Here is a 72,089-nt window from a genome sequence, read left to right on the forward strand (position 1 = left end):
CAATTTTTCAGCATTCAACATCCCAATTAGGGTCAATTCAACGGTTTATCACTACCCATTACATGTTAACCCATAATACCCATTAACCGACGATAAACCCCCCTTACCTGATTAATCCGGCAAATCTTTGAGCTCCAAGTTTTTCTCTTCTCCAACCTTTGCCCTTGCTCTTCCTCTTTTCAGCCGCTTCTCTGTTTTCACGTGAAAACTCTGTTTTACCAAATGGGATCTTTTTTCCTTATTTCACACTTATATATTTTCCAATAATTATTATCCCAAAATAATAATAATAATAATCCAATAATTCCAATTATTTAATTAAATTAATAAATATAATATTAATTTAAATCAAATAATTATCTTATTTTTATTGGGGTGTTACAACTCTCCCCCACTAAAAGAGTTTTCGTCCTCGAAAACATACCTCAAGCGAATAACTCCGGATAAGACTCCTTCATCTGACTCTCAAGTTCCCAAGTCACATCGCCACCTGCTGGTCCTCCCCAAGCTACCTTTACCAAAGCAATCTCTTTACCCCGCAACTGCTTCAACTCTCGATCCTCGATCCTCATAGGTGATGTTTCAACAGTCAGGTTATCTCTCACCTGTACATCATCCATTTGGACTACATGCGACGGATCAGGAATGTATCTCCTCAACTGAGACACATGAAAAACCTCATGCAAATTCGCAAGCGACGGCGGTAAAGCGATACGATAGGCTACCTCCCCTATCCTCTCCAAAATCTGATAAGGACCAATAAATCGAGGTGTCAACTTCTTCGACTTCAAAGCTCGACCAACCCCAGTTATCGGAGTAACACGAAGAAACACATGATCTCCCTCTTGAAACTCAAGTGACTTCCTCCTCTTGTCGTGATAACTCTTCTGACGACTCTGAGCAATTCTCATCTTCTCCTGAATCATCTTAATCTTTTCCGTAGTTTGTTGAACAATCTCCGGTCCAACCACAGCACTCTCACCGGACTCATACCAACATAAAGGTGTCCGACATCTCCTACCATACAAAGCTTCAAACGGTGCCATACCAATGCTCGAATGAAAACTATTGTTGTAGGTAAACTCAATCAAAGGTAAATAACAATCCCAAGCACCTCCTTTTTCCAAAACACAAGCCCTCAAAAGATCCTCCAATGATTGAGTCGTCCTCTCAGTCTGACCATCAGTCTGCGGATGATATGCAGAACTCAATCTCAGCTTAGTTCCCAAAGCCCTCTGCAAACCTTCCCAGAACTTCGATGTAAATCTAGGATCTCTGTCCGAAATAATACTCGACGGAATACCATGCAAACTTACAATCTTCTCAATATACAACTCGGCTAATCTCTCCAATGGATAATCCATTCTGATCGGAATGAAATGAGCCGATTTCGTCAATCTATCAACAATCACCCAAATAGCTTCAAAATTCTTAATTGTCCTCGGTAAACCAGAAACAAAATCCATACTGATACTATCCCACTTCCACTCTGGAATAGCCAACGGTTGCATTAGCCCAGACGGCTTCTGATGCTCAATCTTTGACTTCTGACAAGTCAAGCAGGAATAAACAAAACTCGCAATTTCTCTTTTCATTCCCGGCCACCAAAATAACTTTTTCAAATCATGATACATCTTCGTAGCTCCAGGATGAATACTCAAGCCACTACGATGTCCTTCCTCAAGAATACTCTTCTTAAGTTCGGTAACATCCGGAATACACACCCGGTTACCAAATTTCAAAACACCATTCTCATCCACTCTGAATTCACCACCTTGACCTTGATTCACTAGAGTCAACTTGTCAACCAAAAGCACATCGGATTTCTGACCCTCTCTGATCTCATCCAGAAAACCACTTGTTAACTTCAACATTCCCAATTTAACACTATTGTGAGTACTCTCACACACCAAACTCAAGTCTCTAAACTGCTCAATTAAATCCAATTCCTTAACCATTAACATAGACATATGCAATGATTTCCGACTCAATGCATCAGCCACTACGTTTGCTTTACCCGGATGGTAATTCAAACCAAAGTCATAATCCTTCAGAAACTCTAACCATCTCCTCTGTCTCATATTCAGCTCTTTCTGATCAAACAAATACTTTAAACTCTTATGGTCACTGAAAACCTCAAATCTTGACCCGTACAAGTAATGTCTCCATAACTTCAGAACAAACACCACAGCTGCCAACTCTAAATCGTGCGTCGGATAGTTCCTCTCATGAACCCTCAGTTGTCTCGAAGCATAAGCTATAACCTGCTTATTCTGCATTAACACACCACCCAAACCCAACAATGAAGCATCACAGTAAACCTCAAATGATTCCGACGAACTCGGTAATATCAGAATAGGAGCAGTAGTTAACCTTCTCTTTAACTCTTGGAAACCTTCTTCACATTTTGAGTCCCAAACAAACGCTTGCCCCTTTCTAGTCAACATCGTCAACGGTAACGCCAACTTAGAAAATCCCTCAATGAACTTCCTATAATAACCAGCCAAACCAAGAAAACTCCTTATCTCCGAAACTGACTTCGGAGCTTCCCACTTAGATACCGCTTCTATCTTAGAAGGATCAACAGCAACACCATCTCTTGAAATCACATGACCAAGAAAACTAACCTCTTCTAACCAAAATTCACACTTTGACAGTTTAGCAAATAACTTCTTTTCTCGTAGAACTCCTAAAACCACCCTCAAATGTTCAGCATGCTCTTCTTCAGATTTCGAATACACCAAAATATCATCAATAAACACCACAACAAACTGATCTAGGTACGGATGGAAAATCCTATTCATATACTCCATCAATACTCCAGGCGCATTAGTCACACCAAAAGGCATTACAGAATACTCATAATGTCCATACCTTGTTCTGAAAGCAGTCTTCTGAATATCCTCAGTTTTCACACGTATCTGATGATAACCCGATCTCAAATCTATTTTGCTGAACACACTCGCACCAACCAACTGATCCATCAAATCATCAATCCTCGGCAAAGGATACCGATTCTTGATCGTCACTTTATTCAGTTGCCTGTAGTCCACACACAACCTCATAGTACCTTCTTTCTTCTTAACCAATAACACTGGTGCACCCCACGGTGACACACTCGGACGAATAAATTTCTTATCCAACAGATCTTCCAACTGACTCTTCAATTCAGTTAACTCAACAGCAGACATACGGTACGGAGCCATTGACACCGGCCTAGTACCAGGTACCAAATCAATCGAGAACTCAACTTCACGCTCTGGCGGTAATTCATTCACTTCTTCAGGAAACACATCAGGAAAATCACACACCACAGCTAGATCGCAAATCACCAGTTTATCTTTAGCCTCCAAAGTCGCTAACAGCATAAACAACTCTGCCCCATCTACTACTGCCTCATTCACCTGCCTTGCTGATAGAAACAAACTCTTTCCTTCCTCATTCTCAGGAAAAATCACAGTATTATCAAAACAGTTGATATAGACTCGGTTACACACCAACCAGTTCATACCCAGAATAACATCAATTTGCACTAGTGGAAGACACACTAGGTCCATCCCAAAGTCTCTACCAAAAATACTCAAAGGACAGTTTAAACAAACTGAAGTAGTAGTCACTGAACCCTTCGCAGGAGTATCAATCACCATACTTCCAAGCATCTCAGATATCTCTAACTTAAGTTTCACAGCACAATCCAAAGATATAAAGGAATGAGTCGCACCTGTGTCAATAATAGCTACAAGAGGAAAGCCATTAATATAACACGTACCTCGGATCAAACGATCATCTGCAAAAGTCTCAGAACCCGATAAAGCAAAGACCTTGCCTCCCGACTGGTTCTCTTTCTTCGGCTTAGGACACTGTGGGCTAATATGACCCACCTCTCCACAGTTGAAACAAGTCACCGTCTTCAACCGACACTCTGCAGCCAAATGACCACCTTTGCCACACTTGAAACACTTCTTCTCAACACTAGCACACTCATGGAAACGATGTCCAGCCTGACCACATCTGTAACACTTAGAAGGGGCACTGGAGTCTCCCCCACTAGGCCTCTTCATCCCACTCTGTCTCTGGAAACCTTTGCCAGCTGCATACGGTTTCCCACGATCATTCTGATTCTTGCCTTTCCTATCAACCCTCTGCTGATAGCTCTCCGCTCTGGCCTTGGTATCCTGTTCAAAAATTCTGCAACAGTCAACCAAATCAGAAAACACTCTAATCCGCTGATACCCAATAGCCTGCTTGATCTCGGGGCGTAACCCGTTCTCAAACTTCACACATTTCGAGAATTCCCCAGTAGCCTCATCATAGGGAGTGTAATACTTCGACAGCTCTGTGAACTTAGCAGCATACTCAGTAACAGACCGATTGCCCTGCTTCAATTCTAAGAACTCTATCTCTTTCTTTCCTCTGACATCTTCTGGAAAGTACTTCCTCAGGAATCTCTCTCTGAACACAGCCCAAGTGATCTCAGTATTCCCAGCAGATTCCAACTCAGTGCGGGTAGCAACCCACCAATCATCAGCTTCCTCTGACAGCATATGCGTACCGAACCTGACCTTCTGGTTATCGGCACACTCAGTCACTCGGAAGATTCTCTCGATCTCCTTCAACCACTTCTGAGCGCCATCTGGATCGTATGCTCCCTTGAACATTGGAGGATTGTTCTTCTGGAACTCACTCAGTTGACGAGCAGCTCCCAATCCCACAACTTTCGGATTCCCTCCAAGTACTCCAGCCAGCATACCCAGAGCCTCAGCAATCGCAGCATCATCTCTACCTCTTCCAGCCATCTCTATTCTGACAACCCAACAAGCTAAAACAATAAGTACTGATAGGGTTACACAACACCTATCCCGTACAGGGGAAACAGAATAATTACGACTCGACTCGACCGACAATGCTCTGATACCACTAATGTAACACCCTTCTAAATTACCCCAAATATTTAATTAAAATAACAACATATATCAATCAGAGTAGATATGCAATTAAGGGTGTCACACAAATACTTCACACCATTCACCATAATAACTGTCATGCTCTTTATTTAATCAAAATAACATTTTGCATAATTCGCAGCGGATAGAAATCAAATCAATCATGCAAAACATGTAACACATTACATGTAAAATTTTTCAACAAGGTAAAACATCCGTCCCGATGTTACATCTATCAGAGCATGACCCACTAAGGAGACTACACTAGACTCCAAGCACTAGCTTCTACTCAATCACTGCTCGTTACCTGAAAACATAGTTGTAAGGGTGAGTTCCTCAATCGATATAATAAGCATTATAAAATATCATGTAATGCTAAGTAAATAACACATTAATCACCCTAATCATATCACACATTCGGTAACGGCACATCAACTCAAATATCATACTCAATGCCAACACAAACACACGTATAATATTGGAATACATCCATTCGTATTATACGCCATACATACATTATGCAATGAGACTCCATGCATGCGGTACCGACTATTCGTGAACATATAGTTCAACTTCACCGACCAAATCCAGGTACGGCTACCAAGCTCACTAGTCCCACTCATTTGAGACCTAGTGACTCACATCACTAATTCCTCACCATGGGAATTAGCTACCACCCCAAGGGCCATGCCATGCACGCTAATTCACCTAGCATGCAAACATCAACAACAGTCCAAAATGACTAACATCACTAATTCCTCACCATGGGAATTAGCTACCACCATAAAGGCCACAATATGCATGCTAATTCACCTAGCAATGCAACATCATCAACAATAATCCACAATGGACATATGCTCACACTCTAAGCCATAAAATAGTCCATTCACAAACACATGCATAATATATACACTCATAACATTATGCATACCATCATACCTCATCAACACATTCATCAAAACATCATATCGTGTCAAATAATTAATCACAGTATTAGCACACTCTACTAATACCTATACTACTCAAAACAGCGGGAATAATCCCTACTATATCACACACCGATATAGGCCAACCATCACATATACACATAACATTTAAAATATCCATTTTTCCACTTTTTGACAGTGTTAACCGGTTAACGCCCTGGGTTAACCGGTTAACGCAACACAGAACACACTTTCTGGAAAAACGCAACAGTGTTAACCGGTTAACGCCCTGGGTTAACCGGTTAACGCAGACAGAACAGCAATATTTTCACAACTTACAACAGTGTTAACCGGTTAACGCCCTGGGTTAACCGGTTAACGCAAGACAGAAAGTTGTTCCTGCGCTAACACGAAGCAGAATGCAGAATTCTCCGCATTTTCCGCCGTTGGAGGACTTCCGGACCTCCGATTCCGATTCCGTAAAAAGATATACGTTCGGGAATTCACGACTCACACAATTACAGATTCAATTACAGCTTTAACACAACTTATCCAACACAATTTTTCAGCATTCAACATCCCAATTAGGGTCAATTCAACGGTTTATCACTACCCATTACATGTTAACCCATAATACCCATTAACAGACGATAAACCCCCCTTACCTGATTAATCCGGCAAATCTTTGAGCTCCAAGTTTTTCTCTTCTCCAACCTTTGCCCTTGCTCTTCCTCTTTTCAGCCGCTTCTCTGTTTTCACGTGAAAACTCTGTTTTACCAAATGGGATTTTTTTCCTTATTTCACACTTATATATTTTCCAATAATTATTATCCCAAAATAATAATAATAATCCAATAATTCCAATTATTTAATTAAATTAATAAATATAATATTAATTTAAATCAAATAATTATCTTATTTTTATTGGGGTGTTACATGTAACGTTCGTCTCCAACGGCTCCTTAACGTTCACCTAGTCTGAAGGGCGTTACGCTCGTTACAGGGGTGTGACGGTCGTAACAGGCTCTTAGCGTGACGCCCGTGACAGAATGTGTGACGCTCGTCACACTGTCTGTTTGGCTAATGTTCAGCTAGCGTCCTTCAGGTAAGTTATTATATATTATTTTTTTTTTTTGGTTGTTTGCTACTGATTGATTTATTATGCAATTTAATTTCTCCTGCATGCTTATTCTACTTTGTATAATAATAAGTCATAGGTAGCAACAGTAGAGAACATAATAGCAATTGCATAATAAAATTAAATAAATAGCTTCAATAAAATGATCATAATGTAATATTGGAAAGAAGAACAAAAGAAATGCGAAAAGGAAACAAATGCGAACATGAATTTAAATAACATTAATGAATAATCTAGCTTAAAACTAAATAACTAAGAAAAACAAATAAATACTATCCATCTGCACGATCTCTGGCCGGAGGAGCAAAAGAGTTAACACGATGTAGCAACTCGTGAAACTGATCTGTCATACTGCTCATGTACCCTAGAACTTCGTGTCTCATGTCAGTAAATTCTTCTCTGAGGGCGTCTTGTTCTGACATCAAAGCTTCAATGGCGGTGTTATAATCAGTTCCGGGCATATGATGCCGGAGGTCGGATACTGCTGATTCTTCGGTCTGAACAGGCTGAGGAGGAGGGTCAATATCATAATAGCCAGATGGTGTCTGAGGGTCAGATTCAGCATAAGGGATCTGGTCATCATAAGTCTCATAGTCATCACAAATCTCATAGTCCTGGATGGATTCAGTGGATCTAGCAGGTGAAGGGGTTTCGTTCAGGTTGTAGAGCCAGTTATTGCGGTTATGAACACTAGTCCTAGGATCGGGCATGGTGAATAGGCAAAGAACTTGGTTATCAATAATAAGCTCAAACTCGTCAGACCCTAGGTTTGCTATAAACATAGTGTTGAAGAGGAAGGGTATACTCATAGTAGTAATGCCACAAAAAGGGCTTAGGTCAAGCATAGGCTGACGTAATCCAATAGCATTACCTATCATAGTTATCAAACCGCCTATTCGGATTGGTGCTCGCTCATCTTGGATAAGGTGGTCCAAATTAGCTAACATAAAAGTGGCACCGTTTACTGGACGGTTCTGGGAAGCACAAAATATGATGAAGAGTTCATCACGTGAAACTGAAGTACTGTTTGGCTTCTTCCCAAATAAAGTGTGGGTCAGGATCTTATGGAAATAGCGAAAGGCCGGGTTGTGTATGTTTCTAGAGAGAAACTCATGTTCCTCGGGCTCGTCATTTCCAGTCAATTTACCCCAAAAGTGTTCAAGTTCTCTACATTCAAAAAGTTCTTCCTGGCTTACTGTGAATGTGTCAAAGGAGGTAGGAAAACCCAAAAGGTTGGTAAAGTCTCTAATATTAAATTGGTACTCCATGTTGAACATTCTGAACTGGATAAAACCTCTGCTAATTCCTTTTCCATGGCTGGGTAGATAGATTAATGAGCTAAGGAATTCTAGTGTGAGTCTCCGGTAGGTGGTGAAATGTCTTAGGATAGGGGATGTCTCCCATCCTATCTGATTCAGCAAATACAGGACACTTTGTCTCAGTCCAAGGGCAGTCATAGCCCAATCATCAGCATATAAACTAGGTAGCATCTCTCTAGTGGCTAGTTCTTCAAACTTTTGTTTCTGAGCCATCCCTCTGAATTTGATACCCATACGATCAATATGTCCCATCTGGTTAGTGTTAGCTAGAGAAAAGAAAACATGAGTTTTAGTCAGGATTTGGCCAAATGCCGAAAGAAGAAAAAGGTTATTATTAAATTAAAATGAATTAGGAATGAATACTAAACAGAAATTAAAAGAATAATTAAGGAAGAAATAGGAAGATAATAATAATAATATAAGGAAATAATAAAATAATTGTGGGTTGTCTCCCACTAAGCGCTTTGTTTAAATGTCGCAAGCTCGACAAAGAAACTATTAAATATAATCTATTAATCCTGGAGGCATTTCGTCTAAGTGTAGGATTTGCGAATCTCCATTGGTTTCCGCATAGTGATAGTGTTTTAGACGTTGCCCGTTTACGGTGAACGGTTCTGTGGATTTGCCTTTAATTTCTATCGCTCCACTGGGAAAGATGTTAGTGATATGAAAAGGACCTGACCATCTGGATCGTAGTTTTCCCGGGAATAACTTTAGTCTAGAGTTAAATAAAAGGACTGCGTCGCCTTGCTTGAAGATTTTCCTTGATATACGCTTGTCATGCCATTGTTTTGTTCTTTCTTTGTAGATTCTGGCATTTTCATAGGCGTCTCTTCTGAGTTCCTCTAATTCGTTTATGTCAAGGATTCTCTTTTCACCGGCGGCTTTATAGTTTAGATTCAGATTTCTAATAGCCCAATAGGCTTTATGTTCTAATTCTACCGGGAGGTGGCAGGATTTTCCATATATGAGCTTAAATGGGGTCGTCCCTATGGGGGTTTTATAAGCAGTTCGGTATGCCCACAAAGCTTCTGGTAATTTCAATGACCAATCTTTCCTTGAAGTGGCGACTGTTTTTTCTAGTATTTGCTTGATTTCTCTGTTAGATACTTCCACTTGTCCACTGGTCTGAGGGTGGTAAGGTGTCGCTATCCTATGTCTCACGCCATATTTAAACAATAATTTTTCGAGTACCTTGGATATAAAGTGCGATCCACCATCACTGACTACTATTCTTGGGATGCCAAATCTCGGAAATATTATATTCTTAAAGAGTCTAGTTACTACTCGGGTGTCATTTGTTGGAGAAGCTATAGCTTCGATCCATTTTGATACGTAGTCAACTGCCACGAGTATGTATTTGTTACCGAAAGAGGGTGGAAAAGGTCCCATGAAGTCTATTCCCCACACGTCGAAGATCTCTACTTCCAAAATACCTTTTTGTGGCATCTCGTCACGTCTAGATATGTTTCCTGTGCGTTGACATCTGTCACATTCCTTAATAGCCACATGTACGTCCTTCCATATAGTTGGCCAATAAAAGCCGGCTTGTAGGATTTTAGAGCAGGTCTTGGATGTACTTGTGTGTCCACCATAAGGAGCGGAGTGGCAGTGTTGGATTATATTTTCTACCTCTTCTTCGGGTATACATCGACGGAAAATACCATCGGGGCCCCTTTTGAAAAGTAAGGGATCATCCCAGTAATAGTGTTTTATGTCGTAGAAGAATCGTTTCTTCTGCTGGTAAGATAAAGTAGGTGGAACTATTCCGGCAGCTAAATAATTGACGAGATCAGCGTACCGTGGTGTGACAGATATAGCTAAGGTGGTTTCTACTTGTTTGTCGGAGTTGTTCTCTTCCAAGGTAGCTATAAGTTTATCGTACGAGAAATCATCATTAATTGAGGTTCTTTCCGGTTCAAGGTTCTCAAGTCTAGAGAGGTGGTCAGCTACTACGTTTTCAGTTCCTTTCTTGTCTTTGATTTCTAAATCGAACTCTTGTAGCAACAAGATCCATCTTAGGAGTCTAGGTTTAGCATCCTTTTTTGTTAAAAGGTACTTGATAGCAGCGTGATCAGTGTAAACTATTATTTTGGCTCCGACCAAGTAAGAACGAAATTTATCTAGCGCAAATACAACTGCTAGGAGTTCTTTCTCGGTAGTGGCGTAATTCATCTGCGCTTCATCTAGGGTTCTACTTGCGTAATATATAACGTGAAGCTTTTTATCCTTTCGTTGTCCTAAAACAGCACCTACAGCATAATCGCTGGCATCACACATTATTTCGAATGGTTCATTCCAGTCGGGTGTCTGCATTATGGGTGCGGAGATCAATGCTTGCTTAAGCGCTTGAAATGCTTTTAAACAGTTATCGTTGAATATGAAATCAGCATCTTTCATCAATAGTCCGGTTAAAGGTTTAGTTATCTTAGAGAAGTCTTTGATGAATCGTCGGTAAAAACCGACGTGTCCTAAGAAGCTTCGTACTTCTCTCACGGTTTTCGGGGATTGAAGGTTTTCGATTACCTCTATTTTGGCTTTGTCTACTTCAATTCCTCTGTTCGAGATGATGTGTCCTAAAACAGTTCCTTCTTGTACCATAAAATGGCACTTCTCCCAGTTAAGTACTAAGTTTACTTTTACACATCGCTCAAGAACTCTTTCTAGGTTTTCAAGGCATTCTTCAAAACTTTGTCCGTATACGGAAAAGTCATCCATAAATACTTCCATGATGTTTTCGAGAAAGTCGGCGAAAATTGCCATCATGCATCTTTGAAAGGTTGCAGGAGCATTACACAGGCCAAACGGCATTCGTCTATAAGCGAAGGTACCAAAAGGGCACGTAAACGTTGTCTTTTCTTGGTCATTAGGGTGAATTGGTATTTGAAAGAAGCCTGAATAACCGTCTAGATAACAGAAATGCGAATGTTTTGCTAATCGTTCTAACATCTGGTCAATGAATGGTAAAGGGAAATGATCTTTTCGGGTTGCTTTGTTTAGTTTCCTATAGTCAATGCACATTCTCCATCCCGATTCGATTCGTTTAGTTATAGTTTCCCCTTTTTCGTTTTCAATAACGGTTATGCCTCCTTTCTTTGGTACTACGTGTACAGGACTAACCCATTTGCTATCAGATATAGGATATATAATACCTGCTTCTAATAACTTGGTTATTTCCTTCTTTACTACCTCACTCAGGATCGGATTTAGTCTCCTCTGGTGTTCCCTAGAGGTTTTACAGTCTTCTTCTAGCATGATGCGGTGCATACAAATAGAAGGACTTATTCCTTTAAGATCGGTAATGTGGTAACCTAGTGCGGTTGGATATTTTCTTAAGATATGTAGGAGTTTTTCTGTTTCGAGTCTTCCTAGGTCTGCATTAACTATCACAGGTCGTTCAAGTTCTAAATCTAGGAATTCATATCTCAGATTTTTGGGAAGTGTTTTCAGGTCAAGAGTTTGTTTGTTAAGACATTGCGTGGGGTCCGGTGTTATTGCTAAACATTGGTTAGATTTGTCTTTTAAAAGATAGTCTGATGATTTGTCTTCTCCTAGCTCTGCTTCTTTTATGCATTCATCGATGATATCCATGAAGTAACATGTATCTTCTATTGCAGGTGCTTTCAAGAATTGGGAAAGAATGAACTCAATTTTCTCTTCACCTACTTCGAAGGTGAGTCGTCCTCGTTTTACGTCTATGATTGCACCGGCAGTTGCTAAAAACGGTCTTCCCAGTATAATGGGTGTAATATCATCTTCTCTAATGTCCATAATTGTAAAATCAGTTGGAATGTAGAATTGACCTATGCGTACGGGAACGTTTTCAAGAATTCCTACAGGATATTTGATGGAACGATCTGCTAGTTGCACAGACATTTTGGTTGGTCTTAATTCTCCCATTTCCAGTTTCTTACATATGGATAAAGGCATAACGCTAATTCTGGCTCCTAAATCGCATAAGGCTTTGTCGATGACAAATTTTCCTATGTGACAGGGTATAGAGAAACTACCCGGATCCTTGAGTTTAGGAGGCATGTTTTGGATTATAGCGCTACATTCAGCAGGGAGTGTAACGGTTTCGCTATCTTCAAGTTTCCTCTTATTAGAAAGAATTTCTTTTAAGAATTTAGCATAGGAGGGCATCTGCGTAATAGCTTCGGTGAACGGAATTGTAACGTTTAATTGTTTAAGGAGATCAACAAATTTTCTAAATTGGCCCGCATCTTTGGTTTTAACAAGCCTTTAAGGGTAAGGGATAGGTGGTTTGTAAGGTGGTGGAGGTACATAAGGTTCCTTCTTTTCTAGGGTTTCCTTATTACTCTCTTCCTTTTCCTTAGGTTCACTTTCCTCAGTTGATTTCTTAGGGTTTTGGTTTTCTATCCTTGGATCAGACGGTCCTTCCACTTCCGTTCCACTTCTTAATATAATTGCATGAGCGTGGCTTCTCGGGTTAGGTTGGGGCTGTCCAGGGAATGTACCAGTTGGGGCAGCAGTAGGTGCTTGTTGTTGAGCTACTTGTGATATTTGTGTTTCCAGCATTTTGTTATGGGTAGCCAGGGCATCTACTTTGCTTGATAGTTGTTTAAGTTGTTCGCCAGTGTGTACATTCTGGTTTAAGAAATCCTTATTGGTTTGTTGTTGGGAAGCTATAAAGTTTTCCATCATGATTTCCAAGTTGGATTTCCTAGGGGCGTTATTGTTAGGCATGGATGGGTTCGGTTTCTGATATCCCGGAGGTATAGCTGGGGCTTGATTTTGAGACTGTCCAGGTGCGTACAAAGCATTATTACTCTTATATGAAAAGTTTGGATGGTTCTTCCAATTTGAGTTATAGGTATTCGAGTAGGGGCTTCCTTGAGCATAGTTTACTTGCTCTGCTTGGATTCCTGTCAAGAGTTGACAATCCGTAGGAGTGTGACCTTGGATTCCACAGACCTCGCAATTCTGAGTTATAGCAACCACGGCGGTTGGAGGTGATACATTTAAACTTTCAATTTTCTGGACCAGAGCATCCACTTTTGCATTAACGTGATCAAGGTTACTTATCTCGTACATGCCAGTTTTCGTTTGAGGTTTTTCCACCATTGTTCGTTCGGTTCCCCACTGATAGTGGTTTTGGGCCATGCTTTCGATAAGCTGGTAAGCATCAGCATAAGGTTTGTTCATTAGTGCACCACCTGCAGCGGTGTCTATTGTTAACCTTGTGTTGTACAAGAGACCATTATAAAATGTGTGAATTACTAACCAGTCTTCCAAACCATGGTGTGGGCAAAGTCTCATCATGTCTTTGTATCTTTCCCATGCTTCGAAAAGAGACTCGTTGTCTTTCTGTTTAAATCCGTTTATCTGGGCTCTTAACATAGCTGTTTTGCTTGGCGGAAAGTATCGGGCAAGAAAAACTTTCTTCAAATCGTTCCATGTGGTGACAGAGTTTGAAGGGAGAGACTGAAGCCATCTTCTAGCGCTATCTCTTAATGAGAAAGGAAAAAGACGAAGTCGAATTGCCTCCGAAGTGACACCATTAGCTTTAACAGTATCAGCGTATTGGACAAATACGGATAAATGAAGGTTTGGATCCTCGGTAGGATTTCTAGAGAATTGGTTCTGTTGCACAGCCTGCAACAGCGAAGGTTTAAGTTCGAAGTTGTTTGCTTCGATTGCGGGTGGAGCAATACTTGAATGTGGCTCATCTTGCGATGGAGCAGCGTAATCTCTAAGAGCACGAGCTGGTTCTGCCATCTCGGTTATCGAAGGAAAAAGGTTTTTGAAATCAGGAAGTTCTATAGGAGGGAGATTGTTTGCAGCACGATATTCCCGAATTCGTCGTAGGACTCGGAGATATAGTTCGATATCGTTGATTCGTAAATAGAGCGGTTCGCCTTGTGAGCGAGTGTGTGGCATACAAATCAACGAAAGAAAGAATAGAAGAAAAAGAAACCTTAGTCTCTACAGCGTAACGGAAGAGTTACGATATCGATTAAATAAAAGTCCCCGGCAACGGCGCCAAAAACTTGATCGCTCGACTTTATGAGTCGAATTGGGGTACAAACTGCAAGTGCACAGTTCTATCGCGTAGTTTTAAAAGATATCGATCCCACGGGGACTTATGAATCGATATACCGTTATCTAAGGTTACTTCGTAAAGCTAAGGTGAATAATGTTTGATTGTTTGGGGGAAAGCTAAAAACTAAACTAAGATCTAGATTAAATATTAATAAAGCGGATATCGGTATGTAGTTCGTCGTAATTAGGGAATCAATCCTTTGTTGGTCTCTTGGTTTTAAAATAAATCTTTTCAGTTGACTTTATTGATTAAAAGTTTTATCTCAAACTCTCGCTCTGTTGAATAAACCATGATTTTATGTTAATGTAGCTGTCACTTATAATTAAGTCAAAAAACCATTTTTTGAAAGCAATACAGTCCATAGAAACTCTTTTCAAGAAAACACTGACCGTTTAAACACCCTTATCTCAAACTCTCGCTCTGTTGACTTAGGTTATATAATTAAATTCGAATGCTTAACTCTCGTCCTCACATTCAATCTTTAAAAATACTTTTTGGAAAAGATCGGAATTTAATTAACTCTAAAACTTGCTCTCGCCCTGATCTAGAATTAATGTCTAATTTACACTGTCCAGTTAAAACCTCAAACTCTCGCTCTATTGATTTTAACCTCTTTATGTCTTTTACTTTCGTAAAAACCTTTGTTATTAAACCTGTAAATTGAGACCGTAAAAAGAGTGATTTTAATTTTAAATTTAATTAAACCGACTTAGTTTTGATTCCTTATTCCGCTTACTTTACATACCGATATCTAAGCGAATTAGCCAGACATGCTAAACAAACTAAAATACTTATCATGCATAAACAGACTCATCCCAGGCAGATAATATAAATAAATAATAAAACAAAGCATTAAATAATAATTAAAGAACCTGAATGAGTTAAACAATAGTCTTGAACACTCCACCACAAGCCGGTAGGATTTGTTCTTGGATTCTTCAATTAAACAACAAATTAAAACGAAGGAAATAAAACTAGATTCTAACGTAAGGTTAGATCCGGTAAAAAGGTGCACAATAGTTTCCGGTATAGAAACTATTGTGCGAAAAGAATTAACTAAATGCTAAAAAGGAAAAAGGAAAATAGAAATTGCAAGGGAGATAGTGTAGAACTCGTAAAAATAATAAAGAAACAATACTGCTTAAGTTGCTGGAAAAGAAAATGTGCAAAAGCGAAAACGGCAAAGGAAAAAATATGGAAAAGCTTCGGAACCCTTTTTGGTTTTGCAAGTGGCTATTTATATATGCTTGAGTAACCGCTTCCGCTTCCAAAAAGGTATTCAACGTGCATAAAAGTTGGGCGTGGATATAGGGCTCAACACTCCTCAACGTCTCCTCAATGTCTCTGAGGCGTTCCTTGCGCCAAAAATGTAGGGGAATGGTGTGACGTTCGTCACACCATGTGTGACGTCCGTCACAGGAGTGTGCAAGGCGTGACGCTCGTCACGCCCTCTGTGACGTCCGTCACATGCACGGCACCTGCGTTTTGTGTTTTGGGCTGGGCTTTGACATTTGGTTCATTTTCTCTCCTTTTTGCACCTCCTTTTCTTCCATTTTTACTTGTGCTTCAAAATAAGCCACCTGAGACAAATAGGAAGAAAATACCGCGTAATATCTAATAAAATGAAGTGAACTGAAATAAATAATAATAAAATTTAATTGAATTAAGTCCTAAAATATGATATAATTTCGTGTTATCAGTTACATTCTCATATGATGCCGCTTCAACCCACTTTGTGAAGTAGTCAATAGCCACCAGAATGAAACGAAGTTCGTTCGAAGCTTTGGGCTCAATCATACCGATCATATCAATTCCCCACATGGAAAAAGGCCATGGAGAGGAAATGGCATTCAACAGTGTCATTGGAACATGAATCTTATCTGCATAAATTTGACACTTATGGAATTTCTTTACAAACTTGCAACAGTCAGATTCCATTGTCAGCCAATAGTAACCTGCTTTCAACATCTTTTTAGCCATAACATGTCCATTGGAATGAGTACCAAAGGAACCTTCATGGACTTCAGTTATCAATAGGTCTGCTTCGTGTCTATCCACGCATCTGAGCAGAACCATATTGAAGTTTCTCTTGTAAAGCGCATCACCATTCAGGTAGAAATTGCCAACTAATCTTCTCAAAGTCTTCGTATCTTTCAAAGATGTCCCAGACGGGTAAATCTGAATTTGGAGGAAACATTTAATATCAAAATACCACGGCTTCTCGTCGTTGACCTCTTCAACAACAAACACATGAGTTGGCCTATCAAGACGCATCACAGTCAAATTGGGAACTTCATTCCAAAACTTCACCATAATCATTGAAGCCAACGTTGCAAGAGCATCTGCCATCCGGTTTTCATCTCGAGGGATATGATGAAATTCAACCTTTGTAAAGAAAGTTGAAATTATCCTCACATAATCTCTATATGGTATCAAACTGGGTTGATTCGTCTCTCATTCATCTTTGATCTGATTCACAACCAAAGCCGAATCTCCATAGACGTCCAAATACTTGATTCTAAGATTAATGGCCTCTTCAATCCCCATAATGCAAGCTTTATACTCAGCCATGTTATTTGTACACTTGAAAGTCAATCTAGCTGTAAATGGAAAATGAGTGCCCTTTGGAGTAATAATCACAACCCCAGTGCCATTACCATACTGATTAACAACTCATCAAATACCATGCCCCAACGGGAACCAGGTTCTGGCCCTTCTTCAAGCAATGGTTCATCACAATCTTTCATTTTCATGTACAAGATCTCTTCATTAGGATAATCATACTGCACTGACTAGTAATCTTCAATCGATCGATGAGCCAAGTGGTTAGCCAAGACACTACCTTTAATTGCTTTTTGAGATCGGTATTCAATATCATGCTCAGATAACAACATCTGCCAACGGGAAATTCTCCTAGTTAAAACACGATTTTCAAAAATATACTTGATTGGATCCATTTTAGATATCAACCAAGTAGTATGATTCAACATCTACTGGCATAGACGCTTAGCAGCCCAAGCCAATGCGCAACAAGTTTTTTCAAGCATAGAATATCGAGTCTCACAGTCGGTGAACTTCTTACTGAGGTAGTAAATAACATATTCTTTCTTTCTGGTTTCATCTTGCTAACCAAGAACACAACCCATACTTTCTTCAAGCACAGTCAAATAAATGATCAATGGTCTTCCTTCAACAGGTGGAGACAGAATCGTAGGCTCAAGTAGATATTCTTTGATACTGTCAAAAGCTTTCTGGAAATCTTCAGTCCAATCACAAGACTGATCTTTTCGAAGAAGCATGAATATAGGTGCACACGTGACAGTCATGTGCGAAATGAATCTTGAAATATAATTCAAGTGGCCGAGAAAACCTCAGACTTGCTTCTCAATTTTGGGCGCAGGCATTTCTTGTATTGCTTTGACCTTGGCAGGATCAACTTCAATACCCTTCTCGTTGACAATAAAGCCCAACAACTTACCAGAACAAACACCAAAAGTACACTTATTGGGATTCAAACGGAGTTTGTACTTCCTCAAACGTTGGAATAACTTCAACAAATGGTCAACATGCTCTTCTCCATCACTGGATTTAGCAATCATATCATCAACATAGACTTCGATCTCTTTATGCATCATGTCATGAAAAAGAGTGGTCATTACTCTCTGGCACGTTGCACCAGCATTCTTTAAACCGAAAGTCATCATTCTATAACAGAATGTTCCCCAGGGTGTAACGAATATGGTCTTATCCATATCCTCGGGTGCCATCTTGATCTGATTATAATCGGAAAATTCGTTCATAAACGAAAATACTTTGAATTTAGCTGTATTGTCTACCAATATATCAATGTGTGGCAGAGGGAAATCATCTTTTGGACTAGCTTTGTTCAAATCTCTATAATCAACACACATACAGACTTTTCCATCTTTCTTAGGAACATACACATGATTGTCCACCCGTTGCGGATACTCGGCGGTAACAAGAAAACCAGCATCAATTTGTTTCTGCACTTCCTCTTTGATCTTCACTGCCATATCAGGATGAGTTCTCCTCAACTTCTACTTGATTGGTGGGCATTCTGGCTTCAATGGCAATCTATGCTCCAAAATCTCAGAATCAAAACCAGGCATGTCTTGATAGGACCAAGCAAACACATCTGAATACTCTCAGAGAAGATCAATCAACCCCTTCTTAACCTCTGGACACAGTTGAGACCCAATCTTGACTTCCTTCACATCATCTTCGGAACCCGAGTTGACTAGCTCAATCTATTCTTCGAATGGCTGAATGGCTTTTTCCTCATGCTCAAGTAGACGAGATAGTTCATCAGATACTTCTTCATCAATCTCTTACTTAGCCTCAAACAAAGGGAACTCAAAGTTTGGAGAGGGAGTAGGATTATTGTATTCAATGGGTTTAGAAACCAATCTGCATAATGATTTGATATTTTGTTTTTAGAGAAGTGAATTGTGATCAAATATTATGCAGACGGAAAATTATTATTTATTTATGTTTTTTGTGATTACCATTTTCAGAAAAGCAAAAAGTAAAAATAAAAACATCATAGATGTGGATGAATAGAATTACACTTTATTGATGATAATTTGAAAATGCCCAACAATGTTCACTTCTCCCTTAGGCCTAGGAGAAGAATTTTTCTTTAAAATAATGAAAAAAAGAAAATTACTTAGAACGATGCACAATAACAAGAACATCAACAACAACCCAATTGTTGCAAGTTTTGCCATGCATCACAAAATTGAAGCAGTCTTCATCTTCATCGCCTTCGATCACAGCAACTGAGTGTTGTTCATTATCATGGATGAACCCTCCGCTACAGAAACTCGGTTGCGCTTCTTCAGCTCTAGCATTAGACTGCCCTTGCTGCAATCCTAATCCGGCTCGGTTCTTATTCTCGGCGACCTCTACCATACGGCCCCATTGATCGGTGTTGCCTGCCTCAATAGCTCTCTGAGCATCCTTTAAAGAAGACATGGGTGCCCCAGTTTCTTTATCTCAACAATAGGCAAGGCTTGGAACGAGGTTCCTACCTCTTCCTCAGCTTCAAAGTATGAAAAGGATGACATGTAGCTCACTAACAGTGCTTTCTTTCCACATACAATGACAAGCTTGCCATTCTTCACAAATTTCAATTTCTGGTGCAGAGTGGATGTTACAGCTCCAGCTTCATGGACCCATGGCCTTCCCAAAAAATAGCTATAGGCCGGGTGGATATCCATTACTTGAAAAGTAATTTGAAAATCACTTGGACCTATCTTCACTGGAAGGTCCACTTCTCCTATGACGGTTTTGTGAGAACCATCAAAAGCTTTGACAATCATGCCACTATACCTCATAGGGGCATCTTGATAGGATAACCTAGAAAGAGTTTATTTGGGGAGTACATTCAGAGAGGAACCAGTATCAACCAACACATTTGACAGTGCATCCTCCTTGCAATTCATCGATATATGCAGTGCCAGGTTGTGATTTCTGCCTTCCTCGGGAAGTTCTTCATCACAAAGGCTCAGTTGTTGCAGGAAGTGATGTTAGCCACAATGTGGTCAAACTGATCCACAGTAACATCGTGCTCAACATAGGCTTGCTCCAACATTATTTGCAATGCTTCTCTGTGTGCTTCAGAATTCATTAGCAGAGAAAACACTGAAATCTTCGAAGGAGTTTGGAGCAGCTGCTCCACCACATTAAATTCACTCTTCTTAATTAATCTCAATACCTCATCATCATCATTAGGCTTCAATTTATTGGATTCACCAAACTGACACATTGGAGTACTAACTGGGTTTACTGCAGGTACATCAACCTTCTTACCAACTGAAATATCTTCTACATCCTTCGGGAAAACGTGACCGAAAACTCGACCGCTACGGGTCACCTTCGTAATATCTGCAATATTCACAACAAAATTGGTCGTAGGCAACAGAACCTCTTGAACATTCTCCACCATTGTAGTATTATATTGGTGAGGAACAACTCTATCGGATGCATATGGGATGAGGCTTGTTAACTGTATTACTAATAGCAATACTGATCTATTGATGATGGTACTGTTGCTGCTATCAAACTAAATTACTACCCGTTTTGGGGTCTTGAATACAAGAACAATCACATTCACATCATCTATATCCCTAGGCTGTTGAATCTGGATTACATTCTCATCCATCAACTTCTGGATATCTCTCTTGACAATCAAACACCCATGGGGGTTTACACTGCAAATTGTACAACCATCATGGTCATGCTCAAAATCACTAATGGTACACAAGGTTCTATGCATCTCTACCAAGGATCTATGAATACGTCGCACATCGAAGACTCAAAAATTTCCTGGACAACCATCTACCATATTAACAGAGGGATTACCATGAGCGGGCAATGGGTTGCTTTCACATTCGGCACACGGTCCTCAAAGGACACCATCCCACTTTTTACTAGCTTTTGGACCTCGTACTTCAACGAGTAACAGTTCTCAATATCATGGCTAGGAACTCTTTGGTGAAAGGCACAACGGAGTTCAAGCTTATACCAACATGGAATTGGTTCTGGAATTTGAGGTGGATTTCTTGGCTGGAGTAGGTTCTTGAGAACCAAAGACGGGTAGAGTTTGGTGTATGACATAGGAATAGGTTCAAAGGAGACCTTCTTCCTCTCGAAGTTTTGTTGTTGTTGATTATTATTGTTGTTGTAGTTGTTGGTTCTTTGTTGTGGTTGTTGTTGACGTTGTTGTTGAACTAGCACTGATTGATTATTTGTAAACATCAGAATAACTGATGAAACTTGATGTTGATGTTGACGTGGTTGCGTATTTCTTTTGACATGAGGCCTCCTCTGCCTCCCTACTGATACTGCATTGGTTTCCCCTTCCTTCTTTATGGCAAAACCACTTCCATACTTCTTACTAGATGACACCTCTTCTTTAGACAATCGTCCCTTTCGGACTCCTTCGTCTAATCTCATCCCCATGTTTACCATCTCTGTAAATCCACTGGGGGAACTGGAAATCATTCGTTCATAATAAAATGAACTCAGGGTCTTAAGAAAAATCGTGGTCATCTCTTTCTCTTCCAATAGAGGATTAATCTGGGCGACAAGCTCTCTCCACCTTTGGGTATACTCTTTGAATGCCTCTTTATCCTTCTGAGCCATAGACCTCAGCTAGTATCTATCAGGCGCCATGTCTACATTGTACTTATACTGCTTCACAAAATCTTCACCCAAATCGTTGAACATGCTAATACTTGCACTGTCCAGTCCCATGTACCATCTCAAAGCGGCACCAGTCAGACTGTCTTGGAAGTAGTGAATTATTAATTGATCATTATCAGTTTGAGTTGACATTTTCCTGGCATACATGACAAGGTGACTAAGCGGATAGGTATTTCCCTTATACTTTTCAAAGTCAGGGACTCTGAACTTCATCGGGATCTTAACGTTTGGTATCAAGCAGAGTTCAACAACACTCTTACCAAACATGTCTTTTCCTCTCAATGTCTTCAATTCCTTATGTAGCTCAAGGAACTGATCCTTCATTTCATCTATCTTCTCATAAATATCAGGGCCCTCAGACGGCTCAGAATGGTAGATGGTGTCCTCAAAACGAGGAAAGGTATGAACAACTGGAGGCGGCACAGACATGACTGGGCTAGATGTCGACATAGAAGAAAATGTTTGTGTAATCCCTTCAGGCATAAAATTCGGTGGCATTCCCCACGGGAATCCAGCAGGCATAGACGGACCAGATTGAGCAGTAACAATAAGCACAGTTGAGGTAACAACCTCTGAGATGACAGTCCTCTGAGAAGGAGGAGTTGCAGGAGTTGGTGAAGACTGATTCTGAGCAGCTAGAACAGACTCCATCATAGCAGTTAGACGAGCAATCTCATCCTTCAGTTCTCGGTTCTCTTGCTCTAAGTGCTCCATGATTCTCGGTTGATTGGCACGAGTGTTGTATCAGTGAGCCAACTTGGCTGAAGCATAGAAGAATAACTGATAAGACATATGGTGGAAGAAAACCTGTTTATGCAAATGATGCATGAAATGCAATGTTTTTGTTTGTTTTTATTTTCAAGGAACATACTATTTTATTTGCAAATATATAATAACAATAATAACCATTTGATTGACTATAAAAATTTCTTTTATTCATAAAATTTGGAAGGATTACACTGAGTACAATTTCAGAAACCAAAATACAAATACAAGAGAAAAGGAAACTAATCATCCTAAGGATCCCCTATCAACAGTGTCAGATGATTTGGCTATAGGTGCGTACTTCCTTCGGATGCGTCAGATCTCGGACTCAAAAGATTTCTTCATCTGAGCCTTCTTGAGGACAAGCTGATCAACGATCTTCTTCCAAGCACCGGAAGGCTGAGGCATACTAGAGGAAGATGGACCCTCTTGCTCTCTCTGTCTCTTCACTGCTCGGTCTTCAAGAAGTTCAATAAGCAAGTCTTTGTCTTTCAACTCAAGCTGCAACTCCTCATGCTTTCTGCTAAAAGCATGGAACCGCTCTTCCCATATATCTTTCTCTTGCTTCATCTTGGGGAGCGCGTCTTCCAACTCCTCTACATCTTGGTCAGGGAGAGTTGATGGCTTAACCACAACCATATACATAGGTCTTCACAAGCATACATCATCTTCAATTCCAAAGCTCTCTTCTTCACCCAAGTAGTGTAAGCTTCCAAAGCTACACAGTTGCACGAACCAAGCTCGAATCTTCCTTTCCTATGCACATTATGCCAAACATGTATCATCTTCTGCTTCAAATGTTGAGGATCTTTACCCTCTTGATAGAAAAGACCTTCTAACTGAGTTTTATTAGGTTTGTCTCTCAAGGGAACCCAAGTTGACGACGAGCCAAAGTAGGGTTATAGTTGATTCCTCCTTGTGTACCAATAAGGGGTACATTAAGAATTCAACATAATTATAAATAATCTCCAAGCTACTCAATGCAGAGTCATACCAAACAATATCATCATTAGTGAGAGATATAAGTCTCTGAGACCACCGTAGACATTGCTTGTTCTCCACAAAAGTAGGCGTCTGAGGCAAGTGTGAAATAAACCACTTGTACAGAAGAGGAACACATCACACAATAGTTCCACCACCTTTAGAATTCCTCAAATGCAAAGAGAAGTACACATCACCCAACAAAGTAGGTAATGGATTCCCAATCAAGAAGATTCTAATGGCGTTAACATCAACAAAATCGTCAATGTTAGGGAACAAAGCCAAACCATAGATGAGAAACACAAAGATAGCTTCAAAATCGTCCACACTACCGGCTTATGCAAAGATAATAGCTTTCTCAATAAGGAACTCATAATTCAATCCAAACATTCCTCCTTTCTTCACCCAATGAGCCTCAATCTCAAACTTCTTCAAATGAAGAGCTTCAGCTATAATATGAGATCTGGGGATCTCCTTCAATCCACTAAAGGGCAACTTGTCAGAAACAGGTATTCCCAAGAGATGGGCATACTCCTCTAACATAGGCATAAGTTGATAATCGGGAAAAATGAAGCAACGGTAGAGAGGGTCATAAAACTGAACCAAAATACTCAAGAATCCTTCAACTACATCAGCAGATAACACAAACAAAAGCCTCTCATGACGTTGCTTGATGTCCAAGGGATCTAATAATAAAGATGATATCTTCCTTAGCTCTTTCAAGTCGGGACATCTGAAACTGTACTTCTTAGTGTTCCTTCGTCCATAATCCATGGTCTAAAAATATTTGCAAATAAAACCTCAGTTCCTTGAAGTTATTTTTCGTGTGATGAATGTCATGATGCGTATGAATGCATGAATGCAACAATCACAAATAAGGGATCACACACAAGGCAAACAAACAAAGATCAAGGGATGAATCAAGTCATTGTCAAGATCAATCATCCATTTTGATGGATTGTGGTTTTCACCTTATCAACACCCAAGTTCCATTTATATTGACAAGACTTGATTGGATCAACCAAGAATCAAAGGGTTTGTTGTGAGTCACGAGCATGGAGTCAGGTTAAGAACCATCCCAAAGGAGTGTACTAAGGATAAAAACCTATAGATCATGTTCTAAAAAGTTCCAAGAGTCTTAATTCCATCTATCGAATATTATAGGTTAGGATGACTGACTCATCAACCCATAATATTCTCAAGAGAAACTCGTCTGAGTGTAGTATCGCGTAACAACTATTATCAAGTCTACACCTGGACAGTCTCCACACTACTTCCTAAATAGGCCAAGTTGGGTTAAATGTTCAATGATCCTCAGCTTCTCAGACCCCAAATCATAGAAAGTAATGCCTAACCACAAATAACTTGTGTGACGTCAATAACTTCAAAAGGGTCTCCACTAAGCAGATGGGTATCAAGCCAACTTGTTAAGGACTACTCCACACAAGTCGAACATGACAATACCATCTTCCTATCTTAATTGCACTCCAATTCGGGTTATCACTTATCTCACCACTCAGAAATCACCAAGCACAACAAGTAGAGTATATCATATAAACAAGTATAAAAACATCAAATATACAATTATATACATATAAAAAAGTAGGCTAAACCCACAAAGGACTAGTCCCCAGCAGAGTCGCCACTTAATTTCTATAGCGGTAAATTCATGATCATTAAGCTATGGATAAACTTAACGTCAATAAAACCAGATTCGCCATCGCACTTTTATTGTTTCTGAAGGAAAAGGGAAAAGTACGAACAAAACCGAAAGATGAGAAGCTTTCAAATCAAACTAATAAAATGCCAAAGATTACAGGTAAGGGGGTTGGTTATACAGAGGGAAGGTGTTAGCACCAAAAGTGTCCTAGGTACTCCGAGGGAGCCCTTTTTTATGTGTGTATATGTTTTGGTATAAAATATGTTTGCAATAAATAGAGTGTAGGGATGAGAAGAGAATTCATTAATTATATATTTTTGTTTGACAAGACCTTCAGAATTGTGCCTACGTACCAACATAAAAATGAGGGATAAAATTCTCGAAGTTCGTGGTATCAATTTCAAAATGAGTGGATTGATTTTAATAAAAATTTAAATTTAAAAGAGGCACAAAGGGCCCAAAAGTTTGAATGAGTGTTAGTTCTTTTTGTCTTTTTAAACTTTAAGTCAATATGGTTAGATTCATTTACAAGTTTGATTTAAGAAAAGAGTTTAAAAATGCAATGGCATAAGGCCAAAGCTTCTAATTTGCAATAAAGTCTAAGTTTAGAAATCACAAGCAAAGAAGATTTTTGAAAAGGGGGAGAGATTTTAAAATTTAAGAAAATGGGAGGAGATGAAGAGACTAATCCTAAGCAAAAATTTAAACGTTAAGAGTTGAAAAGATCTGACTAATGGGATGCAATCCAATAGACAAGAATTTCATATAGAAACCCACTTTTCCTTTGGACTTTAAATCAAGCAATATCAATAAGAAAGTAGCAATGTGAATAGTAAGGCATCAAATAAAGATAACAATATCCAAGCAAGCAACTTCACAGTCTTCTTCTTAATCTTCCAATGTATCAGATGACATACTCCTTGATTGGCTCGGAATAATGCAATAGACATAGGTTCAAAGTAACATTTGCATCAAGATCATGTAGCAGATGAAAGCTCAAATCACAATAACTTGGTCTCAGAAATGTTGGCATTGGCCAAATCCTTTTGCACATGGAATATTGCCTAATTCTAAGTTCAAAGCTCAGATCAAATCCAACAGTCCACACAAACATTTTTTAAGGTTTTTGTTGTTTATTAAGTATCTTAAGGTCCTAAGACTATAAACACAAACAAAATATACAAACAAATATATATAATCACAATAAAAGGGATGGGATAGAATGGGATTGAAGATGAAGAGGGAGGGGAGAAGAGAGAAACACAAATTGGTCATGGGAGGAATTTTATCAAATTAAAATCATTCATTCATTTTGGGAGATGAAATGTATGTTTCATCAAACCCCTAAATCCAATGATTTTAATCCAACAAAAGTTAAATCAACCTTGACCAAGGTCCAAACACATAGTCAAACTTCACAAGTCAATAAAAATGGCTTAACATAATTTCTACACATTTAATCAATTAAAAATCAAATAAAAATGCATTTAAATATAATTATGTTTGATCAAAAACCTAAAACCTCTTCAAAACACCAAATAAATGGCCAAGAGATTTATTCTAGGTCAAACAAGGTCAAAGGACCTTAGATAAAAAAATTCATAATTTTTAAAAAGTCAGAAGTATTTTTAATCAATTAAAAATATGCACAAAAACAATTAAATCATGAAAAATATCAAAATTAATCCAAAATATAATTTTAATTCAAAAAATGAAAGAGGAAAATATTTGAAATTTTTTGGTGAAACTTCCATATTTTTTGGATTAAAAATGAAATTAATATGAATTAATCAAAATAAAAGGATTAAATGAAAAAAAATCAAAAAATCAAAAAAACAAGGGCCATCTGATCTCCCTCATTAATTGAGGTGGCAGATCAGATGTCCAAGAGCGCACATTCCACATGGTCACTAGTCAAACACGCTGCAGGCATGGTAATCAGTTTAGACGCGTGAGATTGAAACATTTCAAATGGATCAGATGGCCTGGATTGATCCAGCGCACCACCGGAGCCCTAGCTCCGGTCATCTTCTCTGGTGAGGACCACCGGACTGGTCCAACGAAAACCTTATGAAAAATGAAAAGTGAATACACTAATTTGAAGGAAAAATGCTCAGGAGCACGAATCTAGCCTCAATTTTCTCCAATTCAAAGTATATAAAAAGATACAAGGATTTGAATTTAGAGGATCATGAACTGAGTTGCTTCGATTTGACCTCAAAGCAACTCAATCTTCTTTCCTACATTAATAGGACTTAAGACAACCAAAAATCACAAAGAATGGTGAAGAATTGAGAGAGAATCAAAGAGATGATGTTTCTAAAAAATCACCTTCGAGTTGATCCAATTCCATTTGATCTTAATCTGGATTTGATTGCTTTCTCTTCCTCTTGCTTCCAGAAGCCAATTGAGATAAAAAGAGAAGTAAATTTCTGGAGTTTGAACTTCAAAATAGAAGACGAAGTTCAAACTCGATTTCATGAGAAATCTTCAGAAATTTTATGACAGTGAGGGTTTGAATCAGTCTAGCAAAGCTTGGGCAAGGTGTTGATGTTGATTATGAAGCCTTGAGCTTGTTTAAATAGGCAATGCATTTGATTTTTGCACCACTTAAATTTTGGCCAAATTTGGAAACCTTCTTGCATGGGTGCATGGGAAATGGTTTGAGCCTAAGGAATGATGTAATCCACTTCCAATTCATGTGCAAAGTGTATTGAATTCATCATGTGGAAGCATGCAAAGAAGAATGATCATTTGAGTTCAAAACTTACCAAAACACTTCCCACAATGGAGCCATGTGCATGTCCCTCAATTTTGATCCAAATGAGATGATCTTAAACTTTTTGGAAAGGTGAGATCAAGGGGAACAACTTTCGTGTTGAACACTTTTTCATTTGAAGCTTGTATCATGATGCATTTTGAGTTGGAAGTTTGGGAAATCAAACATATTTGAAAATTTTCTAAGTCCCAAGTTAAATGTTCACTTCTTCCACCTTGAATAATGTTTTCTATGGACTTGAAATGAGATACGTTTCTTCATCAAAGTTGTAGCTATTTCAAACCTCTTCAATTCGGTCACAATTTTGACCTCATTTGGATTTGGCATGAAGGAGTTATGCATTTTAGAAGTTGAGGAAAATCACTTGTTCAATGGTATTGGCCCAAAATGACCTATAATGTTTCCTCTTGGCACATGCATTTGAAAGTTAAATATTCACCTCCTCAAAACATCAAAGTTTAAGTAGACATATTGAATTTGATCGTTTAATTTTTATGGATTTAATATCAGAAAAATTGAGCAAGTTATCGTCTTGGGAAGTTGACCTCTAAACTAGGGTTCATACAAAATAACCTATAATCTTTCACCATAAAAAATGACTTTCCAAGCAAAAATAGCTCTAGACTTCAACATTAAAGTTGTTTGGAATGTCATTTTAAGTAACGTTTCTCTTGGAATCATTTTCATATGACAAAAACTATAGGTGATAGGGCTTAGGGAACCACAGTTTTGCCCAGTTGACTTTCTCTGGTCAACCACCATGAACCAACTTTCTAGCTTGACATTCTATTGATATTTGGGACTCATGGAGGATCATATATGAATAAAATTATGTAATGTGAAGTATCCCTTGAAATATTTGATCAATTGTTGAAGAAACTTGTTGAAGAAGTTAGACAAGATACCCAGATGAATTAGGGTTTCGAAGGCAAACAAACTCCAAACTCTTGATGATTTCTTGATCAAAATAACATGTTAAGATCATGGGGATCCATATATGATTATTATAGCCAATGTAAACCAATTCTTGATTGTGCTCCTTGCATTGAGGGTCTTAAACCTTAGATATGAGCTTGATAGAGCATAAGTGAGCATACACACTACCTACAAAAGCAAAAAACTATACATTGATATATTTTTGGTATTTTGGTTAGTAAACAAAGAAAAATGAAGTATGATATAATCAAATTTTCTTGGTGATCTATCCCAATGCACACCCAATATATGTGGGGTAAGGAGGATGCCAAGGTGTGATCCCAATGCTAAGGCATATGATGAGATATCATGAGGGATATTAGGGTCAAAATTGGGGTCTTACACTAGGGAAGGTGTGTAATTTATCCCTGTAACAACTCTAAGTCATTATTGCATCAACAAATATCAATTAATTACTACCAGTTCTCAAGGGTGTTTTCTCCCAAAGCCTTGGTGAGAAAACCTTTAATCATTCAGGCCTAATCTCTATGTTCATAGAAAATTACCGGTGAAATTAAGCCTTATTATATCGAGAAAATTTTGGTTTCTACAGGGTATCCCTAGTCCTAGGTAATATCTATTGTAGAATAATCTCACGAAAGAATTATCAACGGCAGTCCAACCTAATTGATAATCATATAACAATCTCAATTATTCCGAAAGAGAAAGTATTAAGCACATCACAAGATTAAAGTAATTATGAAAAACAATATTGTCATTGCAAATATAAACTCAAAGTCATTACAAATTCAAATTAGGGACCCCTCCTAGAATTGGGGGGTTTAGCTACTTATAATATTCAAGCAAATAAAATATAAAATGGAGACATTACAAGTATTCAAATGAACTTTGATCTTCAATTGCTTCCGCTCATGAAAAATCTCGTTCCTCCCAAAACCTTGATTTCTCTAATTTTGAGTCGTGTGAATTCTTGCTCTTTAAAAAGTCTTCTGGTTGTCTAAAAACTCCCCTTTTAATAGCAAAGTCTTCTCTCTCCTCAAACAGATCCACAAAAGTTCATCACATCCACCTCATAATTTACCAAAATGCCCCTCACTTTTGAATCACAACAGAAAAGTCAAAATTGGACTTTTTTCACGCATGCCCGCTACGGGTGGCCATAACAGGCCACTGTTTTAATGGTCCTATCCCAGGTCCCCTGCTACGACCCGTAACAGGTGCTACGGGTGGCCGTAGTAGGCCGATATTTTGGTGAATGTTTGCTTCTGTGCCAGACCCCCCTACTACGGCCCGTAGCCGATGCTACGGGTGACTATAGTAGGTCCCTCTTTGGATTGTTTTCTTCTGTGTATTCAGGGCTTCCTGCAACGGCCCGTAGCAGGTGTTACGGGTGGCTGTAGTAGGTCCCTGTTTGGATTATTTTCTTCTGTGTATTCAGGGATTCCTGCTACGGCCCGTAGCAGGTGCTACGGGTGGCCGTAGCAGGCCTACTGGATCATGAAAACCTCTTAATGATTCTGTTCGCTTATCCTTGGTTTCTGCATTCGATCATGCTTGAGTACCAGCTTGAACCTGAAACACAGAAAAGATACCTACCCAAAGCGTAAAATGCGACAAAAAATATAAATGACACTAAAAAGGATGAAACAATAAAATTAACTATTGGTGAAAGAAATAGACTCAACAAAACATTAATTAAGAAAAAGTAATACAAGTTACCTGGATTTTTGCCGAATAAGTGATAAAATACATAGCATAAACAGTGACTGATCAGTGAGAAAAATAAACAAGAAGGGGATGTTTAAATTGTGTATTCTTAAAATCGTTTCACTTCTGAACCAACAAGTTCAAATTCTAAATAATGTTCAGACTCTGATATCAGAATCAAACACGACAGCGGAAATATAATGTTCAGAAGTAAATGCCAGCAACACATAAAGATTATCCTGGTTCCTCTCCTAAACTGAGAGTAGTCAAATCCCTTTGCCTCAACAATAGATTTTCACTATAACAAAATAAGTTACAAATTTCTCAAGCACACTTACAAGAGACTTTAATGCTCAATCAACCTAGAAAGAGACTTCTGCTAAAGTCCTCAGACAAGAGACTTCCTTACTCAACCGACCTAGAAAGAGACTTCCTTGCTCAAGTCCGCAAACAAGAGACTTCCTTTCTCTATCAACCTAAAAAGAGACTTATTTTCTCAAGCACGCAGGCAAGAAACTTCCTCTACTTTAAACAGAAGTTTACTATAAAATATAACTACTATACTTGATACACAATCAGAAGTATAACAATTATGCAACAACCACAAAAGGTTTTCAACCTTTCTAAGATTTTTAAGATAATCTAAGATAATAAATCTTAATATCTCTAGGAAATAACAGTTACAAGAAATAACAACTCAGAGTTATGCTTAAGATCTTTCAAATGCGTTGTGATGTTGTAACCCGCTGACTTCTCGATAATTGTATCAATAATGTCACAGTAATAAAAAGATCGAATCCACGGGGACTGCCTCCAAGCAAGATAAAATGTGTAAAATATATAAAAACTAGTCAAAAGGGTTTTTATTTCGAGTTTTAGTGTGAAAAGTAAATAAAAGAGTAAGTTATGTCACGAAAGCGGTCAGGTTGTGTTGTAGAATCCCTTATTCCTCTATTGTTGATGTTTGATGTCGTTATAAATAATCTAATCACTATAATCCCATGACGAATTAACAAACTCGTTATAGCTGATCCCTCAAGAAATAACTCACTAACCACAACTCGTAGCTTTCTATTACTAGTCCGCCAACGTAAGCAGGCTTAGGTGATGTATAGAACATTAATTCTTTATTCCATTATTTAGGGTCTCCTATCCCTATTCAACTAGTGTAAGTACAACAATTACCCTAAGTCCAACACATAGACTAATGGTCAGTATTCCCTATGTGTCCAAAATCAGATTAAAAGAGTATCTCACATATAAAATATTATGAATAAGAAGCAATTAAATAAGATTGTATATCAATAGGTTCATACAATGATCAAATCAAGATAGAATCCAATAATATAGAAATAGGTTCATTATAACACAACCTAACCTAGAAGAGTTTAGCTACTCATAGTGCAATTAAAAATGTCACAATTGATAGATGAAAATAACATAATAAGTCACTTGAAGTGATGGCCTCCAATGGTTTCAAATGTTATCAAAATCTCCACTTGTGCTCTCAAATTCACGCTTCAATCTCCCAAAATCGTAACCCTTGTGAAAGTGCCTAAAATCCTCTTTTAAAGGCGTCATAATGGACCAGAACGCTTCAGAAAAAAGCTCAGAAAAGTGACCATCATGCGCGTGATACCTTATATCACGCGCACGATGCAACTTTAAGTGTGATGTTGCACAATGGTGCATGTGATTATTTCCGAACCTGGATCCTTTTTCACTCAAATTTTTACTAAGTCCACAATTTGCACACTTAGCTCTTTATCCCTCATTCTTTGGTCATTCTTCTTCATTTTTGCTCTACTTTCGCTTGTTTTACTCCGATTCTTCGACTAAAATATATGAAATTATGGATTGTCATCACAACCTCAAACTTGAATCGTTACTTATCCTCAAGTAACTCGCATGCAACTACACATTTCAACAGATAACAAGTCGCACAATAACAATTGAACATCACCAAATTTAATATTTCTTTCACCTGACCATTGTTCTAGCTTCCAACTTCTATCCGACAAATTCGGAAAATGTCCTTAACATTGATGAGTACTCAACATATCTCTCAGCTAACTATAACTCACTCAATGGATAGGGTGATCTCTCAATCAACATGCAAAATGAAGTATACTTAGCTTGATCATGTTCTAATATAGTTCATCACAGAAATCACAACACATACATTTGAGGTCTTTTCAGGTTGTAACTTGGCTTATGTTAGGGTAGGATATTTTGAGGAAAGTAGGTTTAAATCTTTGGAGTTAGGTTCCTAGTTCTCCTTCTATCATCATACCTCTTTGTTCCTTTTTGATGGTACTAGAGAGTTTTGGTCCTTATCTTTCTTTTCTTTTTTCATTCTTTTTTTTTGTTGATAAAGTGCCTCTTTCCAATTGATAGCATGTCTCTAGACGCTCCACATATGGTGTCCATTGATATGCATTAAACACCACATATTCCTTATTGAACTTCAAAATTAGTTCACTTGTCTCCACATCTATTTTGGCTTTCCCGGTTGCCAAGAATTGGCGCCCAAGAATCACTGACCCTTCTGAATCATTTTTCATGCCGATCACCACAAAGTCTGTAGGGAAGGTCAAACCATCAACATGAACTAGCACATTTTGTACAATAAAGCATACGCACCACAGATGAATTGGTAAGGTGGGTGTCATGTTGCTTGGTATGATCTCTCTTATCTTCAATTCCGTAAATTTGTTCAACGACATGACATTGATACTCAATCTTAAGTCACATAAGGAATGTGGGATTTTCATTCCACCAATGGTGCAAGTGATGTTGAACTCCCCTGGATCCTTCATCTTTGGTGGAACTTCTGACATTTTTTCGTCTCCTCTTTCTCTGTCATGTTGACCTGTTCTTGAGTTAACTTTTGCTTTCCACCTTTCATCAATACCTGCATAGACTTAGCAAACTTGGGAATTAATTCTAAAATTTCACGAAAAGAGATACTTACCTGAAGTTGTTTCAACATTTCTTTAAATTTTTCAAACATTCCAGCCTCATATACCAGTTTCTTCTTAATGATGGGATATGGTGGTTTTAGGTAATCTGGTAAAGGTGGGTTCAATTCATTCAAGATTTGATTCTTTTTTCTTTTCCAAGGAGAATTTGTATCTATGAGTTGATCAACGGTGACTCCTCTTTCCTCTTTGTCACCTTGATTGTCCTTATCCTCTTTTTCAATCATATTGTCATACTCTAATTTTTAACCCTAAGATCCTACATGTCATTTGCATCATTGCATACAAACAATATCACATCTTGGTCCTTCCCATATCCATCTTTGGGTTTGCTTTTTTGCAAGGATCACCAAGCAACTCTTTGTTGGTTTATTTTACCTTCGTGTTTATATGATTAATTTCTTATCTAATTACTAATAAAAATACCAAGTATGTCTTGTTTCCCTTAAGTTTATTATGCAAGGTAAGGGCTTTTCAATCAAGATTATCTCAAAGTTTTGTTGCTTACATCTCAAGGAAAGTCAAAGGTTCACGTGTTTATTTACATGCCTTCTTCAACAAGCAACTTCAAGATTTGAGTAATTTAATCAAGAGGAAATCAAGTTCACCTTATTTTGAGTTCATATGATCACTTGTATGCTTTGAAATGCAAGTAAAGTCCAAGTACACAAGCTTGTTCCAAGTGGTTTGACCAAAAAGTCAACATTTTGAAGTCAAAATTCCAAGGATCACAACTCTTTCAATTCTCAATATTTTTGAATGCTTCATTTTGAATATGACTCTTCTCAATATCCTCTACAACTTATGTTTACATGACAAGAGCCAATTATACTTAAAGGATCATCAAAAGTTTGGAGACATTATAGGTCATTTGTGGTTGATTCTTAATCAACTTTCAAGGATCATAACTTCTTCAATTTTCAACATTTGAGGTTGATTATTTTTGCACAATGTGATTTGTGATTCCATCTATAAGTTTTCTTCAAGGACCAAGGTCAAAATGTGCTTGGAAGGCCATGGAATTCATTGAGACATTACAAGTCATTTTTAGCCATGGAACACCTGAATTTTTTCTAAGTTATATGATTAGTTTTTCATGCCAACTTCAACATGACATAACTTTGTGCTCAAACATACAAATTAAACCTTCCTTGGCACATTGTAATCTTTGCCACGAAGTCAACACATTTTAAAAAGAATGGGATCAAAAAGCCTCCTGAGTAGGATACCCCATTGGGTTGAACATGGTAACTTGCAACTGAAGAAATTGCCTTTTGCCCAAATTTTGAACTTCACTAATCTCAATTCCAAGCCAAATTAGCATGTGTTTTGGACTTAAACATGTTTAACCAAGTCTCCAGAAGTTAATTGACCCTTGAAACGCATGATTTGGCTTAGTTTTGATGGATTGCAAGTCACACTTTTCTCACATTCGGATCAAATTCGTTTTGCATGAATTCAACATCATTCCACACGTATTTGGATCCAAACATATTCCCTATAAATAGAGGAAGCTACTGCATTCATTTCCAAGCTTTGAGAGCTAAGAAATACCTGTTACAACTTGAAATTTTCCAAAAAAAATCAACCATCATGTTTTGAGTTTCAGTTTGTTTCAATCCAATTTCTTGATTCCATTAGCATCTTTGGCATCATCTGAAACTTTTGCAACAATTCTCAAGCTCTGAGACCTTCTGAAGTGCTCTAACCAGATCTAGCTTCATCAACTTCTGATCACCATCTAGACAAGGTAGTTCTGAGCATCATTTGATCTCAAAAACGTTACCACAATGTAGTTCTTCACTCTCTGATGTTTTCCCCTAACTTATCTGGTGTTGATTGATCGTGTTCATCATTTAATTTAATTTTTCGTGGCTTTCTTATTTCTGAATCTTCTCTAAAATTACCTTTGCTCTGTTTATATAAATGAATTTGGATCATAAGGTTGAATTCAGGATGAGAAGAGGATCACAATGGTGGTGGTCTCGTGTTCTGAATTTACCAAACAATAAAACTCCGGTGAGAGCTCACTGAAGAAGATGACCAGAGTGTTCCAGGTCGTCTGAGTTTGGCCAGACACGTTAAACAAATGAAATGTTCTGATTGGTTGGATTTGAATTGGATTTTGTGTGTTGCTTGTAGCGCGTTCCATCGTGCATCCTAACCTAAGGAATATTGGATCTTCCACGTCAATTAATGAGGCATGATCCAACGCTCCATATTTTTTCTGATTTTAATTATTTTAATTTTATTATTTTTAATTTTTTTTTGTTTTAAAATTCATAGTAATTCCATTTTTTATCCAAAAAATCCCGAAATAATTTCTAAAATTCTCTTTTATTTTTCTTCATCTGATTTTTACTTTTTTTCACATTTTATTTCACTGATTTTCGATTTTTCATTAATTTTCTCTTTTCTCCTATGTTTTAATTGGTTAAAAAATATTTGTCTGCATTTTTAAATTCTAGAAAAATTATCATACGCTTCTTATTTTATTTCCAACCTTCCATAATTTTCTTGGCCGTTTATTTGGTGTTTTAAAGGACTTTATGGATTTTTCATTTTTATTCTATTTTAAAATTAATTTAATAATACTTTTGGTGCATTTTCATTTCATTTAATTGCATTTTGTATTTGTGTGACCTTTGTGAACTTCTGTTGGCCTTGGATCATGTTGGTTTAGATTATGAGTCTCATCAAACTCAGTGGATCTTGGGTGTTGATGGGGTGAAAACCTTAATCCACCAAAATACATGATTGATTTTGACGATGACTTGATCAAACTCTTGATCCAATTTGGGTGTGACTTCTCTTGTCATCTTCTTCTTCATCTCCTTCTTTTCCCTTTGATCAATTGATGGTTTATGTTCATCTTGTTTGTGATGTGTGGATTGGTACTTGATGAACTTTCATCATTTCAAATCTACCTCATAATTGATCATGGATCATTTAAGGTAATTTGGATTGATGCATAAGTTTGTCCTAAGTATCATGAAGTATGGATTGAAGTAATGGACCATCCCCCTAGCCTTTATGCTTGATCATTCCTCCTTTTCTTTTTTTGTGTGGCATGACTTTAAGAGGATGATTTATATATCATTTCTCTAGCATGTATTAACACTAACATTATTATTGATCGGTCTCAGATAGTTGTGACTTCTACATAAGTCTAATTACGATTGCTTAACATAGCGCTAAATTTGTCCCAAAAGAAAATGCATTTTATAATTGAAATTGTAAGTCTCATACTCCTCATGGTATTGTATGAAAATACTACTCCCTTTTTCATTTGTGAGAGCTAGCGACATACTTGTTGATTTTTATCCAAGTTGGAGCCCTTCTCATAATGATGTATAGGTTCATGTTTTCATGCTTGTGGGTGAATAGTTAAGTGTTCTTCAAAAATGACCAAACCATCTTTCATTTTGATTACTAACATTTTACTTGTATTAACTTTTACTTCCAAGTCATTTACTTTATGCTCTTTTATTTTTATGCCATTTACTTTATATTTAGCATTCCATATCATATTATTTGTGATTATGTCATTTCTTATTTGTCCATTTGAACTTTTCTTTTATGTACTTGTAGAGAAAACACTAATAAGAAAAAACCTAAAAAGAAACTTGGTTCTCCTGATTCATGTACTTGTCGTTACTATCCTTAGCAATTTTATGGAGTTATGGACTTAGAATTAGGATCTTGACCTTTGCTTCAGGATTTGTGATTTAGACCTTGGAATTCGTCTGATACCTTTGATTTTGGACTTCTCTTGGAGACTTGGTTGAGTTGCTTTGGTTTCATCTGATACATGGATTATTATTTGCTTATTTGGCTTGCTTGAGGCTTAACCCAAATGAGGAAATTCTTTCTTGACTTAAAAGCTTGTTATTTCTTGGTTTGATCTTTCTTCCCTAGATTTAACTTTATGCTCTAGGATAGTCTCTTCTCCTCCTCCCTTTCTTTAATGTTCAAATCTTCTCCCTCTTTCCAAAAATCTTCTTGATTTTAAACTTGAATCACTTTCCCAATAAACCTTTAATTTTGTCAAGTGATTTTTAAAACCCTTTTTCCTAATAAATGCTAATTCACTTTAAGCATATTTAGACCAATTTCAAAAGACTTAAAAAATGCATAACTCATGCAAACTATTTTGTGTCTTTTGTGCACTTTTTCCTTTAAATTTTTTTCTTAAAGTTTAGACATGAGTCATTTCATAGTCGAGATATAAATCTCCTATCCCTATAGCATTGAAGGTAATCCTATTTTTAATATGTGAGAGCTAGTGGCATACTTGTTGATCCTTATCGAAGTTGGAGCCCTTCTCATGATGATGCAAAGTTCTCATACTTGTGGGTGACTAGTCGAGTATTCTCCTTAAAATGACAAAATACTTTTTCATTAAAAAATGAATCAAAACAAACACCTTTGTTACTTTTACCACAGACTATGAGGTTTTGATCCTCCATTGCACTTTGTTGGTACGTAGGCATGAGACTTCAAAAGGTCTTAGAAAACACCAAAAAAAATCATAAAAAACATTTATTTCCCCATCTTTCCAATCTTTTACAAATAAAATCCTTTTTTCAAACTAAAATGTACACATTTTTAAAGAGGTTCCAATGGAGTACCATGGATGTTTAGAGTTCTAATACCTTCCCTTTGCATAACTAACCCCCGAACCCTTATCTCTTTTATTAGTTTTGATTTAAACTTCTTCGAGTTTTGTTTATACTTTTTCCATTTTCCTTTGGAAATAATAAAAGCGTGGTGGTGACTCTTGCTTTATGAGTTAACTTAATCAATAGCTTAATCTCAAAACTTTTACCGCTACACATACCTTCCTTTTTCTCAATCTCATCCTCTAGAATTCTTTTAGCTTCACCCTTTTTAGTCACTACCCCAAAATTTGTTTCTACAACCTTGCATATTTCATTCTTAAGATTATCAACGGTGTTACCAGTGAACCCTCCACTTGAGCTTGGTAAAGCACCTATTTGTTTGAACAATTGACCAATTTGTGTCTCTAAATTCTTGATTCACGCACCATGGTTTCTACTAATAATTTCGTGGTTCTTATTTACCTGATCAAGGCTAATTTGAGTGACTTTAATAAAATAATGCAAGGTATATTCCAACCGTGATGGCTTCCTTTGAAACAAAGCTTGTTAGATTTGTTGCATCCCTTAGCTATAATTTGAATTTTGGTTATTGCTCAAACGGAAAATCGGGTGATTTTTCCAACCCGAAAAATATGTGTTGGAATACGGGTTATTCTTTTGAAAATTAGAAAATTGGACCTCCTCACTTGTCCCTTCCAACGAGCACCTTCCATTCGCATGTTCTCCTCCACATAAATTACACCTAAGTGCTTGTACCTGGATCACATTAGCTCTACCTAAGCTGCTTTCAGCTAGCTTTTTATTTAACAATTACATTTGAGCTAAAAGAGCAATATGAGTATCAAGAGGTAACATACCTTAGGCGTGCCCACAGTTTCAAGCTTGACCAACCTTTCACTTTTCGAACGGTACTCAATCATACGCATCTTCTCAATGAGGTCTTTTACTTGTGGTTTGGCCATTTGGTGGATAGTACCTCCCACAGAAGCATTCAATAACATGTGAGTTTAACTCTTGAGAACTTTGATTAAGTTTTGCATTTGCTCCATATTATTCATGTTGTGATTCTGGCATCTGCGCAATGAAAGTTTGAATCTTTCCCAAGCGTCATAAGTGACTCAATTTCCTGTTGATCAAAATTTACAATTTCTGCTTGGCACTCGGTAACCAGAGTGGTAGTAAAAAATCTTTCAATGAATTTATCCTCCAATTCCTTCAAATTCCGGATTGTTCCACTCGGAAGGCAAAGCAACCAATCTTTCTCCCTTATAATCAGTGAGAACCCAAACATTCTCAATTTAACCTAGTCTTCAGTGACATTAGTTAGTTTTCACATTAAGGCGATTTCATAGAAGTGTGCAAGATGTGCCCATGGGTCTCTAATCGCGTTCCCATCGAATGTATTTTCTCTTAAATATGAAAGTACATAACTTTTAATATCAAAGTTAGTAGGGTCTGTTGGTACGAACCCTCTTGAAACCTATAACTCGTAGGTGCATTTATAGTAATCCCCCATAGTTAAGGGTTGTGCAGATACAATGACTTCCTCTTTAGAGTCATAAGAACTTGATAGTTTCTCTTCTTATAGTATCCCTTCATCTAGAGTTGCTTCTCTAACTATTTTTCTGAGAGCACCTACGGTTTTTCAATTTCTAGATCTAATGGAATTAATGTTGATCCTGAACTATGCATACACAAACAGAAAGTACCTTAATAACACTATGATAAACAAGAAAAATAAATTAAAAATACTAAAATGAATTAAGAAAACCTTTATAGTCAATTCCTTTATAGTCAATTCCTCACGAAATAACTCACTAACCACTACTTGGAGCTTTCTATCTCTAGTCCGCCAGCGTAAGTAGGGCTAGGCGATGTATAGAATGTTAATTATATATGCCACTACTTAGGGTTTTATATCCCTATTCAACCAGCGTAAGTACAACAATTACCCTAGGTCGAACATATAGACTAATGGTTAGTATTCTCTATGTGCCCAAAATCAGATTAAAAGAGTATCTCAGATAAAAAGCATTACAAATAAGAAGCAATTGAATAAGATTATAGATCAATAGGTTCATACAATGGTCAAATCAACATAGAATCCAACAATGTAGAAATAGGTTCATCATACCGTAACCTAACCTAGAAGAGTTTAGCTACTCATAGTGCAATTAAAAATAACACAATTGATAGATAAAAATAACATAAGAATTCCCTTGAAGTGATGGCCTCTAATGGCTTTAAATGATCTAAAAATCTCCATTTGTGCTCTCAAATTCATGCTACAATCTCCCAAAATTGTAATCCTTGTGAAAATGCATAAAATCCTCTTTGAAAGGCATTAGAATGGACCAAAACGCGTCAGAAAAAGCCCAGAAAAGTGACCATCATGTGCGTGATACCTTGCATCACACGCGTGATGCAGCTTTAATGACCATATCGCACGTGATATACTGCATGACGGTGCATGTGATTATTTATGAAGCTGCATCATTTTTTGCTCCTTTTTCACTCAAATTTTCACTAAGTCCACAACTTGCACACTTAGGTTGTTTCCCCTCATTCTTTGGTCATTCTTCTTCATTTTTGCTCGACTTTCACTTGTTTTTCTCTGATTATTCTACTAAATATATGTAATGATGGACTATCATCATAACCCTCCTCTGAGTCTTCAACTTCCTTTTATAGAGACTGTGAAAGATTCGTTGGAGGGTTTGAATATAACGAGTAAACTTAGTGAAGAAGTATGTCAATATAGACATTGGAGACTAGCATCTGGTCTGAAGCTTTTTCCATTGAATAATAGTATTACTATCAGCATCTTTTGAAGTACTAGATATTTGTTAAAAGGTAGAACATACTGAAGATGTCACATCTTTATTTCTTGAGCCTTGCAAAACTAAACTCTAGTTGACTTCAGAAATTTGGGGCTTTGATAAGATAACACTACTTTAAGGACATTGTATAGAATAGATGCCCTTAAACCTTTCAGAGTCTGAGCTTTCATCAGAAGCTGAGTACTGAGACCAGAGTCTGATGCCTTCAAATGCTAATGAACCATTTCAGATTCTGATCAATCAAAATTAGGCAAATATTGCTTTTTCACATATGCTAACAATCATGATTAGTTCTATGTTTGTGATCCTACACACTTAAACAAAATGTTAGCATACCCTATTGTTCTTTAAATACATTGTTATCATTAAAACCTTTTAAGGGCATAAAAAAATCTTGTTTCAACATAATGTTATACATGTAATCAGATGGGGTGATAGATGTGATGATCGTGAGATGGCTTCGAAGCCCTCTTAGAATTTATTGTTTTCTTTAATTATTTGAATAAATTCTCTGGTTTGTAACATCGGAGTTTTGGGCGCTTGTATTTTTATATTATGAGTTGAAACTCTCTTTTGTGGAGTTTTTCAGAATTGTTTTATTCAGACTTATGGCAGGTTTTCGTTTATATTCCACTATGAATTATTGAATTTCTTGTTTATGTATGAAAGTTTTGGTGAAGTAACATCATATGTATGTTTTTATCAATTTAAAATTAACATCTAGGGTTAGGGTGCTACATAGTGGTATCATAGCAGGTTGGTCTGTCCGACCATGTTTTTTGTGATTTTTATTATTCCTGGTGTACGAGATATGTGTGAACGATGTGGATATAATGTTCTTTCTAATAGTTGTTTGTTGATATACAGAGGAATGACTGAAAGAAATGATTGTGCTATTACTAATGCCTTGACAGTCTTGGCTAAAGTGTTGCAAGCTTAGCAGAAACCACATATCGAAAATGTTGGATCCCGTGGACTGAACAGGTTTCTGAGGAAAAATACACCAACCTTCAAAGTAAGGCATGATCCAGAAGGTGCATAGATTTGGTTGTAGGAGATCGAGAAAATCTTCCGAGTGATGGCATGTGCAGATGCTCATAAGATTCTTTATGGTGCTTATATGATGTCTGAAGAAGAAGAGTATTGGTGGGATAATGCTAGACAGAGGTTTGGGGATAATGGTACATATATTACTTGGGATGTATTTAACGGATCATTCTTGGAAAAATATTTCTCGGATGATGTGCGTGGCAAGAAAGAGGTGGAATTTCTTGAATTTAAGCAAGGAAATATGATTGTTGCAGTATATGCTGCCAAGTTTGAGGAATTATCTAGGTTTTGTCCTCACTATAATGGGGAGGAGGCTGAAACTTCTAAGTGTATCAAGTTTGAGAATAGGTTGCGCCCATAGATTAAGCAATTCATTGGGTATCAGGAAATTCTTCAGTTCTCCGTGTTGGTTAACAAGTGTCGTATCTATGATGAAAACAATCGTGCTAGATCCTCCCATTACAAGAGTTTCAGTGACAAAAGAATTGGTAATCAGAATCACGGGAAGCCTTATGTTATTTCTGATGGTGAAGGTAAACAAGAGTTTCAGTAGAAGAATAATGGTGGGAAAACTCAAAGTGGGGGAGGTGTTGCTAATCCGATCAAGTGCTTCAAATGTGGTGTTCTTGGCCATCATATTTCAGAGTGTACTATGGTGACATGTTAAAAATTTGGGAAAGTTGGGCATAAGGCTAATGAGTGTAAGAATTCTACAGTGGTTTTCAATAACTATGGAGAGACTGGTCACATCAGTACCAACTTCTAGAAACCTAAGAAGATGCATGATGTCAAAGCTGGAGGAAACATTTTTTCTCTCAGTGGTGCAGAGGCCTCAAAGTCCTATAATCTTATATGAGCTACATGCTTTATTAATGGTACTCCCTTGATTACTATCATTGATACGAGTGCTACTCATTCTTTTGTATATGTTGATTGTGTGAAAAGATTAAATCTCATTGTGTCCCCTATGGGCGGAGGTATGATAATTGACACTCCAGCTAATGGGTCGGTGACTACTTATTCGATTTGTTTGAATTTCCCTCTGACGATATATGGTATGGACTTTGGTATTGACTTGTTCTTCTTACCATTGAGTCAACTTAATGTTATTATGGGGATGAACTAGCTAGAGTTCAACCGTATGTATATCAACTATTATTCCAAGGCAGTGTTATTTCCTGAGTTTGTGGAAGAGAAAGATCCTTTATTCATATCAGCCAATTAGATGAGAGAATTCTTGAAAGATGAAGCCCAAGTTTTTTCGATTTTTTCTTCTTTACAAATAGGGAGCAAGACATCAATGGTTGATCAACCTGTGGTGTAAGAATTTCCAAAAGTATTTCTAGAAGATATAATTGATCTACCGCTAGAGAGAGAAGTTGAGTTTTCTTTTTATCTACTTTCATGCACCATACATGTATCAATGAAACCTTATAGAATATCTCCATCCGAATTGAATGAATTAAAGAAACAATTAAAAGACTTTCTTGAGAAAAAATTTATTAGACCAAGTGTATCTCCTTGGGGAGCCCTAGTGTTGTTTGTTAAGAAGAAGGACTGAAGTATGAGATTGTGCGTCGACTATCACCAGCTAAACAAAGTCATTATTAAGAATAAATATCCTCTTCCCAAAATCGATGATCTTATGGACCAATTGGTTGGAGCATGTGTTTTCAACAACATAGATTTGAGATTGGGCTATCACCAGACCTAGGTGAAAGATGAAGATATCTTGAAGACTGCTTTTAGAACTCGGTATGGTCATTATGAATACTCAGTGATGTTGTTCAGAGTTTCTAATTCCCCTGGTGTGTTTATGGAATATATGAACAACACTTTCCATCCTTATCTGGATAAGTTTGTTGTGGTTTTCATCGATGACATCCTAATATATTACAAGTTAGAAGAGGATCATGTAGAGCATCTCTGTATTGTGCTTCAAGTTCTGAAAGAGAAACAATTGTTTGCCAAGCTATCTAAATGTGAATTCTGGTTACATGGAGTTAGTTTCTTGGGTCATTTAATTTACATTGGTGGTATAGCGGTGGATCCTTCGAAAGTAGATGCATTATTATAGTGGGAAGCTCCGAAGACAGTTACTCAGATTATGAGTTTCTTTGGACTAGCCGGTTACTACAGGAGATACTTCGAGGGTTTTTACAAGCTAGCTTTACCTTTGACTCAGTTGACCCGAAAGGGCCAAGCACTTTTGTGGAATATTCAGTGTGAGAAAAGTTTCAGAGAACTGAAGAAGTGGTTGAAGACTGCACCAATTTTGACTTTACCTGATACAGATGAACCATTTATAGTATATTGTGACAGATCCAAGATGGGTTTAGTCAAAGTACTTATGCAGAGTAGCAAAGTAGTGGATTCTACTTCCCGAAAGCTAAGGGTTCATGAGAAAAACTATCCTACACATGACTTAGAGTTGGCGGTGGTGGTTTTTGTATTGAATATTTGGAGACATTACTTGTATGGTTCTAGGTTCGAAGTATTCAGTGATCATAAAAGACTAAAATATCTTTTTGACCAGAAGGAGCTTAATATGAGGTAGAGGAGATGGTTATAGTTCTTGAAGGACTACGACTTTGGTCTGAATTACCACCCTGGTGAAGCCAATGTTGTAGTCAATGCTTTGAGTCAGAAATTGTTGCACATGTCAACTATAATGGTGAGAGAACTTGACTTGATAGAACAATTCAGAGATATGAGCTTAGTATGCAAGGTGACTCCTAGTAGTGTGAGATTAGGTATGTTGAAGCTTACCAGTGGTTTCCTCTATAATATCAAAGAAGGTTTGAAGTTGTACATGAACTTGGTTGATCGACTATCTTTCGTTGGTCAGAATGGAGATGAGGATTTTACAGTTGATGAGAATGGTGTGTTGAAATTTCAGAATAAAGTATGCATACTTGATATGTCGGACTTTAAGCGTATGATTCTTGAGGAAAGTCATATAAGTAGCTTGAGTATTCATCCTGGGGCTACTAAGATGTACTAGGATCTAAAGAAGATGTTTTGGTGGTAGGGTATGATGCGAGATATTGATCAGTTTGTTTATGCTTGCTTAACTTGTCAGAAGTCGAAGATTGAGCATCATAAGCCGTCTGGTTTGATGCAATCGTTGGATATACCTGAATGAAAATGGGACAGTATCTCAATGGATTTGTGACTGGGTTGCCAAATACTCCAAGGAGAAGTGATTTGATTTGGGTGATTGTTGATAGGATGACTAAATTGACTCAATTTATACCGATTAAGATCAGTTTTTCATTACAAAGATTGGCTGAGATATACATTAGTATTGTTGTGAAGTTGTATGGAATTCTGTCAAGTATAATTTCCGACCAAGATCTGAGGTTCACTTCTAGATTTTAGGGGAGCTTACAGGAAGCTCTGTATACTAGACTGAGGTTGAGTTCTGCCTATCACCCATAGATCGATGGCCAGACCAAGAATATTATTCAGCCTCTGGAGGATTTGTTGAGGTCTTGTGTTCTGGAGCAAGACAATTCTTAGGACACTTACTCATTACTGATTGAGTTCACATATAATAACAACTATCATTCTAGTATCGACATGGCACCTTTTGAGGATTTTTATGGTAGGAGGTGTAGGACCCCCTTATGTTGGTATGATTCTGGATGTGTAGGACCCTCCATAAGACTTATCACGACAAGCAAATGAAAGATCTTGAGTTTCACGAAGGTGATCATGTTTTTTTTAGAGTCACCCCTATGATCGGTGTTGGTCATGCCCTAAAGTCTAAAAAGATTACTCCTTGCTTCATTGGACCATATCAGATTACTCAGAGGATTGGAGTTGTTTCCTACCGTATGGATTTACCCCCATCTCTCTCGAATTTGCATGATGTTTCCCATGTGTCACAGCTCCGGAAGTATGTTCATGACCCACCTCACGTAATCCAAATGGATGATGTGCATGTTCAGGAGAATCTAACTATTGAGACATCACATGTTCGAATTGAGGATAGAAAAGTGATGCAACTATGTGGCAAAGAGATTATTCTTGTGAAGATTGTTTGGGGGAGGACCTGTTGGAGGTAGTATGACTTGGGAGTTGGAGAGTCGGATGAAGGAATCATATCCAGAGGTATTTTCGTTAGGTAATTTTCGAGAACGAAAATCTTTTTAAGTGCGGGAGAGTTGTAACATCCCTATTTTATTTTAGTATTTTAATTAAATATTAGGATATTTATTTATTGTGTGTGGTATGATTTATTTTGATTAATTGTGTTATTATGATGGTTTGGATGTTATAAGAGTATCTTGGTAACTAAATAATTACCAAAATAGTTGACTTGAGAGGGTAGAGTTTAAAAATTAGAAGTTTTTGGATATTATTGATTATTAGTTAATTTAAATGATTTAATAATAATAGAAATAATTAGATTTTTTAAATTTAATTATAGATTTTAATTAAATAATTATTTAATCGAAATATTTATATAATTGGAATATTTTTAAAATAATTATATATATATATATATATATATATATATATATATATATATATATATATATATATATATATATATATATATATATATATATATATATATATAAAGAAACAAATTGTTTTAATTTTAAAAAAAAATTAACGGGAATATTTGGGGTGTGGGAGTAAGTAGGGGATGAAGTATCCGAATGAGATTTGGGACTATAAATTTTAAAAGAAGCGTGAGAGCTAGGTCACTATAAGAAAATCCCAAATTTCAGAAAAATAAAGCATCTGATAGCGAAAAAGGGAGCTTTGGAAAGAGAGCAGTAGGAACGACAAGATTTTGTGAAAAAACTTTGATTAAGGTAAGGGGAATTACTTACTATAAGGTGGATATTTGGGCAGTAGGATGATGGGGGTTCCCTTACTCTCTCATCAGCGTCAATGGTATGCATTTTTTACCCTATTTTTTTGTACTCATCGTTTCTATATATTGTTTTCTGCATCTCTGTATTTTTCCCAAATGGGGTTCTCCTAAACCCTTTGGTTATCGATCTATGATAATATCTCAGAAGTGTTTATATTAAGAACTTTGTTATAATCCATGTTATATATGCATGACTGTGTTGGCTTTTGGTATTTATTGTCGTTACGATCTATGACCAAATGCGATAAATCTCATTTGATCACTTTTGTTGATCAATAAGTTTATCGATGAAAATTTTGGGTGACCAACATGTTATATATGTATGATTGTGTTGGTTTTTGGCATTAATCCTTGTTACGATCTATGACCAAATGAGATAAATCTCATTTGATCACTTTTGTTGATCAATAAGTTTATCAATGAAAAATTTGGGTGACCAAATGGGACTTTAAGAAAATTCCTCTTGGTCACCGTACGATGAAATTGGTGATTATAGTACTGTAAATTTTTTGTTGATTATAGAAAAATGTTCTTTTTTGGAAAATACCAAAAATTCGTTGTAAAGAATCACTTTTCTATAAATAATCACTTTTTCTGTAAGAAATCACTTCTTCTTTTTTTTTGTAAAAATCACTTTTTTGTTAGAAATTTATTTTTCCCGAACGGAATTGCATGACAGAATCGAAAAGTCTAAAAAATCACAGAAATCGAAAAGTTGAAAACTCAGAGAAAATCGAAAGTCCGTGGAAATTGAAAATCGCGAAAAACGGCAGAAATCAGCAAAATTGAAAGTCGGGGAATCACGAATTTTTTTTGGTGTTTTTCGAGCGCGTTGTCATTTTTTGAGTTCCAGTGTTTTTTCTTTGACTTTCGTGTAATACTGAAGATAAATTGTATTATTTTGAGACTAATTTCTTTTTCTGAATAAAATAAAATTATTATAGTTTTCATTTGAAAATATAATAGAACGGAAATAATTTGTGACATTTTGGAGTACTGGAATTAAAACATTATGGAAACTGGTGATTACTTTTGGAGCTTTGTATTGGTGATATATGGGTCGTACTCATAACCTATTTTCGGTGAATAAGTGATTAAATAACCTTGGGTGAATTATATTTGTTTGGGTGAACTATATTGTTTGACTACTTGCATTTTCATTCATGCATATACATTGGAGTTAGGTGGGACTTTGGTCCATTTGGTGGCCTCAGATCTATTTGGTGGGATCGTTGGTCTAGTTAAGAGATCAAAGGCGGCTCTCAGATCTATTTGGTGGGGATCGTCGGTTCAGGTGAGGGACCGAAGATAGTAGAAGAAATCAATAACATACCTCTGATATCCATAAAAACTTGGTACACATGCATATAGATGATGAAGTTGGTGCGTTATAACATTGCATATGTTGAGAATGATATATGTGTTTGTATTAGTGTGTGTGTGTGTTTGTGTATTAGTCTTACTTTTATATTCGTTTATCATCATGTTGCTAAATTTCACTGTTATAACTTGTAAGAGTATTCTCACCCCTTATTTATTTTGTTGGATTGACTTTGCATAATGTTGTATAGATAATCAGCAGGAGTGATAGATGTAATGATTGTGATATAGCTTCAAAGCCCTCTTAGCATATATTGTTTTCTTTAATTAGTCGAATAAATGCTTTGGTCTGTAGCATTAAGGTTTTAGACGTTTGTATTTTTACGTATGAGTTGTAACTCTCTTTTATAGAGATTTTCATAATTGTTTTATTCCGACTTATGCCATATTTTCGTTTATCTTCCACTGTGAATTATTGAATTGCTTGTTTATGTATGAAAGTTTTTGTGAAGTAACATCCTATGTATATTTTTATCAATTAAAAACTAAAATATGGGGTTAGGGTGTTACAATAACCATATTCGCTTAGATAGTGATTCTAAAAGTAGTGTTTCTTCTGCTGCGGGAATGAGGGTAGCTCCTGATTGACATTCCCCTTCCCTTACTCAAGATTACATGGTCCACGAAGTTGTGTCCTTGATCGATGATTCTAATTCAGAAAGGGAAGTTTATAACTCACTCGATGAGAGAGCTTCTTCGCTGGATTCTTTCTATGCTCTTTTGTTATATGATAATGGTAAAAAGGATCACACTGAGGTCCTCATGCCCCCTCCCATTCTGACCGAAACATAAATACAGGCGGCTAGGATGATGAGAGAACGTGCTAGCGATTTCGTTTAGGTTTACAAGAGAACCAACACTTGTAAACCTAGTGACGTAGAAATTATGGCTCACTTGGAGTGTCGGAGTATGTCAGTTGTAATCTATTGGATCAAGCCCCGCGAGAATTTTAAAATTGATAAACTGTCCTGGAGGGGAGTGACGCTGGTGAAGTCGGTCGACGCGGTTAAGTACGGTTGGGTGACTATATAAGTGGTGGGGATCCCGTCCATTCTGAATACTAAATAGGATATAAATGATGTTGATATCATGGTCGGAGACCCTTTTGATTGACCGGTCCTCTTTGTGGGTTCAAAAGAAAGGCTATGAAATTCCTTTGACGACTACTCAATCATGCTTTATGCATGCTTGTTCATCAGGATAAGATTGCGACTATCTTTCTCTAACTTCGAGGTGGTCGTCCTAAAGCACTTTAAGGTTTCCCTTTCTTAGCTTCATCCAGGGCCTAGGCTTATATGAGGGCGTTCTAGTTTTATGTTGAGCATAAGTATTGAAATCCTTCCTTTAGAATGTTCTTCGACCTGTTCTATATGGTTCACACCTCTCAGGAAGACACCCATGACTAAGGGTTTATCACTTTCCACCCAGATGATCCTTGGTTCATTTCTTTCACCAAGGAATAGGGCAATTTTCTAAGGCGCTACTTGTTGGTGAAACCCCTCACTCCGGAGGACCGTCTCGCCTTTTGCTACTCTCCAGGTGAAACTTATTATTCCTGTAAAAGTAGATTCCTTAATTATTGTCAATTTCTATCGCATCAAGTTAGGTCCTCTTTCCCCCGGCGAGGTATCGATGAAGAAGGATTTATGTTCCTGACTTCAGGGAATTGGCTATGACGAAGGGTTTGGCCCTGGTGAATTTCCTTTCCCTGATTAGATGGAAAAGCGAATTGATATTTATGACAACATGAATGCGGCCAGTCACACAGAGGGGAGGGAAACATTTGGTGGAAACGGAGTCCCATAGTTTTTCTAACATGTGCGATTGTACCTTACATATAACATGGACAAATTAATGTTGGTATACCAATTTGCCAATGCTCAAGGTATCAAGACTAGTCATCTTGGTCGGGTTATGACACCCCCTCCTATGACCACTACTTTTATACCGACCACCGAAATTATTGTTGATGCCTCTCGGGTCGACCAACTTGCTAGTGATGCAGCCACTTTAGTTGTGGAAGATACACCATTGTCTCCCATTCCAGCAAAGAGGGGATAGAATAAAGACCAACATTACCATCTAGAAGAGGGTTCTCCTAACCATACCTGTTTGTTCGGGGACATTTCTTTAGGGGTGATTACTCCATTCCTCTGATTTACATCCATTATGCCCTCTCGGATTTCTCGCAACTCAGAGGAAGCCACTATTGTTGTATCGATCAAGGATTTGTCTTTGGTTTAGAGCCTATTAGAGGCATAGAAGATCTAGCTTCTTTCCGAGGTCATACTTAGTACATATCATGTCGTTTCCTTGTTCTCTATGGCTATTGCTGGCTGAGGGGATATCATGTCTTTAGGAAACCCAACCAAGGAGAGAGAGACTTAGAAGGGAAAATTTGAAGTCTTGGAGTTGAATTGCTCGACTTACTAGAAGGAATTGACTAATTTGCAGAAGAAGGTCAAACATGCTTAATCTTTACCAAATGTGAAGATCCACAACTCTCCTTCAACTTTGGATAGCCCGGTTGCTAAGCTGGAGTCCTCTCTTTAGGAAGAGAAGAAACATCACCAAGAATCTTCTGATGATGTTGCTAAGGTAAACCTCCAGGCGGAGGATCTAAAGTAAAAATCTTTTTGTGGAAAATTTGAAAGTGTTTTATGGAGCTAAAGTGAGATTTTGAATGAGGTAGTTGACTGTAAAAGTAATTTTGGTTAGAAGATGAAAAAGGTTGGAGAAGAAGATGAAGAAGGAAAGAGGGTGATGTGAATGTGAGATTAGGGTTAGGGTGATGTGATAACAATGCTCTGCGACTCTAACAAAGCATGACGATGAATTTTCAGTTTTGTTGTGTAGTTTTTGTTGTCGTTATTGCTACTTGCTAGGTATATCACAATTGCTCTTGTGCCACCTTATTGTTTGTGAGAGAGACACAAATATTTTTTTAATAAAAAACTACGAAGCTAGGAAGCGTAAAACTAATAATAACTTCAATATAAACAAAAAAAATAATGTCAGATTACACAATACCAACTACACTGCCACATATGCACGATTTAACATTTTTTCCCCTCAAAATTTAACAAAAACAATCAAGTTTGTTCATAAAATCATTTTTGAGAGATTAGATATGAATATTTATTAATTAAGAGACTAAAATTAAACCTTAAACCAAATTAAAAGACTAAAAATATATTAAACCTAAATATATTACTACCTCAAATCATATTTATAAGAAAAAAAATTATATTTTAGATTTGAATAATCAATATATCATATGTAAACCGTAATATAATATCTTAACAGTATCATAGATCAGATATATTAATTATTCCATAAATCTAAAAAAAATACTTTTTTCTTATAAATAAAACTCGAGGGAATATATCTCTTTGTCTCCTTTTCACATCATTCTCTCTTTTCAATTTCTTGTGCTAAATTTTTTTAAAATAAAAAAAAAAAATCTAGAAAAGTCAAAGATTGAAAAGCTACCATGAGACATAGAAGGATTATTGGGATTTGGGAATAACTTCCATGTGGGTCCCATTAAGACAAGCATGTGTCATAGAGAATGGAAAGGGATGGAAATCGAGTGAGAGCACATGGATGGAGGGGGCATTCTACAATACTGTGTGCTTATAAATACCTCTTCATACGTTACATGTTCCAACACACACACACACACATCTTCTATCGATCACGTGTTCTCCTCTCCTTTTTCTCTGCCTTCTGCTCTCTCTTTACTTTGTTTGCTTCTTCCATGCAAACCTTATCCAACAATATCTTTTAGTCGTTAGTTTTGTTCTTTAGCTTTACTCTTTCTATTACATAACCTGTTTTGTTCGTTAATTGCTTTTCATAAAAAGCACTCAAAATACTTAAAAAGCTTAATTATAGTAGTAGTGAATCATACACTTTGTAGCAAAAGACATGGAGAACAAGAACAACAAAAAGAAAGTTGGAGGAGCTGGTTCTTCCTCATCTCCTACCAATTTCGATCATCTTTTTGGTCCCAAAGATCCTTCCACTACTTCATCTTCTTCCACCAGCATCTTTAGCTCCATTTTTCCACCACCATCCACTGTATGCATGATTTTTTCTCCCTCTTATATAACTCTTTTCTATGCATGGATATATTTTTCTAAAAGTTTTTCATTTTTTTTTTCATTTTACTTTTTCAGCATGGCTATTAGTTTTTGCTCTAAATTGAAAAAAATTTAAATACTAATTAAATATATTTTTTATAACATTTTATAATTATAAAGTAATTCAAATATTAATTTTATTAAAAATTATAAATAATTGAGTTAAATAGATGTAATTTAAAGATTTTGGGTTCAATTTCTATATTAACAATTATTGATATTTATGCATTAATATAAACCAGCAGTTGATATTTATTAATAAATAAGTTAAATAAATCAATATCTGAATTTGAATTGAAAGATGTTTATATCTAAGCTTTGTTTGCCAAAAAATTGCTATAATTCATAAGCTAACTTTAGCTTTTGATTTTCTAGATTGTTATTAGATTATTAATTGAGTTAAATAGGTGCAATTTAAAGATTCCGGATTCAATTCCTGATATTAACCATTATTGATATTTTATTATTAAAATAAACGAGTTGTTGATATTTATTAATAAATAAGTTAATTGATTAAGTTTGTAATTTTAATAAAATTAATAGTTGAATTAATTTATAATTATAAAATTTTATAAAATATATATTTAATTAGTTTTTAAATTTTTTTCAATTAATATGTAAAAAAAAGTGACAAAAAATGATAAAATAAAAACTACTTGAATTAACTTATCACAAAAACTGTCCAACAAAATGAATCATAAATCTATTAAAAAATAATATCATCTAATGAATAATAAAAAGAACGGATAAAATAGTTCAAAAATTCATATATATTAATTGAGTTAGATGAATGTAAATTATTGTTCTAAAATTTAATTTTTAATAGCAGTATGTTTTTGTATTTTCTCATAACATATTTAATGTAAACATACGTTTGATACTTATAAATTAATAATTTTTAAAAATAAACATATACTAATCTTTTCTAACTTTAGGTTGGAAGGAGAGATTCAACAAGGCACGACATGGGAAGCAATAATTATGGAGCATCAGGTTCGTTAAACATATACTAATTTGACTTGGTTTGAGTACAAAATATAGATATGCTATTTTGAGTTAACTCCAACCTCAAAACTTGTCTATATACAGGGAACATATAGCTTTTTCATGTTTGGTTTTTTATAGTAAAGTTTGAGTTTGGATTGGTTTCAGGAAATTACTCAAACAAAGGTGAAAACAGTGGTGGCATCTCTAACAAGAATAATAATACTATTAGTGATACCAGTTATCAAACTGAGACAGTGGAGCCTAGTTACTACAGCTCATCAATCTATTATGGTGGTCAAGAAAATTATAATTCTCCAAGAACCTGCAGGACCACTCAACCTCCCCATATTGTAACTCCCTTATATTCTCATCCACTTTATCATATGCTTTTGTTCGATGTTCTCTCAAGTTTTTGGAGTTCCTGTATAAGTTAGTCACAGTTCAATCGTGACAAAATAAACACAGTCAGAATTATTTTGCCGGAGTTTATTTATGACAAATTTTGAACCATGTGCGATAGAGGTAGTCTGTTATTAAATATGCTAAGGTTCACCGTTAACTGATTTTGCAGATCAAGAAAAATAAGGATGATGATGATGATGATTCAAATGGTAGTGATTCGGGAAGTGCTTCAAGAGGAAACTGGTGGAAAGGTCATAAATATATTAAGCTTTGCATGTCCATTAGCAAAAACAATAACAAAAGAAACTGAAAATAAAATATATAATATATTAACTTTGTGTTTGTGTTTATGCAGGTTCCCTTTATTATTAACATTTGATCAGTATTGTCGCAGTACTCTTGTGGTCTAGTTAGTTAATCAACTATAGTATGTGGAAATAAAGCTTGGTAGCTGGTGCATGCAATGCAATTACTACTTTTGGCAACATGTGTGTTGGGTTCTTTTTGTCACGTCTCGCACATTAAACGTATAAGTTAAAATGTATGACACCAAAGACAACCTTCGAAGGGAGCTAGTTTGAAGAAATAGTTACTACCTGTCGAATGTGTTGTTGTTTTTAGACTATAGTGTTGTTGTTGTATAATCATGTGACTCTGTTATATGTATGTGTACGTTGTGCTATTCTGGTTTTATATATATAATATATATCCATTATATATGTAGTTTCTTTTTATTTTTACTTTTCTTGGATTGAATACTTGGCTATAGGATTGGTGAAATTATTGTAAGCCCTTTTAGAATGTAAATAACTAATAGCATTGTAATGGGACTCAAGGTCCACCATTTGCAAAAATTAGGTTTAAGAAACTCTTGAAAACCATCTAAAGATTTGATGTCACTGAAACATAAACTAGATGACATAAAACCACCTCAGGCTATGCTTTCCCACTCGAATCAAGAATTTTCTTCTGGGAAGCGAAGAATCAAGCTACGGCTACACAGTCAACAGCAGAAGCAAAATATATGGCTTCACACGAGGACATTGGAGAAAAACAAGATGAACCTACTACAGTCAATTGCGACAACAAGTCAGTAATTGCAATGGCGAAGAATCCGGTGCATCACAGCAGAGCAAAACATATAGCAATCAAGTATCATTTTATTTGAGAAGTTGAAGCAACTAAAAAGATCAACCTCGACTACTGCAAGACAGAAGATCAAATTGCAGACTTATTCACAAAGGCGTTGTCGAGACCAAGTTTTGAAAAGCTTCGAGCTATGTTTGGAGTCACAAATTCGCATTAAGGAGTAGTGTTGAAATTACTACAATTTTCTAGAATTCTCTTAGATATAATGTGTATGGAAATATTAAAAGAACTTATAACTATTTTGATACTAATCTATCGTGAAACATCTAGAAATAATTAAAATGATTTAGAAACAATCACCACCATTGAGAGTTTGGTGATTTGAGTGTATAAATAAGCAATTGGTACTTTGTAATTCATCATTTAAAAATCAATGTCATTTCCTACTTTTAGGCTTTAAATTATAGTCCTTATTCCAAAATAACCATTTCCAATAACCACACGGTTCCTATAGCCTTCTTTCTAAACAATCACTACTACAAATATTATATTTTATGACAACAGTTTCATCTCACGTAACAGAACGCCGAAGTATAATACGTTAACGTGCCATGATTTTTTCGTTTTAAAATGAGCAAACTATTCCCTCAATTTTCTAGAAAAATCGATAGATAAACTAATTCAGGTTAGTTCAACAACTTCAGTTTATGCTTTGAATTAGTTTAGCTATCAATTTTTTAAAATAATTGAGGGGTAAACTAATTCAGGATACATGCTTCGATTCCCAACAACCTCAGTTTATATTTTTAATCCAAAAATAATCCCCTTTTCACCTCGGTTTTATTTACCAACCAAGTTAAAATTGTTTACATTGATATATATATATATATTTTAATTTGTAGCGATCAGTTTCATTTACCTAAAAAATATATACTAAAAAAGCACTCACACAACCCTAACGAAGAGCTCTAGACAACGAGAGCCTTAAACATGTATCATACTCCAACTCCTGAAAAAGTAAGGAAATACGAAGATGAAATGTGTTTATGGCTCTTGTTCGCTTCTTCTTCTTCTTCTTCTCCAACTTCTTCTTCTCTTCTTTTTCACAGATCTGATATGTCTAACATCACTATTCATGTTACATTAACGTTGTTGTTGTCAGTGGCGGAACTGAGGGGGGACGTGGGAAGGCCACGGTCACCCCTCAACTTTTTATTTTTTTTTAATTCATATATATTAAATTACTAAAACATCTTTATTTTAAACTAAAATTAATTTTTATTTTTTCTTTTTCATTCAAAGTTAGGTTAAAATACAGATAAGGTAAAAAGCTCATACCTTTCCTTTCTTTTTCATATGGGTTTGCTACCGGCACCGAAATCGGAACAAATTAAAGTGATCGGCATCTAACAGGTAAAAAACTTTATTCATTCTTCTTTTATAAAAAGTAACAAATTAAAGTGATTGCTTGATTTGTGTTTTTGAGATTTTTAGGGTTCTTCTTTCTTTATGTGTTAAAATAATCTATATAAGGTTTATTAAGGCAATTCATAACACTGTAATTTACAAATATAGTTATACATTGAAATAAGGTTTATTTAATCATTGTTGCTGCTAATTTCTAATAATGAAGTTACCGGTATTTGAAAACGGATTAAAGTTGATTAATTAAGTTTATTAATTTTTTTCTCTTTTAATTTTTATGTTCTCTAAATTGATTTTTGGATCTGATATGATATTATAGGAAGAGTAAAGATGAATAATAGGAAAATTGATTCTTTTTTCAAAAGGAAAGCATGTGAAATTGAAAGAGATGAGAGAGATGAAGAAATTATAATCCCGACATCCGAATCTGAAACAGTTCTTAAGAATCCAACAATTGAAGAGCATCATGGGTTTGAAAATTCTTTGGAACGCAATCCTGGAAAGCGTCATCCGATTTGGCAATATCCACCAAATCAAGTGGATGCAATACGAAGAGCTTATCTAAAATGGGGTCCATATCAAATTCATTTAGAAAACTATCCTTTGTCCGGTAACAAGGATCATCCGAGAAGGTTTCAACATATTTGGTTTAGCATATTTCCATCATGGTTAGAATATTCACCATCTGAAGATGCCGCATATTGCTTACCATGTTACCTTTTTAGCAAAAAACTAAGTGGACGTCCCGGATCACTTGTCTTTATTTCTATGGGTTTTAGAAATTGGAAGAAAGTTAGGAATGGAAAAGATTGTTCCTTTCTTAAACACATAGGGAAGGATCCTTGCTCACCACACAACAATGCAATGAAAGCTTGTCAAGACTTGTTGAATCAAGATGGTCATATTAGAAATGTTATTCAAGTGCAAAGTTCAAGTCAAAGAATGAATAATCGGTTACGACTCAAGACTTCAATTGACATTGTTCGTTGGTTAACACTAGAAGCTTGTGCTTTTAGGGGTCACGACGAAAGTAGCAAATCAAGAAATCAAGGTAACTTTCTTGAGTTATTGAAACTTTTAGCATCCTACAATGATGAAGTTGCAAAAGTTGTGTTGGAAAATGCTCCACAAAATTGCAAGTATACTTCACATCAAATTCAAAAAGAGCTCTTGAAAATTCTTTCTAGTAGGGTGAAAAAGAGTATTCATGAGGAAATTGGTGATTCCAAGTTTTGTATCGTTGTTGATGAAGCTCGTGATGAGTCAAAAAAGGAACAAATGGCTCTTGTATTAAGATTTGTTGATAAAGTTGGTTTAATACAAGAGAGATTTTTTGATGTGTCACATGTTAAAGACACCACATGTTTAACTCTTAAGGAAGCAACATGTGATATACTTTCTCAACATAACCTTGATGTTTCTAACATTCGTGGCCAAGGGTATGATGGTGCTAGCAATATGAGAGGAGAATGGAATGGTGTACAAGCCCTCTTTATGAAGGATTGTCCTTATGCATACTATGTTCATTGTTTTGCTCATCGATTGCAACTTGCATTAGTTACATCATCAAGAGAAGTCAAACCTGTTCATAAATTTTTTGAGAAGCTGATCTTTGTTGTGAATGTTGTTTGTTCTTCTACAAAGCGTCATGATGAGTTACAAGCTGCCCAATTAGAAGAAATTGCTTATTTGTTAGAGATTGATGAGATTGTAACTAGTAAAGGTGCAAATCAAGTTGGTACATTGAAACGAGCTGGAGATACTCGTTGGGGATCACATTACGATTCAATTTCTAGCTTGATAAACATGTATGAAGCAACTTGTTTAGTTTTAAAAAAAATTGCAAAAGATAGAGGGAGTTATGTTACACGTGGGAATGCAGATAGTTGTTACAATTACTTGAAGGCATTTGATTTTATATTTATTTTGCACTTGATGAAAGAAATCATGGGAATAATAGATATGCTTTGTCAAGCCTTACAAAAAAAAAATCAAGATGTAGTTAATGCTATGAACTTGGTTCGTTCAACAAAACATCTTATTCAAGGTTTGAGAGAAAATGGTTGGGATATATTGTTTACTAAAGTGGTATCTTTTTGTGAAAAGCATGGTATTGAGATTCCTGATCTTAATGATGTTCATTGAACAACAAGATTTGGACGCTCCCGTCTTGAAGAGAATCAAGTCACAATTCAACATTACTTTAAAGTTGAAATCTTTTTCACTACCATTGACAAACAGTTACAAGAGTTGAATAGCAGATTCAGTGAGCAGGCAATGGATTTGTTAACTCTTTCTTGTTCTTTATCTCCTAAGGATGGATATAAAGCTTTTAGCATTGATACTATTTGTTCTTTAGTTGAAAAATATTATCCTATGGATTTTAGTGATCAAGAGAAGAATAATTTGCAATTTCAACTCCAACATTTTCTATTTGTTGCTCGCCAAGCATCAAACTTGAATAATTTATCAACTATTCAAGAACTATGTTCATGCTTGGTTGCATCTGGACCGGCTGAAACTTACTTCTTGATTGATAGACTACTTTGTCTTATCATGACTCTTCCCGTTTCTACGACCACAACTGAGAGGTCTTTTTCAGCAATGAAAATTATTAAGACTAAGTTGAGAAACAAGATGGATGATGGGTTTCTTGGAGATAGCATGACAATATATATTGAAAGGGAGATTAGTGCAAGCATTAGTTCGGAGTCAATTATTGACGATTTCAAGTCACTCGAAACGCGTAAAGCATTACTTTAAGGTAGTTTTAAGTCATGTAATTTAAATTTTTAGTAATTAACTTTGTATTTATTTTAACTTTAATGTTTTATTTAAAATACTATTTACATTTTATTTATAATCTTTATTTTACGTTAGCGGCCATCCCAATTGTTTTTATCTAGCTCCGCCACTAGTTGTTGTTGTTATTGTTGTTGTTGTTGTTATTGTTGTTGTTGTTGTTGTTGTTGTTGTTGTTGTTGTTGTTGTTGTTGTTGTTGTTGTTGTTGAGACCTGAAACCTTAGAAGTGTAATCTTGTTGTTGTTGTTGTTTGAGATTGATGTTATATGTTAACTTGTTGTTATTGTTGAGATAAATACGTTATAGGTTTATTGAGATTGAAGTTATAGATTTATGGTTGACGTTGTTGTATTTTTGTTGAGAGATTTTTTTTTTATTTGTTGTTTAATGTTAGTTGTTGTTTAGATTGAGATAATGTTAATATTGTTATTATTTAATATTGTTTTTGAGTAGTTGATGTTATTATTGTTGTTGTCGTCTAGTTGTTATACTTAGAAATATTTTGAAATCTATTTGTTTAGGGTTTAGTTATTGTTATTGAGTTTGAGACTAAGATTATGTTTTTTGTGATTCTTTGTGCAACTCTCATCTTATTCTTTTGAACATGTCACAAGGACATTATAGTAACAGAAAATACAGTTGAATTTATTATATCTAATATCGATTATTTATTTCACTAAGCCCTCTTTGAACATATAATCTATTAAATTGTCTTTGGAAATAATCAAATGAAAAATTATGCTGTGTTTGAAAAACATCTAACACTAATCAATATTTTTGAGTATTTTGCAACTCATCATTCATATCACATTCTTTAATGGTTAAAATCTTTCTAACGCTTCTAATTTTCGTTCAACTTTCTTCCATAGTTGTTCATTGAAAATGTATGGAAGAAAGTTGAAAGAAAACATGAAGCATTAGAGAGATTTTAACCATTAAAGTACATCATATGAATGATGAGTTGCAAAATGCTCGAAAATCATTAATTAGTGTAATTCGTTCGTATAATTATTTTGAAAAACTATATGTTCATCTAGGGCTAAATGATAAAAGTAATCCACATTAGATATAATAAACTCAAGCTTGTTTGTCCGCCGGTTATATTTCAAAACTGATGGTATGTGTTTTCGCCATTTAAAAATTACAAAAGGATTTCTTGGGGATCGAGCCCGAGAACATTTCAACTATCCCCCCGATTATTCAAAAATCGATGGGTAAAGTGATAAGTTTTCATGTCGCCCTTTGTTACCTCTCCTATGTAAGCGAGGTATAATTCATTTCACGTCTGAGGTAAGATGTGTTTTTTGTTGTAATGAATTTGACAAAATTATCTAATATCAACTATTCAAATACCAACAGTAGTATCAGAGCTACGTTCGGTCATACATTGGATGTAATTATATTACCTGCCTATTATTCCAAAGTCTTCCCAACTACTTCTAAAAATTTCTCTTGTATTATTAACCCACTCCAATAATTTTTCTAAGCTAAGAATAACACCACTCAATCATCATTTATTCCTGTCCCTATTTTCAATGGTGAAAATTATTATTTCTGACCTGTTAAAATGGAGACATTTTTTTCATCTCAAGATTTATGGGATATAGTAGAAGAAGGATTCATCTCTCTCACATATACTTCGGCTCTTAATGCGTATCAAGAAAAAGAGTTGAAGAAAAATCAACAGAAAACTTTATAGGTGTTGTTCACTTTACAACAAGCGATGATTGATGCATTTTTTCCTAGAATTATGGGAGTTAAGATTTCCAAAAAAGTGTGAAACACGTTGTAAGTGGAGTTTCAAGGAAGTTATAAGGCACGTATCGTTAAACTTCAATCTTTAAGAAGACATTTTAAACTATTGAAGATGAAGGAGTTTGAGGCAGTTAAAGAATACTATTCTAAAGGTAAAGAAATAATTAATCAACTGAGAACTTTTTGAGAGGATATTCTTGACAAGAAAGTTTTGAGAAAATTCTAATTATTATCCCCCAAAGTTTCACCAAATCGTGACAACGATTGAGGAAACCAAAGATTTTTCCACTCTATAAGTGACATAACTAATGGGCTTTCTTAAAGCATATGAGAAAAGATTGTATAGGCATAAATAAGATACACTTCAATATTCCTTCCAGTCAAGCTCAAATTTGAGCCGCAAAATAAAGAAAATGGAGGAAAGAAAAATTAGAAGTTTCTAGAAATTTCCTCAGAACAAACCAGATAAAAATTCTCCATGTAATATCTGCAAAAGACTAGGCCATGCAGAGAAATATTTTTGGTACCGTCATATGCCATAATGCAACCATTGCAATAAGTTCGAGCACATAGAGAAAATCTGTCATAACAAAAGTAAGCATCAAGCTAGTATCGTAGAAGAGCGGGATCAAGAACAATGTACGTTCTATACCTCTCAAGACTCAATCAGAGAAAAATTAGGGAGTTGGTACTAAGATAGTTGTTGTAACAATCGCATGGCCAAGGATGAGACTATTTTCAAAAGCATTGGCGAGTCTGTCAAAGTCAAAGTTCGACTTGGAAATGCCAATGTGGTAGAATCAAAATAAAAAGGCACTTCCATGGTTGAGACATATAAAGGTACTCAACTCATCCATAATGTCTTACTAGTTCCCAGCTTAAAAAGAAAATCTTTTATGCATGGGTCAAATGATGGACAGAGGTTACAAACTTCACTTTGAAGGAGGTGTATGCAAAATCTTCAACAAGAAAAATAAACGGGGTGAGATAGCCCAAGTGAAGATGGAAAAGAGCAATAAAATCTTCCCCGCTAAATTTGAAATATGCAACTAACATTTTCATGTAGGTACAAGTTGATGATTCATGGCTCTAGCATCAAAGATTTGGCCACTTCAACACGCATGCTTGGAAGTTGTTATATCAGAAGAACATGATGAGAGATCTTCCTAACATAAAGGAGAATAATGAAGTGTGTGAAGGGTGTCTTCTCGGTAACCAACACTGATTTCCATTATAAACAGGAAGAGCATGGAGATTGAAAGACCTGTTAGAGCAGATACATAGTGACGTCTGTGGACTGATGATGATGCCATCACACGAGAACAACATGCACTTCATACTCTTCATTGATCACTTATTTTGAATGACATGGGTTTATTTCCTAAAATAAAAATCATAAGTGTTTGGAGTATTCAAAAAGTTCAAGGTCCATGTTGAAAATCAAAGTGGAAAATGGATAAAAGTACTAAGAAGTGGCCATGACAAAGAGTACGTTTCCCATGAGTTGACATATTTTTAAAGGATGAAGGCATAGAATAATAACTTACAGTCGCATATTATCCTCAACAAAATGGTGTGTCAGAGAGAAAGAATCGCACAGTTATGGAGACAAATAGATTGATGCTTAAAAAGAATAGACTTCCTAAAACATTCTGGGTTGAATCAGTCTACACTATTATTTACATACTCAATAGATGTCCAACTAAGGAATTAAAAGATAAAACACCAATTGAAGTTTGGAACGGGAAGAAGCCATCAACAAATCACCTAAGGGTCTTTAGATCTAACATTCATATTTCAAAAGTGAAGAGGTACAAGCTTGAATACAAAACTATATGAGGTATCTTCCTGGGGTATAACACAGTCTCTAAGGGTTATCGTGTCTACAACTTGAAAACTAAAAAAGTCATCATCAGTCGAGATGTTGAAGTTCATGAGAATGTTCTTTGGAATTGTGATGAAGAAAATGTGTAAAAGAACATCCTTATACCAACTCAACTACCTCAAGAAAAAGCTAAGGAAGAAGACTCATGTGAATCTCATTCACCTCCGCCAAAACAAAGAGAACGAGAACTATTATCACCAAAGTATATTACAATATGATTAAGATCTTTTGCGGACATATATGAAACCTGTAATTTGACCATACTTGACCTGGAAGCTTTGAAGAAGCATCAAAGCAAGAAGTATGGGTCAAGGAAATGGAAGAAGATATAAAGATGGTCGAGAAAAAAAAACACATGTGAGTTAGTAAATCTTCCCCGTGGAAAAGATATCATTGGGGTTAAGTGGATCTATAAGGAAAAGCTCAACCCTGATGGCACCATACAGAAACACAAGGCGAGCCTAGTAGCTAAAGGTTACTCACGACAACCTGGGATTGACCACAATGATACATTTACACCAGTAGCTCGTCTTGATACCATAAGAGCTCTAGTAGCTCTCGCGGCACAAAAATGATGAAGTAACCATCAACTAGAGGTCAAACCTTCCCTCCTAAACAACTTACTTGAAGAAGAGATCTATGTGAAGATGCCACTCAGGTTCGTGTCTGAAGGCGAAGAAAGCAAAGTGTTAAGACTAAGAAAAACATTGTATAGTTTGAAGCAAGCACCTCGAGCATGATATAGAATAATCGACCAATATTTCATGGATCGAGGATAAAAGATAAGCAATAGTGAGTCTACACTATACATCAAGCCTCAAGTTTAGTACAGTATCTTACTCTCTCTATATGTAGATGGTCTTATCTAACGAGAAATAATACGAAGATGATGATGTATTTCAAATAAGACATGATGAATACCTTTGAGATGACCGACCTTGGTTTTATGAGTTACTCATCAGTAGAGGTAAGTCAGAGAATTGACAGGATATTCATCTTGCAAAAGAAATACATAGAGGCTTACTTAAGAAATTCAATATGTATGGTTGCAAACCTGGCACTACTCCAATCATAACAAATGAGAAACTACATAAGAATGATGGAGCACCAGAAGCCGATGCATCCAAATACACAATTCTAATTGGAAGCCTCTTATATTTTAAAGTTACACACCCAAACATAATGTATTCTATCAAGATTCATGCAAAGACTAATTCAAATACACTTTGGAGCAGGAAAAAGAATTTTGAGGTATCTACAAGTAACAAAGAGTTCGGTATATGGCACACTAGTGAAACTGACTTAAAATTACTTAGTTACACCAATAATGATTGGCCAGGTTTGGTAGAAGACAGGAAAAGCACCCCAGTGTTAGCTCCTAATTTCGACGCCCATATTTAAATTAAGAAATGGAGTTCTCTGTGAAGATGTTTCGACTAGATCAGATATTGGGAGTTCTAGTCGAAGATGCCTTGATGATAGGGTTAAGATGCTGCAAGGACTTAGAAATAGTTTTAGTGTTTGAAGACGTTTTCGACGAAGAATTCGAATTCAAATGAAGGTGGGAACTTTTGTCCTTATCTAGATTGCTGAAGACACACGTGGAGCATAATGGATAGTTGCATCTATGCAAAGCGCCATTTATATCGATATGGTAGAAAGGCCGTTAGGATCGGTTATTTCGATTAGTATAAATAAAAGGTCTTAGTGTCAGGATCGTGTGTGTTCAAAGTGTGTATAAAATCTATAAAATTTACCAAGTATCTGTGTGTAGAGAAAGAGTAAATTGAGAAATGTACGTTTGATTTACACCATTGTCATTTACTTTGAAGTAATTCAATTCATCTTTTATTTCCAGAAATATCTCTTTACTTAAAGGATTTATCTTTGTTGTCATTTATCTTCATTTTTATAACATTCTCTTAACTCTATGTTATTCGTCTCTTTTTTCGAGTATTTTCACGAATTACTATTATTTTAAACAATGTCGAAGTGTTTATGTTCATTAGAGTTCACTTTAACAAATAATTATCACATGTCATAAGATCAATCCAATCGATCCTGTAAGTAACCAAATTTAGTAATTTGGAAGATCAGTGGTTGTTTACCAATTTTCACGGTAAATAAATTGGCACGCCCAGTGGGAGAGTGCTAACGATTTTGAAAAGTGAAATTTTTTCCTCATTTTATATTTCTGGTTGTTCAGTTATCTTCTCCCTTTTGAAATAATCTATTGTATGTTATTAAGAAGTGGCAAAGTAGCCACAACCAACGAACACAAACCAAAGAGAATATCCACTAGGAGAATGGTGAATTTAAATGCGCCAAATAACCAAAATTCTCAAAATCCACCAACCAACAATTTACCACCACCCCTCTTCTTCGATAGGGGTGAATACGGCCACAATGCACGTGTCTGAACCGGTACCATCTATGGCAAGTTCGATGCCTACAACAGATGGATGAAAGCAACCATGATATGGTCCAAATGCTTACCCAAACATTGACCACCGTATTGAATCCTTTGATTCAAAATACAGCACAATTGAATCAGCAGATGACAGTGCAGATGGCACGAATGTCTGACTTTTTGCGTGTACCATAACCTCATCGACACCCTCCGAAGGATTGGATAAGGGAAAACCAGGGGGTAACCTTCGAGGAAGACCCTACTATTAACCAAATTCCATAAAATCAACCGCTACCAAAGATGGTAAATCAGGGAGAGAGAGTCAAGGATAGTAATGGTAAATAGTAACCGAATTACTGATAATGTCATATAGTAGATTCGACATGATGATATGACAGCAGATGACAATCTGGCAGCCATGGTCGAAAGGATTATGGTTCGAAATGGGGTAAACTTTGGCCTTCGAAGGCCAAATTATACATCACGTTTGTTGGAATATATCCTACAGGCAGAAACACCCCGTAGAACAAAAATCCCCAAATTCACTAAGTTTTCTAGGGATACTACTGAATCCACTGTCGAACATGTGGCTAGATATCTAATAGAGGTAGTAGACATTTAGAACAACAAAAACCTTAGGATGAAATATTTCCCAAGTTCTCTCACAAAGAATTCCTTCACGTGGTTTACCACCTTGCCACAAAATTTGATTCATACTTGGAATCAGTTAGAAAGAATGTTCCATGAGCAGTTTTACATGGGGCAAACAAAGATAAGTCTGGAGGAATTGGCCAGTATTAAATGAAAGTTCATTGAGCCAATTGATGACTATCTAAATATATTTTGATTACTCAAAGCTAGGTGTTTTACACAGATACCAGAGCATGAACTAGTCAAAATGGTCGCTGGGGGCCTTGACTATTCTATCAGGAAAAAGTTAGACACCCAGTATTTGAGAGATATGGCCCAACTGGCTGATAGGGTTCGACAATTAGAACGCTTGAAGAAAGAAAAGGCTAGATCAAATAAGAATAAAAGAGTAGCCTACGTCGAATTCAGTAATGATGGCGAAGGATCTTATAATGTGCCTTTAGACTTCGACGAAAATGAAACTGACCTTGTTGAGTTGAAACAAGGGTCACCTTACGCTTGTAAGGTCTTGGCCCCGTCGAATGGAAAAAAAACCTATTGAACCAGAAAAGAATGATAAATTTCCTAAGAAAACTTACACTTTCGACGTTACAAAATGTGACGAAATCTTCGATTTGTTTGTTAAGGATGGTCAAATGATAGTGCCTCCTTTAGAACAAAGAAAGAAAAGAGGGTTTTGCAAGTACCATAATTTTCTGGGTCATAAAACATCTTAATATTTTATTTTCAGGATTGTTGTTCAGAATGCTAACAAAAAAGGGAGACTCAAGTTTGGAGACAAACCTAGGAGCCAGATGAAGATCGAATCCACTCCTCTGCAAATGGTTGATGCCCACTACACAGAACCAGAGGAAGTAAACATGGTCGAAGTCACTGATGATTTCGACATGAACGAAGTTACTGAGGACTTTGTCAATGAATCTGTCATGGTTAGGGTCTCTGAGCACCTTGATCAGGGATTCTTTAAGAACTTCGTTTAGGAATTTGTTGGAAATGCCACCAATGGAAACACTGATGGTTTCGACACCGGAATCATTGAAGACTCCAACCTGATGATACTAACCAAAGAAACTGTTGATGGTTTCGTGCAAATAGATAAGGATACTGAGGGCCTTCAATTGAAATTCCATATTTTGGACATCACTGAAAATGTCGACATGGAGGTTAATATGGTCGAAATCTCCCAAGAAACGTCCATGGAAGTTGACAACGAGTATTGACAAGAAGAGTACAATAAAGTAGCATTCCCCAAAAAAGACGAAACTCTGACTGATTTACTCCGGAGGTGCCAGAAGAAAAAATCAGAGGTTATGTTGTGCCCCCAATGCAGCTTCGTGTTTGACAAGAAAATGGACCAAAACCTCGAGGGAGTAAGGAGGTTTAAAAACCAAGGGTTCTAGAGAGCCCCTAAAGATCAACAGGCTTTCCATTCCATAAGGGCTTTCGACCCAAGAAGGTATTATGATCCAAGGAGGCCTATGGTGAAGCTTGATGAAACAAAACGAAGGGGTCTTGCTGCCAACCCCATCTCCTTCAAACCCAACGCTGAGGCTTCAAATGGAAAATGGGTGAAGTCGTTCGATGGCAGAAAATGCGGCCGGGGGAAATGGCAGAACTTCGAGGTAGATAGAGGTTCGTCATTAACATATCGTAAGGAGTTTCAAGCTGGCAGAAAAGTATCCCACATCTTTGAAAAACTACAAAGGAAAAAATCCCATGACAAGGTCCCAATGGAGAAGGGAACAAAGAAGGAGGAAAGCACAGAGGGGGGCTGGGGAAAAGGAAAAAGTTGAATCCACCACCAATGTGCTTGTAAGAAAAAAGGAAGACTTAAGCCTTGACAAAGGAAAGTTTAATACTCCAGCAGAGGCGGCCAAAGAGAAATATGATCAAATGGCTACAAAAGACGAAATGTTGACGGATGACTTCAACTCTGGGTCAGAAGCTTCATTGGATATCTTAGTTGGTGTGGTATTAGTGATGCCTAGGGAGTTCTACCAAATAACAGAGGTCGAAGACACTGACAGCAATACAGAAAGAGAAATGGCTGCTCACAAGCCAGTATGTTATTATGTGATGAACAATGGTTACGTGGGGAGAAGCAAAACACCTTCTTCGAGAGACCCGATGAGGCTATGAAGAGTCATCTTAAGCCTCTCTTTATTACTGGAAAGATCAAAGATGTCCAAATTAATAAAATCTTAGTGGATTGTGGCGCAACAGTGAATTTGATGTCGCATCATATGCTGAGAAAAATTGGCAAATATGATACATATGCCAAACCCCATAACATGGTGCTTTCCAATTATGAAGGAAATGTGGGTTCCACTCTTGGTGTAATCCAGGTTAAGTTAACTGTAGGAACTATCACCAGATCAACAACATTTATGATTATGGAGACAAAGGCCAACTATAACTTGTTACTTGGAAGAGAATGGATAAATGGAGTTGGGGTTGTGCCATCTTCCATGCATCAACGAATCATCATATGGCGTCCAGACGGTATTATGGAGAACATAGAAGAAGACCAAGGTTACTTCAAGACTCCTATCAACCATGTCGACAGACACCAGTTCGACAAACATTTGGCCAATATCGCTCTGTGTGATTGTCGCTCCCCGGATTTCCCGAATCCAAGTACAAACGCGAAAAGAGTTGGCGCGGAAGAAGAGTAGAGTCGCCAGCTATGTACTTTTATCCCAAGAGGAGGGAAAGGTAGTACTGCATAACCAAGAGGGAACGGATAAAACAAAGTCTTGAACCAAAGAAAACTGAGTAAGGGGGCCGGTTACGTGAAGGGAAGGTTATCGCACCCCTTCACGTCTGTGGAACTCCACAGGATCCATGCTTGCTATTTATGTCTAAAGTGTGTGTATAAAAAGTCCTATGTGCGATACGAAAGAGAGAAAATCAAAGTAGGGAAAAGAAAAAGTTATTGCTCGCACAGGCCCTACCCTGCTGCATACGTATCTCAAGAAGGATTGAGAATTAGAGCACTGTAGCTCGGCTAAACTATTTTTGTTTGTTTTGCGTTTTTTAGATGAACGACGTTACTACGCAATCTACCGGATGCTCGACCTTTGGAGACTTACTCACCTGTAGTAGAAGGAGTTAACGTGTTCTTAGGAGAAGAAAAACCAATGAGTTTGTTTGTGTTTTAGGAATGCTCATGCAAAAAGGAAGTCCTAGACGAAGGAACCGTGCTACCTTAATTGACATGCAGACGAGAGACTATACGAAGCCTAGCAATCCTATGGGGAGACGATCACACCACACAAAAAAAAGAATATAGCATAGAGTAAACACACCAACAAGGGGGCTCAAACATACATGGGTAGGGATTTAGTCAAGAGGGGTCATATCAACCTCGACAAACAAGCCATGGAAAGGTAATCGAACGGGCTCTTAACCACTGACATTGAACGTCAGGGTGAGTAGATCAAAAGGGTAATGAGGATAAGACCTCATAGCTCTTAACCCTGGACAGGATGAGCTCATGACAAAGTGTGGGGATTCTAAAAGATGGAACCCTCTCCACTGACTGACCGGACAAAAGATCTTGGGCTTTTGTTCTGAAGCATCGACACGTAGTGCGAGCATAAAGAACGACACACTGAATAACAGGGGATTAACTACTAATCCCTTTTATCCGTCGATTGCCTCTTCATGGAGGTCTTTAGCACTGGTGCCTCCTCTTGGAGGTCTTTGGGCACAAAAGTAAACACACCAAAACATTGCCTCCTATCGAGGTCTTCCAGCTAAGAAAACGGTAAAATGCTGAAAAGATGTAAAAGGGATCCAGAGATCTACCACACGGATAAAGATCCGAAGTAACAGCAACTAAAGAAACAAGAAACCCAGAGGTCTCTCAAGCTAGCACCATCAAAGAAAGCAAGTCAGCAAAATTATCAGAATAAATCTCGAAATGGATCCCACAAATAAAGTGGAATACCAAGCAAGCTATCTCTTCAGGAGTCATGTGAGCCCTCATAAAAAAAAACTCAACAAACATGTTAGAATAACAAGATGGGGTGCAATCAAGAGTTGCACCAAACAGAAGAATCATAGCAACAACAGTGTCAGGTAAATAGTGCACGGATGCAATAGAAAACATGTCATAATAAACACGAAACAGATTAGAGAGCAAATAGAAAAAACAGCTACTGTCACGATCGCTACTGCTTCGCTTAGCGAAGACTTGGCGAGGCTTCGCTACAGGTTCGCCTAGCGAGGTGCTAGCGAATGCTTGCGGGTTCTGGGTTCTTCCTTGATAACAGTCCGATTTCAGAAAACCTTAAACCCTATGGTACCCATTTCAGAAACTAAGTGATTAAACATTCAAGGCATTGTTACACATTCATGCACATCTAAACCCACATGCAAAACCTAACGATACCCACTCTTCCAAATCCATCCATAATACCTCATACCTTCAGAAATTTCAAATTGAAAGCATAAAGTAGTGGAAATAGGGCAAACCTGATCGGAGAGATCGATTGAAATTGAATTGCACGGTTGGGTTTGCAAAACAATGTTAGGGTTTATGTGAGATGGAAGTGAAAAGTGTGTGAGTCAGAGTGAGAGTGAGTTTTTTCTCTTCAGTGTCTGGAGGCTGCTGCAGATTAGTTCCCAGGGTTTTGTTCCAATGACTTTTTAGAATTTATACTCTGATATTTGTGGCTTGGTGGATTCAGAATGAAGGCAGTTCAAGCCCATGATTTCTTTGTCATATATATTTTTTTTTAAAACGCGTGGGCTTCGCCTAGCGAGCATGACAGTTCAGGGAGTTCTTCTGAGCGCAAGTGATTCTGGTGGTTTATCTTGGGTCTCTCTATGCGAACCATTCTGCTCGCCTAGCGAGCATGACAGCTCAGGAACAAACTTTGTCTCCTTTAAGATCAACGTTTTGAATGGTGAATAGACCCCCATTTGAACATGTTGGAAGTATCTCAAGTCATTCCCTAGCCATTTGAACCTCAATTGACCAACAGTTGACTTTTGACTTCACAGTTGAATTTTGAACTGTACTGAGCCCATTAAGCTTGATCCTTTGAAGAAAACCTCTGAAAATGAAACCCTAGCTGATGCACAATTTCTCTTGTGTTGACTGATCATTCAGATAGAACCAACAAAGTGACTTGGATGATATCCAAGCTTCTTGGAAGACAAACTCTTGGAGCTAATTCTGATTGACATGATGAAATGCAATATGAAATGTAAAATAACCTAAAATGAATGCATGAATGAGGAGGGCAAATTTGAGGTGCTACAGCTGCCCCTATTCAATCAACTGTGAACCTGAACGGATGAAAGCAGCGGCTATCAGACTTTCAAGGTAAATAGGGATTGAATACCAAAAGAACCGGAGAATTTGCACTCTGCAGGTGACGAATCAAGGAAAGCGGGGCCATTTACCGATGGCGGCTTCAAAACAAATCTGATATTTACCGATATCAAAGAAAGCGAGGCCATTTACCGATGGCGGCTTCAAAAAAATCTGATATTTACCGATATCAAAGAAAGTGAGGCCATTTACCAATGGCGACTTCACTGGGGAGGAATTCGATGTTTACCGACATCGAACAATGATGTTTATAAGTGAAACAAGACCAGACATTTACCGATGACTGGGAAGGAACTCGATGTTTACCGACATCGAACAAAGATATTTATAAGTGAAACAAGACCAGACATTTACCGATGACTGGGAAGGAACTCGATGTTTACCAACATTGAACAAAGATGTTTATAAGCGAAACAAGACCAGACATTTACCGATGACTGGGAAGGAACTCAATGTTTACCGACATCAAACAAAGATGTTTACAGACACCAAGGAAAGAATACATTTATGAAACGAAACCATTTACCGATGGCGAAGATGAAATACTCGATATTTACGGATAGCGAATCTGTTGGGGAATCTTAAACGACAAAACCATTTAGCGATGGCTAACAAGCAGCTGATGTTTACAGACATCGAACAATGATGTTTACCGACACCAAAAAGGGAAAGGACACACATGGGTGTTGACAGAACGATTTTTTTTGTAGACACCATGAGAGGCATGCCATTTACTGATGGCCAACGATTGGAATTCGACGTTTACCGACATCGAAAGATGATGTTTGCCGACATCAAAGAAAAGCACAGACATTTACGGGGATCAACACGACACTTACCGGTATCGCAAGGATGATATTTTCACATGTCAAAATAAGGCAGACACTTACTGGTGACTAAATCGGAAGAGAATCAAGCTTTCCTTTCACGGACTGGTGAGAAAATAAATCTCACCGGGGTTATCGATTCTGAATGTTGCCAAGA

At 36.7% G+C, this 72,089-nt stretch overlaps 2 protein-coding genes and 1 pseudogene across 2 annotated transcripts; all 3 read left to right on the plus strand.

Annotated features, from left to right (window-relative positions):
- Positions 1-13,580: 13,580 nt before the first annotated feature.
- On the plus strand, positions 13,581-13,680 carry LOC127089261 (uncharacterized; annotated as a pseudogene).
- A 31,405-nt stretch (positions 13,681-45,085) lies between these two features.
- On the plus strand, positions 45,086-46,008 carry LOC127080211 (uncharacterized). Its single transcript, XM_051020540.1, has 2 exons — positions 45,086-45,300; positions 45,594-46,008. The coding sequence occupies exons 1-2, from the start codon at positions 45,086-45,088 to the stop codon at positions 46,006-46,008; spliced, it is 630 nt and encodes a 209-aa protein (XP_050876497.1).
- A 5,863-nt stretch (positions 46,009-51,871) lies between these two features.
- On the plus strand, positions 51,872-54,462 carry LOC127083902 (uncharacterized). The gene is made up of 5 exons (XM_051024266.1): positions 51,872-52,292; positions 53,290-53,347; positions 53,507-53,691; positions 53,913-53,994; positions 54,099-54,462. Exons 1-5 carry the CDS (start codon positions 52,140-52,142, stop codon positions 54,113-54,115), a joined length of 495 nt encoding a protein of 164 aa, XP_050880223.1. The 5' UTR covers positions 51,872-52,139; the 3' UTR covers positions 54,116-54,462.
- Positions 54,463-72,089: the final 17,627 nt, after the last annotated feature.

Source organism: Lathyrus oleraceus, chromosome 5 (genome assembly GCF_024323335.1).
Source record: "Lathyrus oleraceus cultivar Zhongwan6 chromosome 5, CAAS_Psat_ZW6_1.0, whole genome shotgun sequence".
NCBI lineage: Eukaryota > Viridiplantae > Streptophyta > Magnoliopsida > Fabales > Fabaceae > Lathyrus > Lathyrus oleraceus.

Bases quoted from the DNA above. Each gene is read 5' to 3' on its own strand.
- LOC127083902 (XM_051024266.1), top strand. From the start codon at position 52,140: ATGGAGAACAAGAACAACAAAAAGAAAGTTGGAGGAGCTGGTTCTTCC. The intron at 53,348-53,506 runs GTTCGTTAAACA...GATTGGTTTCAG, and splicing joins CAATAATTATGGAGCATCAG to GAAATTACTCAAACAAAGGT. The intron at 53,692-53,912 runs GTAACTCCCTTA...CTGATTTTGCAG, and splicing joins CCACTCAACCTCCCCATATT to ATCAAGAAAAATAAGGATGA.
- LOC127080211 (XM_051020540.1), top strand. From the start codon at position 45,086: ATGGGACAGTATCTCAATGGATTTGTGACTGGGTTGCCAAATACTCCA. The intron at 45,301-45,593 runs GTTCACTTCTAG...CTGGATGTGTAG, and splicing joins ATTTCCGACCAAGATCTGAG to GACCCTCCATAAGACTTATC.